Source organism: Colius striatus, chromosome 10 (assembly GCF_028858725.1).
Source record: "Colius striatus isolate bColStr4 chromosome 10, bColStr4.1.hap1, whole genome shotgun sequence".
Lineage (NCBI taxonomy): Eukaryota > Metazoa > Chordata > Aves > Coliiformes > Coliidae > Colius > Colius striatus.
The window spans coordinates 6,040,285-6,100,421 of NC_084768.1; the positions used below are offsets into that span (position 1 = coordinate 6,040,285).

At 42.6% G+C, this 60,137-nt stretch overlaps 1 protein-coding gene across 5 annotated transcripts; it reads left to right on the top strand.

Annotated features, from left to right (window-relative positions):
• Positions 1–3,030: 3,030 nt before the first annotated feature.
• Positions 3,031–56,911, top strand: LRRC8D (leucine rich repeat containing 8 VRAC subunit D). 5 transcript variants are annotated; one of them, XM_062003402.1, is made up of 3 exons: positions 3,031–3,287; positions 14,501–14,640; positions 51,738–56,911. In XM_062003402.1, the coding sequence occupies exon 3, from the start codon at positions 51,740–51,742 to the stop codon at positions 54,308–54,310; it is 2,571 nt and encodes an 856-aa protein (XP_061859386.1). In that variant the 5' UTR covers positions 3,031–3,287; positions 14,501–14,640; positions 51,738–51,739; the 3' UTR covers positions 54,311–56,911. The 5 variants fall into 5 exon arrangements, with proteins under 5 accessions (XP_061859386.1, XP_061859387.1, XP_061859389.1 ...); XM_062003403.1 differs by lacking the exon at positions 3,031–3,287 and adding an exon at positions 3,297–4,179; XM_062003405.1 differs by lacking the exons at positions 3,031–3,287; positions 14,501–14,640 and adding an exon at positions 3,297–4,179.
• The last annotated feature ends 3,226 nt before the right edge of the window (positions 56,912–60,137 follow it).

The following is a 60,137-nucleotide window of genomic DNA, read 5'->3' on the forward strand; positions in this document are numbered from 1 at the left end:
GCAGGTCTCTGCCATCATCCTCTGACCTCAGGACAATGAGCCAGTTGCCAATACATCTCCTAATGTTGCCTGGAAAGTCAGCCTCACCACAGTGGCAGGAAGGCATGGGATGCAGGGGTGGCGCTAAGGGCTAGGTGGGTGGCAAGTGGCATATTGGGGCTGATAGTGTGACTGCATGTCCTCCTCCTGGCCACCAGTCCTGGATGAGCACCATGGGCTGAACTGCATTTCAGCATTTAGAAACCCTTTTTCTTAGCAATGAGTGGCCAGTATCCAAGTGAAGTGACTCATATGTGTCGTCCTCCTTATTTAAGTTGGAGTCTTCCCCTTCAAGCTTTGCCTATTCCTTGAAGCCAAACTGCTGTGTTGCTGGGGAAGGGAAAGACGGTTCTCTGCCTGTGTCTCTCTTCTATGTTGCCATCTGCATTCCTTCCCAAGTAACTACCTCATCTACCTCTTAATATTATCCATCTTAAATATGCTTGGGAGAAAAATTTGTCAGCCTGGATTTTCCTCACTGTTTTCCAGCTTGGTGTTTTGGCACCATCTCTTCCTTATGTTCACGTTCTGCTGGTGTCCCTTCTGCACCTGGCTCCCTTGGACTGCACTTGGACACCTACTGGACAATGTCAAGCAGGCATATCTGAGATGCACAGGATGCTCATTTCAGTGAAAGAACTGCAAAGCATCTCAGAACAAATTGTTAGCTTTTCAATGGGGCCAAAACCACAACTCTATCAGAGGACCGATGCTTTCTAGAAGTTTTTAATGATATGAGAGTGGAGATAATGCAAAGGTGGAAACACCTGACATCTTGTGTGGGGAATTTAAGCTAATGCAGTTGTAAAAACAAACTGAATACATTTTAGCCCGTGAGGCATGTGGCTGCATTGTTACTGTTTGTTAATGTAATCACTAATTCAGTCCTCTGAGCCAGACTGAAATGAAAATATTCGTTTATTTTAATTGTAAAGGACCAATGTCAAAACTATGCAGGTGGAAAGAAGCCATTTTCCCTCCACCGTCTGTCTTTCTGGCTTCTCTTTGATCACATGGAGTGAATTGGAGCTGGCTGACCCTGTAAGACTGCAGTAGGATAACAGAATGGCTGGGATGTGTATTTGTCTCCAACAGGGCGCTCTCAGGTTTTTAACTTCCCTCTCTCTCTTCTATCCCACCTCAGCGTGTCCCAGGCAGCCAGAGCCAGAAACGGCAACTTGGAGAGAGCTGCCCAAAAGCACTGAGACTTGGGAAGACCAAACCTGAGACAGTGGGAAAGATCTCTGCTAGAGCAGCTCAAAAGACAAAACTTTAAAGTTTTAAATTAGTAAAGAAAACCTGAGTTACCTTTAAATACATATCACAAGGGGGAAAACCCCCAACCAAGCACCCCAGCATATGTTCTGTAGGAGGTGACGCTTTCACGCTTGTGTTTGTCCCGTCAGAAAGGGACTCTAATTGGACTTGGATCTACACAGTTCCAGGTGTCTTCTGCTTCAGGTCACCAGAGCTATTTGTTTGTTTTGCTGGTGTGCCTCATATCTTGGCAAGGTGTCTCGATTACCAAGTGAATGTGGATTCAGCTAGCTCCAACCAGCTCTGGCATTTGAAAAAATCCTTTTTCTTCCGCTTGAATTTCTCTGCCAGCTGCCTGCAAGTCAGGATTTCCCAGCCAGCAGCTCTTGTTATTATCTGTTTTCACTTGCCTTGATGTTTACCATATTGGACTGCTTTTATCTCTATTAACCCTACATCAGTGTGAGGTCCCAGTATTACACACCCTTTTGTGGCCTGGGCACTAGGTGAGAGCAATAATAAATAAATAGACAGTTCCCTTTATTGAGAAAACAGTGGGGTCTAAAATGCCACCCAAAAATAACACAAGTGTTGATGATCTCAGGGAAGTGAATAACTAAAAGGCCAAATGAAGGTATTAAAAATCAAAGCTTAAAATAATTGACAGCTCATAAGACTAAAGCTGAACTCTGTCTGCTAAAATTCTCCACCAGATGAAAACTCTGCTATGAAAATAGTTCTGAACAGCTGAGAGCAGGACAAGCTGGCCTGATTTTCTCTGGTCTCAGAAGCTGAATCGCTCCTAAGAAGTGCTTTCATTTCCAACCTTAGATACATCTTACAGTCATTTAGACAAGAAGGTCTGATTTTAAATGCATCTAAAAACATAAAGGGGGGATTCTCAGTCTTTAAAGGGCCATAAAGTTATTCTGAACAAGCACCTAAGAGTCATCTCGTCCAGTTCTCCGAAATCATGAAGCAAAATCTGGAAGTTGAGCCAGTATTTCTTTTCAAAAGTGACACGTGAAATCGGGTTCTAGTTAAAAACCCCTCACAGGTCAGGTCACTGTCAGGTCCGTGTTCAACAAAGGCTTCAGGATACTGCTGCCCTTTCCGTTCAAGGAGGAAAACTAGTTTCTACTGGATTTCGGGGTGAGTGTCATGTTCAGCTCAGCTCCTTCCTCAGCGGTCTGTGCTCAGTCTCTGGAGTTGCAGTGAACGGATCGCTCCTTGTGCTTCGGGTTGCTGTTGCCCCGCACCAAGCGGGGCACCAAGCGGGAGCTGCCTTCGACTTCCCGGTTCCCTCAACGGCTCAAGGCAGATGCAAGAAAACGAACCTCCCCCCCGCATAATATTTTAATAATTAAAACGCACATTTTGACCATGTCGCTGTTTTATTTACCTCACGCACTACGTTGCATTTACCTGCCCCATGAAAACAACGCACAGGCTTTGCTACCAGACGTTTCGCGTTCATTGCTGCGGCTCACAGGGGTGCCCTGGGGCAGCAGGGTACGCTGCGCCCAGCCCGTGCCCTCCGCGCCCGCTACTCCGCGCAGCGCGGCTCGGCTCCGCACGGCCCGGACTCGCCGCCCCGCGCCGCTGCTCCCGGGCACCTGAGCGCGGCGGCTGCGCGGGGGGCGGGCGGGGCCGGCCCTCACATGCGCGGCGCGCCGGGAGCCATTGGCTGGCGCCGGGCCGCGGGCGGTGCTCTGGGGCCGGCTCTCTCCCACCCCGCCGCCGGCAGCCGGTGCCGTCCGTGCGCCGAGCCATGCGGGTGCGCGCTGCCTGCGGAGAGCGCGCTGTAGGGCGCTGTTAGGAGCCGAGCCCGCCCGGCCCGGCCTCCCTCCGCCCCGCCCGCCGCCGCCCGCATGGCAGCGCCGCGGGACTGACCGCCACGGAGAAGGTCCGCGTCCCTGCGGCACGCACGACCCGGCCCGGCCCGGGCGGGCGGCTCTCGGGGTCCCGCAGCTCGCGGGGCCGGCTGTGAGGTGAGGCGAGCGTGGGGCCGGTGGGAGGCGGTCTGGCAGGTAGCCGAGGGGTCGCGTGGGAGGGGGCGGCAGCGGCACCCCCGCCTCTCCCGCCCCGCACCCCGTCGCGCTTGCCTCTTTTTTTATTCCCCCTCTTTTTGTCCCCCCTGCCTTGGAAGCAGCTGGGGTTCGTTTGCCAGTGCTGCCGCTCCCGGTGTGCCTCGGGGGCTCCTCGAGCGCTTGGCACAGCGGCTGGCGGAACCCCGAGTTGCGGCCGCGACTCGCCGCGGCTTTCGCCCGGGGGTGCGCATCCACGCAGGACGCGTGTGCGGGGGCCGAGCGGCGCTCCGTGCGCGGTCGCGCCGGGCGGCGGCGGTAGCGGGGCCGGCTGCGGGCTGGGTGTACGGCGTGCTGCTGCGAACCGCGGCTGGAAAAAGCGAGGCTGCTGGTGGGAGAGCCGTGTGGGGACCGGCAGCCCTGTTGTCTTTTCTACGGGTTCAGCTGCTGTTGGCGTTGCATCACACGCAGAATAAACGGACCTAAACCAGTCAATAAAACGCATCTTCAGGACATAAACGGCCCCGGTCAGAGAATCATCGGTGTTTCCTCGAGGAACGTCTTCTCCCTTTTCCCAGCTCCCCAGTACGTGGCAAAACCGACTCCTGCTCCTTGAAAATCCCTGAGCCTGTCAGAACAGCTGCTCTGTCTTGCAACCTCCATTTCCCCCCGTCCCCGTTACAAGTGCAGCCACGCTGTTAAACACGGATTCGGGCACAGAAGGCTTGTGACTTGCTCAGCCTCCTTGAGGGATGCCGGTCTGCGATCAGTGGGGAATGCTGGCTGTACATGTACAGCATGCCGGCAGCCCGTGGCAGTTTCCCCTCTGGATGCTCTGTGTTGTAGGAGCTATGAGGTAGGTTACTCAGACTTGAAAATGGAGGACAGTAGTGGTAACCAGCCTGTTGTTTGGTGGAATAAGTCTCAGCAGTACTTCCTGTAATGGTGGTGCTGAAAGTGATGTTTTTACTTGGGTTGGTTGCTTGTGCAGAGAGCGAAACATCTTCCCTAGCTTTGGGGTACCTGCTGCTGGGAAGCATTGTCAGGTACAGTTTGGGTTGCTTTTATTTTTTAAATAGCAGAGAGAAGTATTATTTATTTTTTTCAGCAAGATGTCTGTAAGCTGTTACAGGAGAGGTTCCTCTGTTCTGCCCTTAAGACTGAACGTAGGAAATGGTTATGCCCCCATGTTTGTGAGAGAGGGCTTTAGGATGTGAGAAATTTGCAGGAACAGCACTGAGATTTTGATCCCATGGCTCTGCGCTATCAAAAGAGCACTCTCATCGCAGATGGGATAACTAAGTCCCTTTTCTCTCGTGTCTTTTTGTCCCCTCTTTTTTTATTCTGTCCCCTCTTCCTGGTGGCAGAGGAAACCCTTGTTTTTGAGACTTAGGACAAGGATTGGTAGTATAGAAGGTTAGTGTTATTTGCTCTTGATTGCCATCTTAAATTAATTCACCAAGCCTTGCTCGGAGGCCAGGATCCTATTCATTCTTTGTGATTTACACATCCCCTATAAACCTTTTATTGTTAGTTGAAACTGATTTATGAGGTCCTGATCTGGGAATATGCTACTGTGGCTATATTTTTTGTGCCTACACCATTTTCTCCTATGTTTCTGAGCAAGCCTTGCCTTTGTAGTAAACTCACTTTGTGCTTGCCTCTATCTTGACTCCTCTGAAAAGCACTCGTCTGTTATGTGCTATTTTCTTGCTCATAATAAGGAATATTTAAGTGTTTGTTGTTTGTGGTCCAGATCCAAAGTTTACAAAAGCTAGAAAAGGTAATGTGGGGAAGGGAGCAGTGTTAAGCAGTAGTTGGTTTTGTAAGATCCAAGTATGCATGATAATCTGTAATCTGTACCAATCCCGACATCCATGGAGGGACAGTAATCTGTCCAACATGTTCAGACCTGGAGGAGGAATTCTAAAGTTGTAGCACAGGCAACAGAGAAAGTCTGTGTGCTGCCATCATGGGAAGGTAATTATTAATAGGAACAAACCTGTGTGCTAACAGTGCAAAGATAGTGAAAGTGCTTAGTTGCTTGCTATGGAGAGATTAACTATTGTATGTAGCACTAACACATAGCTGCACATATGAAATATAGTTCTCATATTCCAGCTCTTTCTTAGCCCTGTGTTCCTTTTGCCTCACATAGCCTCTTTCTCTTTTGCATCAGTAGGTAGGTGGTAGTATGGAGATGTCACGACTGTACATCCTGTGTGTGGACAGCTCTTTTGACTGCGTGCCCAGAGAGTGTGTGTGGGGGGGAACCTCTAATGCTGTTAGTGGTATGCTTGCAGTAGGTCCTGCCAGGGACAAGAGGATGAGAAAATAAAGGCTAGTGGAGAAAACAGCACGTACATCCTTGTGATCAAAAGGCTCGCAACCACGTGTGTTGTGGCTTGGTGCAGTTTTGTAACAAGTGACTATACTGAAATTTCCTGCCTTGACCTTAGTTCTTTTACTTTCTCCAGATCTTCATGTTCCTTCTGTGTATTGAGGTTGTGTTAAAAATCTGTTGAAGCCAGTGGGAGTAAGTGAATTTTGAATCAGGTCCCATAAGACTGGCTGAGTTTTCCCCTGTGTGTTCTCTGATGGCTCCTTGCTGCTGTGTCAGTTCATCCTTTTGCTGCTCACCGGTTGGTTGGCTTGGGATGTCTTGCAGGCAGGGTGCTGACTCAGCACTTCAACCCAGTGTCTTCCTTTACTTTCTTCTGCACCTCTAAGAGCTAGAGGGGGGTTCTGATACAGGTACATGGACATGTGATCGCTGAGGATGAATTAGTGTTCCGAGGCTTAAAGCATTTAACCAGTGTGGGGTTGGCAATGTCTGTTTTACTGAGAATTAGCTTGGGTCACAAATGGTAGAACCCAGGAAACTAAGTTAGTTTCTCAACTAGATGCAAACAAAAGGGTGTTCCACAATTAGTGTTTGACCAAATTATGAACTATGAAAGTTTTACATTTCCTTTAAAGAAAACAATCTGTATCTTGTAATTCACAAAATTGCTGTAGAGTCTGAAATATTAATAAAACTTAATTAGCATTTGTTGTATTCAGATATTACTCTATAAAGTGGAAAGATCAAAATGTGTTTCAGTTTCTGCTCTTTCAATTTCTTGCTAGAGTTGAAATGAGTCTGTATCGTTCTCCTTTTATTCCTTTATTTCTGTTTCATTTATTCATTTGTCTCTTGGCAGTGGGAAGATTTTATCCTAGGGGAAAAAAAAACCCCAAACTGATCTTTTAAGGAAAAGACGGTAATTCTCTCCAGAAACCTTATGCTCAGATAAAGACTTGTTTGTGCTTTTGCATAACTGACATTTTAAGCATTTTTTTAATAACGAGCAGTGAAAAGTCTGTGGACCTCACCATGCAAAGACTTGTGCACATGACTGATTTTCCACACATGCATAGTCTCATGAGTACGCACACATGCGTAAGGCGCTCTGGGGTCACTGTAAAGGTGCTTGATCTTGAAAGTGTTTATTCCTGGCTGTGATGTTGAGGTGCTGTGGGCCTATGCTCGTAAATATTTGTCCAACGAGGGCTGGAATTCGGAGAAGGATGCTTTTGAAATACAATTTTCTAGCAGCCACCAGAGTTATATTGGTAGAAGCAACTGTAGTTAGTGTTTCAAAGCTATTCTGTACCTCTTCCCTTGAGAACAATTTGAGCTATATAGATATATTTTTTTTTTTTCCAAAGTTTGACAAAGTTAAGGATGGGCTTGACTCAAGATCTTTCGGTCTCAGCAAATTGAGGGAAATTTTCTTTTAGCCATTCAATAAAGAATAGGTGCAGATTGCTTGCCAAACAATTTTACCCCTCAGAGATTCCAAACAAACTGCAGAAAGAACAAAGCCAGTATTTCTAGTGTTTAACTTCTAGAGAACCATCTTGAGTTTTGGCGTGATGAAAAGGAAAATGCGTCACAAGTCAAGTTGTCACTTTGTAATACCATCAGTAGTACTCATTTCCACGTCATTAATTTTAACTGACACTGCTTCAGTCTTTCTCTCACTACAAATTTCTTTAATTAAAAAGAATTGAAGCTCTTTTTACTTATATTCTCTTCAGCTGTTTGCTTCCAGTCTTGCTGAGAACAGGTTCCTGTCCTCCTTCAGGAAATGGGTAGGAAGAGACTCTCAAAGACCTTCGTGTAGTGGTTGCCAGAGAGTTCAGGGAGATATCCTTGAAAGGAAGCTTGTTTTCTTGGATTCAAGCCAGAAAAATGCCACTTTTGCCCAACACTTGGAGGCAAGCAGTAGTATGGGAAGAGAGTATGGCTGCACCAAGGACCTGGTTGTTGGCACTGTTTTAAAATGAATATCTTCCTTTTTCTTCTTCCTCCTTTTCAAGTATAAATCAGGATATGAAAACATGTTCATGTAGTCTCAAAACTGTTGCTACCTATAGTTTTCCTTCTTTCCACTTGAGCTCCTTCCTCAGAAGCAATTTGTTCTGAGACTGAAGTAGTGTGCAATTCAAGACTGCAGAAACAATCATGGTGTAAAATACAGTCACTCTTTGGGAAGGAGGAAAGTGATTTGTTGCTCAGACTTTTTTTCTTTACAGAGACCCTTTTCTTGCTGAAGGTAACTCTGATGAAGAAGCAGAAAAAATATAACCAGGCTGAAAGCAGGTTATATGGCAGCTAGCAGCAGATAAGGATAGCAATCAGCTTTATTCACCATGGCTCTGCATTTTGTGTTGTGTGATCAATAGGGAAAAAGAAGTGGTCTGGTTCTGTGACCCGACTTATTCCTCGTTAGTGTAAAAAGCCTTTTTTGTTACAAGTGAGGCATCTCAGGTATTCTGTCTTATGAATATATTCTTTGAAGACCAGGAAAACACAATGGAAGACTCCTCAGACCCAAGGGGTGGGCATAACAGACAACTAATGTTGCTACCTTTTCCTAGCAAATATCTCTTCAAACTGTTTGCTGTGCATTTAAATTTGAAAAAATTGCACAATTCCCAATCTGGTGTCTCTATTTACTTGCTCAGGACTTTTCTGTCTGAGTCATGTCTGCTGATGATTTCCCCAGTATGTCAAGACCATGGTTGACGCCATCTAAATACACAAGTCTATGTCTGGTTTAGATATCTGTGACACTCACATGGAACCCATAAATATGATGAGACTTACAGCAAACAATGTCCTGGAGACACTGCTGGAAACCAATGATGCATCTGGATGGATCCCTTCACTGGATTCATTATGTAAAGATAGACACAGAAGGGGAAAAAAACACAAAGGCTCTTTATAGCCCTTGCAATGAAGCAGTGAGGCAGGCTTCTACTTGCCCCCATGCAACATAATGGCTACAAAGCCACAGACAAGATGCAGGGTTTGATTTTATTTTTGCCCTTGGACTTCATTCTTTACAAGTCAGCAATGAGATAAGTTTCTCTAGAAAGATGTTCCTGATTGCCCTTGGGTTCTACTGAAGCCAGGACTGACACACCTCTAGTGTTTTCAAGTCTGGCCAATGCCACAGATACCAACATGCCCACTAAGTGCAGCATTGTGTTTTTGGGTGGACCTTGTTTGAAGCACTTCCTTCTTGCTGCAGTGATTTTCCAACTTGGGATTATAGCTCTAAGGAGAAAAAAATGCATAGGGATGTGCATTTGAATGTGACCTCTGAATATGTGTCCTTAGCCATTGTGTAAGTCCTTAATTTACACAATTTCAGCTGGTACGAGAACTTGGATAAAGAACAGCTATGCCTAGAATAGCCTTAGTGCAGGCTTGCTGAAGCTGTGTGTGCTAGAGATGAAGGTAGTTCTATCGTCTGGAAGTACATTAAGATCAAAAGAAAAGTTGGTAACCCCAGGGAGATATTTCTTATACCTTGATATGTCCACATACAAATTTGATTTTATGATATTTTGTCAACAAAAAGTATGGTTGGTTGTCTCAAATACACCGATTAAAAAGACAAGATTGTATAACACTGATTTACTAACAATTGGAAATAACCTTTCAGTTCAAAGGCTTCTTCTGTCAATATGAATATTTTATACAGTGGTATTATGTAATAGACATTTTGTCACCTTTGCAGTCCTGCACAGGGCAACACAGTGTTAAGCTGATGTCATTTGGATTGTTGAGTATACGTTTGTCCACTAAACCAATGCAAATGTCAGGGAATGATTTTCTTAAAGGGCCGTCTTGCATATTTGAACATAGTACTTTGTGTACAGGTAATCGAAAGGGAGACTGGGAATTATTTTGTTCTGACAGTTTTGCATTAAAGCTTGAAGTGTGAAAGATAATGCACTAACTTGCTTTGTTTGTTTTTAAGCACCACTATGGTTACAAACCCTTTCCACGTGCTTTAGCAATTGCCTTCATCAAAGATGCACAGAGGAACCATTCTTCACACTTAAACTGGTGTTTAAAAATACAGAGTAGTCTGCGTACAGGGTTCCTCTCAATGGCTGCCATCCAGAAACTTTCATGTACTTGCCTTTCTGTCTCATTAAATTAAGAAATAAAGCCTAAACTACCTAGCTTCAAAGAGGAACTGACAAAAGGGAAATGAAACTTTTAATGCACTGGAGTTGTTTTTCTTTAAAGTAACGATTGCTGTTTTATAACTCATACTAAATTTCTTCACTGTTTTACCCCTTGTCACTGTCAGCAAACAGAAAGGGAAGACTGGCTTCATAGTTTTGCTCCTTTACTTATATCTGTGACAACGAATCTGTGGACTCTAGAAACCAGGAAGTGGAGGAATGCCAATACACACTGAAGTTGTCAGTTTGATCAGTGCTAGTGCCTCAATGGAAAGTGTCTACGAGGAGGATAGTGGGAGAAGAGTGGTTCTTGGAAAAGAGAGTGCATTGAGAGTGATACAAAATCGTACTACTAGTAAATCAGGACAAAGAAACATGCAGTAGTTTGGAGAACACTATTTCCAGTGGTTAAAATTTGTGGTTATGCTTTGTTTATTTTTAATCTGTTTTAATTTGTAATTTGATTTAGGATGTACCTGGACTGAAAGCTGAATTTAAGAATGCCCTTATTACCATCAATCTAACCAAAACAGATTTTTCAGGAAAACTACTGGGGCCAGAGTTACAGGAGAACAAAAATAGTAAAGTATGTACTAAAGCCAGAAAATAAAAACATGAGACATGCAGAAATACAAAAGAAAATAGTAGCAGTCTGTCAAAGGAAAGGAGATTACAGCATTGTTGAGGTGTGAGTAAATAGGAAAGAAAATCTTAAAACATGGACATAAACTTGCTGTAATGAGTACCTTGTAGTGCCTATAAACTTACAGGCTGAGTTGGTACCAGCCTGGTTCTGAATGAATGGTTTTGCACCTGCCTAACTAGTGTGGTAAACTCCTGGCGTGTCACTGTGTGCAGGGGCCCGGAGCAGCCTGCTCACAGCCGGTACGCAGCTGGTCAGTGCATCAAGCGTGGTGCTCCTCCTCTGCTCCTCACCCATGGAGGCAGGATGGCAGCCCTCAGTCCTCTCACCACTGCTGATTTCTGTTGCCTCATCCATGTTAAAGCTTCTTTGGTGTCTGATTATTTATCTGCTTGCTGTGTGTGCTTGTAAGATCCTAGATCTGCCTTGCTATCTGTCAGAATGTGATACCAGAGCTGCCAGTGGCAGCCTCCCATCTGTTGCCTGTGGACCAAACAGTGTGTTACCTATAATGTGGGGAAATTTTGCCTGCTCATCCAGCAAAACTTGATTTGTTAATCTCTTGGTTATATTCCTGCCTTCTGTGACAGAAGAGAGAAAGCAGGGAGAAGTCTGCAGACAGCCTCTGGCTCATAGAGAGCAGAGGAGGAGGTGGCCACCAAGAGAAGGAAGGAAAGAATTACAGGGAGCTCCCAAAATAAAGCGTGTATTGGGTGGCATGTGAAAAGCTGCAGCAAGGCCCTAGTGTGGACAATGAACTCTACAGGGAGCAGCAGTGGGGTTCTGTAGGCTCCCATGGAGAAGGAGCAATGCCTAAGGTGCTTTCAACAGGGAGTGTTGGTTTCAAGACCAGCTGGAGCAAATTTGAGCTCACAGTACTGTTGAAAAGGGCAAGTCCTGCCTTCATGGCACCCCCCTCTGCCTTGGTTAGGCAGGACACTTTTGCCTGGCACATGCCAGGGGAGAGGATGGGAGTGTGTCCATGGGCAACCGCTCTCTTAAGCAGCAGAGTGGCAACAAATCAGCTTAAGCTAATTGTGAAACCTCTCAGAGAGCAACAAAATCTGGTTTCTGGTATTTATCTGGTTAGGTTACATGCTGCTTTTGTCAATACTTCTTCAGTAGGTTTCTGTGCTAGTTTGGGTTTTTTCTCCACTCTTGATGGCATGACATTTTTCCTGTGTGGTGGTTTGTTGTTTTTCTTATGCAGCAAGTTTTTATTATGCAAGGGAGGAAGATGCCATTTTAACCCAAGTGATTGTCAACTGTCTGCTGTTGGCTGGGTACTTGGAGATACATATAGAACTGGGAATTATTCAGTTGGGCTGTAATTAAACCTTGAATGGCTGGAACTGCTTCACTTTGTTAACTGAGGCTTTTTTTTTTTTCCCTTGAAATCTCCTCTTCTTCCCTAAAATACTGTGATTTCACTCCTTTATGGAATGATCTCTCCCCCCCCCCCCCCCGCTCTTATTAATGAGTGTTTCCCTGTTAAATGCAACTCCTGTTAAGTGCAACAGAAATAATATTTTCTGCAGTGGAAAAGATATTTGATCAAGAGACTGTACAAATGAAGGTAGCCACATGTAGAGTACAGTACACAGGACTTGTACACATTTGGAGGTTGCACATGTTATACCTGAAGTGCCAAGTGGTGTGATTCAGATAAAGTTGGCCCTGGTCAGTGCCAGCACCCTGGTGTAAATGGGATAAGTCTTTCCCTGTGCTGGATGAGCCTGAAAGAAAATAAGGATTAAAGAGAACGAGTGCCAGAGGGGACTAGGTTATAAGAGAAATGGTACATGTTCTCCTTATTTAATTTTCATACCCACTGTCCCACATACTGACTCTATAACAGTGGGTGTGTGTTCTTGTATCAGAGCAGATGTTTCTGTAAGATGTTGCTTTGTTTTAATAAATTGAGGTGTCACTTCAAAAATGGGAGAGGGAGCTAAGAGAAGAAGCATAAAGAGAGAATTCTTCAAACAGGATTTGGAACAAAATCCAAGAGATTTTCTGTAGCAAGAACTGCAGGGAAGATTCCTTCACTAGTCTTGACTCTGCCCAAGCATTTACTTATGCTCTGATATGATGTAGATGACAATTTCTGCTGTAGTATCTTTTGTGAAAAACAAAACCAACCCAAAATCAAAATCTTAGGAGGATGTGTTTTCTTTTATTTCCCTCCACCTCTGCTCTAGGTATATTCCAACTGGTATGCTCATTCTGCCCTGGGAAGGAGAGGGTGGTGACAGGGATTCAGGTTCTGATGGAGCTCTCATTGACAAGCTATCCTGTTCTTCCATGCCTTTCCGAGTGTGGTGGTGCTGTGTAGTCTCTCCTGACACCTTTCCTTAAAGGCTCATGGATTTTCAAAAAAATGCATCCCTCCTGCTTTGGAAGTGGGAACTGCCTTTGCCATCTTTTCAAAAACTTGCTTTTTGGGTGGGTGCCAAGGAGGGGTTAGAGGGCATGGCAAGCCCTACTTAGGCCTTGCTTATATGGGTCTCTGACCTTGTGAGAAAGGGTTATGGAAACAGTCAAGGTAAATGACCCTGTGGCTATGAGAATGTTTTCTGTCAGAGCTCAAGTACAATCCAAAGGTCTACTCTGAAATTTGCTTGCAATAGACCTTGGTAAAGTATCTGGTCAGAGGTTTGGGGTTTCTTTTGCCTGTGTATTTAAACAACAGTCTCTGAGTGAGAGCTCTGCTTCCGGTGCTCTATGCTGCAAAAAGGAACTTGGTTCTCCTGAGACCACTTGACCACCCTGACCCCTTTGAAGGGGAAAAACAAAGCCCATATAATTTCTGTACATCTTTAAGATGCATATTTTACTTGTGTATTTGACAGTGTCTTCCCCATCTCCTTATCTTCGGTCTCTACTGCAAAGAAGAAACCTGGAACAGCAGGTTCCTGCTAACCTTTTAAATGCTCTCAGTGAAAAGCACGACACAAGGCTTGTTCCTGTGGGCCTCTGAGTGCCAGTGGGCACCAACCCTGCAAAGGCCTCAGAAAATACATTAAGAAGGAAGTGTGTGTGGAGGGGTGGTTGGTTTGTGGCTTTTTTTTTTTCCTGTGGTGGTTTGGAAGCAGCTCAGGTGGGTGAGTGCAGCATGCAACAGTCAGCAGTGCCAAGAAGGGCTTGGGCATGCGACAGCTCTGTTCAGGGTGCAGCTAGGGCAGGAGATGCAGTGATGGCTAGCCTGATGCAGACAGTTGTGCCCGTTGCTAGGGCACTCATTCTGCTCACGAGGCAGCATCAGTCATCTGCAGCTTTCTCGGTGTTTGTTGATTGGAGGCAATTACTGTAAAATACTTGATTTATAACGAGGCATACTTAATAAGCAGCAAACGAAAATAAATACTTATGAATTACCTGCTGGAGGCTGGCTGTTCATTTTGCTGAGTTGTTCCTTTCCACTTGCAATCTCTGCTCTGCCCTGGAGCCTCTGAGTCACTGGAGGTGAAGGCAGCATGCTGGAGTCTTGGCTTTTGGAAATATTGTGCAAGAGGAGGGGGGAGAATCCTCTTTCTTCTCCATTTTGTTTGTCCTGGGGATAGATGTGTTTTCCAGAGTGTTTTCAGGCAATGCATTGACTCAAGGTGGTCTACTTGCGTGACATACTGCTGTGCATGTAGTATGTGTAGGCAGCAGTGCAAGTGTGATCAAAGCGGTTGTATGGCCTGGGAAGGGATGGTGTAGAAATAACAATGCTCTTGGTTAATTCTGGATGAGCCAGTAGGTTTAAGAAAACATATGGAAAAAGGCAAATTGCTAGTTTGCAGGGTCTCCACTCTTTAAGAACAGGACAATTCATGTAGAGTGTTTCTCAAATTGTTAAAATAAGGATATGCTCAGCCTTTCCCAGAGAGCAGGTGTTGCTGGCAAAAGCATGACTAATGTTCTGCTTCTGTGGCCCAGAGTGGTGTTTCTCTGACATCCTGCTACCGTCACCACTTTATTCAGACACTTTGATTCACAGCAGTTTGTTTTTATACAGGAAGAGTCTGTGGTGCTTGTCAAAATGAGAAAGTGACTGTCAGCGCCTGGTTTGGTATTCCCATCACCGGAGCCTCCTGGAGCCAGTGCTCAGCCCAGCTGAAGCCGGAGGAAGGAGGAGGAGAAGCACAGCCTGATCAGGTACTGAGCCAGGAATGGGAAAAGTTCTCTGAGGCTGAGTGGAGGTTACAAGAGTTCTGTTCCTTAAAAAGTCTTGCTAACGTGTGGTATGATGTGATACGGTGGCCCAGTAACAAAAACCACTTCATGTGTGGGTCTGGCATGGGTGAATGTCATATGCTTGAGTTCTGTAACAAATCCAACAAACAAATGAAACTTTCCAGTTTCTGGGGTATTTCTGCAGTACATCCCAATATGTGTTTGCCAATACCTGTATCCAGGCTCTATGTGAGTTGGAAAGAATAGACTAGGAATACTCTTTAACAAATGTGTGGACATGGAAAAGCAATTTGATGTTTTGAGGAAAGAGTTTTTCCTCAGCTTTATTCTTCGTCCTAATAGGAAGATATAAGTGCCAGCTTTCGAGGAGCACAATGTTCTGCAACAACGATAGAGCACAGAAACATAGCAGACCGAGTTTTAACATAAAACCAACTGTCAGCTTGCTAGCTGTGTTTTTGTTTGCTGAGATTCCTGTAACGATTCCTGGAAACAGGTATTCTTGCATTCCTATCTTTCAAATTGTCATACTTAAGAAGACCTTAGTTAGGTTCATCTTGTATGAAAGATAATCAGAGAAGCTCAAGGGTTTAGTTTATTGTTTGTTTTCCTGTATAACTGTACTTTTATGTGGAACTTCTGCTCCAAGGACTGTGTTCTGAAAAGACTTTGCATATCTTTTTGCACCTTTGGAGATTCTTTAAGGACTTCTACTTAGGTGTGCAGGTACAATGCTTGGTATGGCAGTGGCCTGCAATTCACTTCTATAGGGACACATTCTTTGAAGAGAGGCACAGTGTTTTTCAGCTTGAGTGATGCTTTCTCTCTAGAAATACCAGCATCTGTCCCTGAGATTGTGTGAATTTTAGTCACATTTGGATGCTTTGATGTGGTTTTTCTTTAACATTTATTGACCCAGGTGGAAACAGTGAGGATTTGTTTAGATGATTTGTTAAAAGAATTATTCCTAATGTTCTAGGGGTATTTTCCATCTCTGATTGTATCTTTGCTCGTGTGGTTAAAAAAGAGAAGTCCTTTTCAAGCATGCATTGGGAATCCTTCACTTTTTTTTTTATCTTGAGAAATAAGAATCAGCATTTATGTGGTTCAACAACCAACTTCCTGCTTCCCAAAGGAAGAGATAGCGTCTCATTCCCCTGCAAGCATCCCTTCTGTGAAGAGTCTTTGTAGGCAAGTTAGGGAAGCCGGCAGCTACTGATAAAATAGCTGCATAGCAGGATGAAGAGGGATTATTGAAGCATTACTAGGAAATTCATGGCTCTGTGCAAGACCTTACGTACTCCATAGACAACCTGACCTAAATTCTGCAGCCAGGCTTTAGTGGTTTCTGTATTGATGTGATGTGGCAGACTGGATAATGTGCAGCAAATCTGGGTTTAAAAAAAGGGAGGGTGGGGGCAGGATGGGAGAGAGAAAATATTTATATTTGAGTGGAAACACAGACAGGGCAGTCTTTACAACTGTACTGAATCTATCCTAAACTCTTCTGTTATTTTCTAACCCCCACTTTTCTTAATATTGAGTCAGGATGAGTCAGCATTATAAGGATGCTCATTAGGATGGAGAAATACATGGATGGTTTTACTCGTAAGAGACTTTTACAGATGGTTTGGAGTTGAGATGGGTTTTAGCAAAGATATGGTGATATGTATCTTATCAGCAGTGAAACAGTTAACCCAACTGACACTTAGTCATCTCTTGGTGTCTAATAGGATTAGTATCTACTTGATATAAGCCAAATGGCTTGCATTTATGTTTTCAGGAAGTCTGTTTCTCAAGGTTATAGACTGCAGACAAAACATGAAACAAGAAAACAAAATGCCACTTTTATCAAAGTGAAGTTGGTCAGTCTGACCTGTGTGCAGAATTTTACTGCTGTTACTTGTAGTAGGATTGTGACTTTGCAGTTTAGTTTCTGCTGGCACAAGCCCGGTGTGATGGCAGTTGCTGCTTCCTCCCTTTTGCTGTAGTCGTAAGCCAGACTGATGCAATGCTCTCCTTTGCCTTCACCCCTCCTGTGTGCATGCTTTGTGTCTCACCACTTCCTCCTGAGGTGCCCCTATGGCTAGGAGAGGAATTTAGTGCTGCTGAAACCAGGTCCTATGAAAGGAACAGTTTTGTATCCACTAAAAGGACTTCTAAAGTAAGGTTTTTGCTGGCATACTTGGGGAAGCAAGAAAAAAAAATCTTGGCTGATAGAGCTGAATTGGCAAAAAGTTAGTGTGGCTAGGGGCTTTCCTGTGCAACTGTTCTGGTCTGGTTACTGTGATAGAATGTGTGTGTGTGTGTATATATATATAGAGAGAGAGCATATTTGTATTTGGAAACCTCTTTCGTGGGAGCATAAACTTAAAGCTCTTTTGATTTTTTTTGTAGAGGAATTTCTGCAGCTGCAGAATCCTGAAGCACCAGGGGAAATAGTGATATCTTCAAACATAGCTGGTTTATTTTAGATCACGTTTCACTGACGTGCTTTTGATTTGTTTTAAGAACAGCTTGTCTGTATGAGCTACTTGTTTACTATATGCACACAATAATGCCGACTGTCTTCTGGAAGTAGGAATGAAAGGACTCAAGAAAGGGTGGTTTTGCCCGATTATTCTCTTTCATTTCTTGTGTCTTACTGGCATTTACTGACATTTTGGCATGTAGCTCCTCTGTGTGTTGTAAGAACACTGTTTGTAGGCAAATCTGATGGATTTACTTGCTGTCGACTCACTCCATGAATTAATGACAGAAATGTATTGGTACCAAACTTAATGTTATGAGGTAACCTGACAACTTGCTCTGGTCTATTCACTGAGTGAATTCCAGCTGTATCTTGTGCTGATGGTCCTTTGTATTTCATATGTTTGAGCTGTGTAATCTCGTGGCAGAGGCAAAGATTGGGAGTAGCTCACTTATAGAAATGAGTTTTTGGCAGCAGATAGCAAAGGGCAGACAAAAGATGGATGTCCTGAAGAGCTGTGTGTTTGGAAGCCTCTAGGGGAGGGTGTGCTGGTTCCAGGTGCATTGCAAATGGCAGACTTTCCTGGCTGTTCACTTGCAGATCCACTTCTAACTTAATGCTCAGGGATGCTCCTGCTGTGTTGTAAGGCTGCCTGCAGGTCTCAAAGTGAGGGATATCGAGGTTCTACCAGCTGCAGCTGGCATGGTATTGGGAGCGAGGGCTGCGGGAGGAGGGCAGGGCCAGTCTCAGCTGGTTCCAGCCAGCTTCTGGCCAACACAGAGCCCTGCTATGTGCTGAGGAGAGCCTGAGGGCAGCGACCTCACTGCCTCCCTGCCAGGTACAGCGAGGGGATGGGAAATCGTTTCACCCCGTGTGTGTGCTTCTCAATACCAGAAACAGTAATTAGAAGTTTATTAATTGACAAATAAATTTCCCAAACTCGTAAACTATTTGTTGCTTGCAACAATGTTGTTATTGCCAAGCCTGTCTCTGCAGCGGGAGGTTTTTTCCTCAGGTGTAGATAGAGATGTCATTTTTACTACATCTTGGCGATGAAACTGACGCTGTTCCACTGTTACAGTTTTCATGTCACTTTCTCTTTTCTTGTCCTCTCAGCAGAATTTTCAGTGTTAACATTAGATGCAGAAACTGGAAAACAGCCCTACTGCAGTGTCTTTTCCACTGGTTTTGCTCCCAGATTTCTTTGCCTGGGAGGCAGACTTGTCCATTGCTGATAGCAAAAGCTGGTCCCCACAGCCACACATCTGTGAGCTGAGCTCACGTCCTCCTGAAGCCTGAACTCAGCCTGGCTGCTGAGTGGTGCTGACTGAACAAGGATGAGGAAGGAGATGTTTGTCAGCAAACCTGATAGAGCAGAGAAAAATCTGAGAAGGGTCAAAAAGCAGCAGTGCTCCCTTTAAACCTTCAGCAGAGTCACATTGTGTTGCATGTTTTCATGTGTATAGACCTGTGTCCTACTGGATATGTATCAAATTGAGTAGATTGCAGTAATCTCAGCTATGTGTTTTGACACAGGATGGTATTGTTTTGCAATATTTACCTGCTCTTAGTTCTTGACTGGAGTCTTAGGAGGTGCGTTTTGGATAGATGGGGAGAGATTTTTAACACGTGGTCGCTCCCTCAAGCTTTGTCCATTGTCTTTGTCTTCAGTGGATGATGCTTTCTTGATTAAGGGAGCACGATCATAGTGTGCTTGTTCTCCTAATTAGAGGCTGTGAACACTGGAGCACCAAATCTGCATAGTGAGGTTCAGCATCAAAAGGTAAGGTATAAGCTATGCTCATCATTGTCTGGACCCGACTTAGTTTCATAGGGAGGCGAAACGCTTCTAACAGTTGAGCAACTACAGAAGGTATTGGGCTGGGATGGGGAAAAGTTGGCCTTTCCAAGATCTCGTTTTCCTTTTGTGAATAGGCCTAACATGTTGCCTAGTAATTTGAACCTCTTGATGGTGAAAAGGACATATCATAAGAAGTTGGTGATATTGTTGCCTAATGTCTGAGACAGTAGAAATGAGGAGAGAGAGATATTTGCAAGGGAAAAAAAATGAACAAACAGTTCTTCATTCCCCAATTATTTTAGGGCTGGTGTGGTTTAGCTGTGATATTGTATTATTCTGTCCACAGCTTTTTATGGGCCTCTTTTAGGAAAAAAACAAAACAAAAAAAACTAGAGAAATGCATTATCTATTTCAAATGCCAGAGTTTGCTTGCAATTATATTCCACTGCCTCTGGTGATCGGATGTATAAAATCCTACCCTCTGTTGCTAAGCAATAAACTCTCAAACTTTCCACTTATCTGCCTTTGCGTTCCATGAAGTAGCTCTTGCTCAGTATATTATTGAAAGCTGTGGAAAAGTTTTCTGTGTATAATTAGAATTGATTTGATCAATAAGGCATCAGTGTTTTTCCCATTCCCTTAACTCTGGTGTTCTGCAGGAGCTGAGCATTTTTCTGCTCATAAACTGAACCTGCTACCTTTGGAAGTAAAATGCTTTTCCAGACAGACTGCAAAACAATTTTTATGGGTAGTTCAAGTGACTTTGTAAGGAACGTAATGATTTTTAGCTCTAGTGATGTTTGAAATGTTAGGAGGGGGAAAAAAAGCCATGAAAAGAACTTCTGTCAAAAAAAGAAAACCCCAGACAGGCTCCTCCCCTGCTGCCAGGTGGTGTTTTGAAGTCCTGTTGTAGTTAAGGAGAACACTGGTCAGGTTTTTTTTCTTCCTATCTTTTCTATAGAAGAAGCATGGTGGTTTGAGGCTTCAGAGGGAAAGTTCAACCACCACCACGGCAAACAACAATTAACCCTTGTTGCTTTCACCAGAGCTACAGGTTGGGGTCCAGCTGTAGTTTGCAGCTGGATCTGGCAGTTTTTGGCAGGTCATGCTCAGTGGTGACTTGATGCCTCCCGTTACACTGGCCTGCAATGTTGGTAGTGCTGCTGCAGGTTGGGTGCAGCAGACATTCCTGTGGTGTGAGTGAGATATGGGGAGGGCTGTGGAAATAGATATGTTGCATGGGATTTTCTTTAGGTGTTAGAAGAAATGGGTTGTGATAGAGCTAAACATTCCCAGATCAAGTTAAGCACCTTTGGGTTGATGAGTAATGTCTGTTTTTCCCCAAGTCTGTGTGTTCCTTGCTCCTTGGGCAGCAGCTGATCAGTGGTAACTTGCAGTCAATATCTCCAGCAATGCCAGTATTTCCTTTTCAGATGAGGAAATGAGATGGGGAGCTGCAAGGAAGATCTGAAGGATGTGGATGAGTGTTTGGGAAGGCAGAGGTGGGTGGTAGTGGAGCAGGGAGGTATTGGAAGGGACAGCAAGGTGGAATAAAAAGGGTGGGTAATGCTATGGGAATGTATTAGTCCATTCCTCCTCTGGATTGTGCTGTCCTGGTATGTGTATTTAGATTGAGACAGGGATAAACAATTGTCAGCTTGGTAAAATGATCAGGTTGCCAAGAACTCCATTATCTTGTTAAACATCATTTCAAATTTATGGCATATTTGTCCATCTTTAATGCAGCTAATTTAAGATATGCAAATATGCATTTTAGCACTCTGTAGTTTCTCTCCCTACAGCTCATGTAAATTTTCTTTGTTTGTTTTGGTTTTACACCCCTGCTCTGTCTCATAGAGTTCAATCTAAAGGCAACAACTGAGAAACACTTTTTTTTCCCCCCACTAAAAGTGTATGGCTAGATGATAACAGATAGGACAACAAAAAAAAATGAGGTCTCATCCATAAACATTCACCAAAGCTTTATTTACTTATTTCAACAGCTGCTTCTGTCTTAGCTGGAGTTATGGCAACCTAAAAAGCCCAAAATATACTTTGCTTTGGCATTTAGTTGTGTCCTTATACGTAATATCCTAATGAGGAGTAGAATTACTTCTGTTTCCCTTTTACGTTGGATAGTGCTTATACATCCTTGGTAGAACTTGAGTGGGATTTTTTTGCAGTGTCATTGAGTTTCTTTTGCTTGTGGGGATTGCTCATATATCTGTGTTACTGGGAAGGCAAACACTTAAAATAGAACGATATGATGAGGCAAGGGCTGTCAAGTATTATGCATATATTCTGTGCTTTGCGTGCTGAGGCCCTGACCTACTTGAGGCCTCTAGGTATTTCTGCAATATAAGTGTGTTTAGCAATGATAAACTGCAGTATCTGGCCGTGGGATTCAGTGTGCAAGAGCAACACCTGAAAAAAAAACAGCCTTTAATCCATTTCCTGAAATGAGCCAGTTTCAAGGTTTCTGTTCTTTTGGAAAAGAGATTTGACAGTATGCTTCCATTCAGTTTATGCTGGCATGATATTAAGTAGCCAGCACCTTGTTTTAATACTTGTCAGCAAAGTAATATTGATTTATTTGACCTATTCTTTTGCCTGCATGTGTGCTGCAGTAGTTCTTTGAGAATAGGTATGTTGTTTGCTGGTTTGTTTTATCAGAAATAGTCAATATACCAGGAATAGCCAGCCTCAGTCACCAATGACATTGAAAATTATGAAAAAGAACAGAAGGCCCTAGATAGTCCCTAAACAGCAACAAAATGAGCTATAATGTGGTCAAGGAGAGAGCTGCTCGCAGCCCAGGGACACTTGCTAAGGAGCAGATGGGTTATGAAAACCTGACAGCTGTCTTTGATTTTTGAATGCAGTACAGATGTAGTTGTGTTCTCCAAATAAATACTCAGAGTAACCACATTACTTGCTGTTCCTTATAATGTGAAATGGCCGTTTCATGGCTTGTCACAAAAGACCTTGGAGCTTATTCTTGGCTTTCTGATAGCCTGGTCACAGATGATGGAACTAGGCAGGCTAAAGGGTCATGGCATTTTAGCAAGATTCTCTTAAAAATAACTTGGTGACCTTTCAGAGTTGGAGGTATCCCCAAGATAAGCTGTTTCAGACTGATCTGAGGCCAGGGATGAGCGTTTCTTATTTAATGCACTAAACATGGAGATGTGTAGGGTTCAATGGCTGCATGGATCAGCACTGGTTGAAAATGTTTTCTGAGGTTTGAATGGGTTTAACAGTGTTACTGGTGTTTCTTGACACCTTTTTTTTGGAATATCATTACCATATTAAAATCATTTTTAGAGGATGGACTTGTTTTCATTCTGTGCAACCAGAGGGCACGTAAGGAATGTGCATCTTGTTTTCAGAGCAGTCATAGACGTCTTCAGGAGCTGACTCACCTCTGTTTTGTAAGCAGGGTTTGCCTTCCTTTCATGCGGCTCTGCTTTTTTCTGTTCCCAAGTCCATGGTACTTTACATCTTCAGTGTGCTGGTGTGAGCTTGCCTCCTACAGTAGCATCTTATCCCCTTGTGCATGGTGTGCACTTGGCCTGATTTGGTACTAACAAACATAATTTTTTTGTTTTCTTTCTTTCTATTTGGGTCTTCATCAAATTACAGTCACAAAGGCACTTTCCCTGCAGCTACCTTGATTGTTAATAAACGGTAATTAATCATTGTGGGAGGTATTGTATTTAGTCTGTTACGCTGTCTCACTTGTATGGGCTTGTTTTCAGTTTTTCCTACAGAATATTTGAGGCTTCCCTGGGTTTTAGATGGGGATGCCATAGAAGGGTGAGACTGGGGAAAATGGGTCACTGTAAAGAATCAGAGGGAAGGCCATGGCTCTGAACAACTTGGGCGTTCAAGCTGCAATTTCAGGTATGTAGCACACCTTGAATTATGACACTGGATTCTACTTTCCAAGTCAAACTTACTCTTACACCTTAGTAACACTTTATTCATGGCAGGTGAGGTATTTTCCTGTGATTGATAGTAACTTTTCATTACTTCCTTGGATCAATTAATTTGTTTGAGGTTTTTGTTGTTTTTTTTTACTGGCAGCATGGGATGAGGTAAGATGCCAGAAATCTTAAGTGCTATCGTCACTCTTTTAACTAAAAGCTTTTCTGGTACTGTGTACCAGTATGTAAGTCAGACTCTTCCAAGAGGTCTGCTAGCTGGTTTGTTTCTTTTTAATAGCTAGGTTAAAGTTGGAAAATCTGATTGTTTTAACTGATGTTTTTGAAAAACTTTGTGTAGCTGGAAAACTGACAAAGTCATGTGAATTTCATGTCATTTCTACGTGATTAAAATCAAGGGCAGCAGCCTGGGCTGCTGCTAGAAGTATTCCTAGGAAGGCCATACAGAGAGAGACTAGGGGAGAGAGAACCCAGCAGAGACTGATATTTTCTGTTCTTCCTATTCCACTGTAGTTCTGAGGGTGCACATAGTGAAGAAGAAAAAATGGAAGCCTTTCTCATGGAAAACGGGTGGAGTGGTATCACCTTTCCTTATAGTAGCCAGGAGGCTGTGGAGAGGGGAGGAACAATAGGAAGCTTTTTTTTCTCCCTGGGTGGAGTTTCACATTTGACACTGATAAGTGGGAGCCTGATTCCAAGGCATCCAAGGCATCAAGCTGGTAGAAAGACAGCACCTTCCCTGGGAGCTGCTGGACTTCAGTCTGGGTTGGGTGTTCCTGCAGGAAACTCCACCCTCTTGTTCTATCTCTGTCTGGTACGTTTTCTAAGCCTTGACGTTGTCCTCTTGTTACTGCTGGCAAAAAGTTGCATGTGTGGGAGATATGCAAATGTGTTGTGATGTTCTGGTATAATTTTAGCGCAGGAAAAGAGCAAGCTCTGTACATAGGTATCATCAACTGAGCTCCAGTCTTGCAGCTTAGTTTATTTAATAGAGCTGTTAACTCTGAAGAGAGATTTACATGGATGTGGGGTATGGGATCTCAATTTTCTAGGCTTAAAAAGCAGCTCCTATCAAGCCATGCTTCCATAAAACTAAATTCCTTTTACAGGCAGTAGGAACTGTCAGTATGAGTGTAAAAGAATGGGATCATTTAATGGCACAACTATTGAGGATTTCAGATGATGTGAATTCCCTCGTTGCATGCAGTGCATACTGTCCCTGGAAGAGCACTGACTCTGCTAGTAATAACTGAGGTGGACTTGTATTTTCTCTTGTTTCTCTCAGTGTAAAAACTCTAAATGCTATTTTGCCTCGTGTTGGTGAGGTTGTTTTTATGATTTTCTTTCCAGGTGCAATGAGAACATCTTTTTTTGGGAGAAAGGAGTGAACTTAGAAAAATACTTTTCATATGCAGGGTTAAGTATTGTACTCATGAGGGTCAGGTTCCAGTGGAATTGCAGTCTTCTCATAACAATTTAGACTTTGATAAGAAAGTGGATGAGTCATTGCAGGGATTTGATGGCTGAAAAGATTGATTAATAATTAATTTTTAAGAAAGCAGCCCTTTCCTCTGTGTCCTAGCTTTCAACCATTCAAAAGATCATCAGATTCCCACATGTTCAGCATTTGAGTACTATGAGCATGTTTGTTTTGATGTCTTTCCCTGAACTGCAAATGTTGTTTTTTCTTTGCTTTTACTTACTATTTATGGAGATGGAAATGTCAAATTTGGTTTGAGTCTTTAGGTGAGGTTACAGCACTTTGTAAGAGCCAAATGTTCCCATTATTTTGGTGTGTTAGGATTAATTTCTACTTGCTTCATAACCATTTTGAGTTGCACTGATAAACTAAGTACTTCATGCATAAAGGTATTCCAGATTTTTGGTGTTTGTATGCCCTTGCATACAGCTTCACTTGGTTTTCCTCAATAGACATTTGTCAGTCAAGGCCTTGAATTTCTACAGGTTTGTGTTTGGATGTCTGACAGCAAACCCTGGGCTTTTGCTTTTATGCTGGGATAGCTGTAGAAGTGGAGAATGCTGCAGACTGCAGCATGACCCTGGAGGGATGACTCAAAACCAGCCCTTTGAATTCAGTTAAATTAGCATAAATAATCTCTATTTGAGGAGTTTAAGTGCAGTAGGTCAAAGACAGAGGATCAGTCTAAACCAGTTCATGAAAGGCATGGAAGCCTCAGCAAGCTTTTGAAATCCTTGAAGGTGTAAATTGATACCCTCCGAGTGCTCCTGTCTGAGGCAGACTTTTGATACACAGTAGGTCCTGAGTGTTTGATTCTAGAAGATGAAATAAACTGGGTTTTCTCTTTTCTTAGTTAAAACCATGCTATGTGCAGTCCTGGGCAATTTTGGTATTGAATCTTGAACGTTTAGTGCATGGTGAGCATGCAACAAGGCATTGGTTTGACAGTGTACAAAAAGTGACTCTCCAACTTTTATTTGTAAGTGTGAAAGGTGAGTGAAAATATGTAATAATTTTAACTTGAACTGTTGATATAATTCGTAAAATAAACCTGAAATGCTGCTTCATGTTTTCAGTTCAGTGTTCCTCTTGAGTCATTATAGCTGAGCCATAATTCAGGATTTAGTCTTCTGATCAGACTTCTCTAAAAAGGAGATGGCTGTCAGGTATTTGGCACTGAGATGTAGCTACAGCCTTCTGGTGCTGGTGTTTGTGACATTGTGTTGTGTCAGATAATGTAGGGTGCAGCAGCTGAACCTTGTCCTTTTCAAGGCCCAAGTCTGTGAAGAGTTGTCTGACTTTTCCAGCTTGCAGATAGCAATACATTTTGGCCTGCTTTAACCTTGAACTTTAATCTGCCTTAGTCAGAAGTTAAGATTTAGTTGCACTGCTGTATAAATTCTGTATGGCATCTATTATGTGGTGCAGTTACCGTGAGCAGGGTTTTTAGAGGGGAGAAAGGGTATGTAGGTCTGCTTTGCAAGGATAGCGTTGGAGTTAGATTCCAGTTAGTTGTGTAAAAAGTGATTGTTTGGCCTTTGTAATAAAACAACTGTTTGTCTTGGCACGAAATATGGAAGGAGAAGGCTTTTTTTCTTTTATTTGTGCTAACAGGATTGGAAATGGGAAATGTGAGGATGATGAAATTTCAGCTGCAGGCAAGGATATGCAATTTTTTTGGTAAAACTAGATCTTGAATGCTTATTTTACTTTGGTAAGACCTCATTGGGTAAATGCCACGTGCAAGATTGAGTGAGCAAGTATGCTGAGTTGTAGAGCAAAGAGGGCAAAAAGGCAGTTTGTTCTTGAGGGAGGTGCTGGGAAGAAGTGGATGATTTCATGGCTTCAAGTAGATAAAACTTGTTTGGTGGTAGTATGGGCAGTGGAATTTGACAAGAAGTGGGAGGGGAGAAGGATGTGTGTGACTAGGGAGTGCATCATGGAAGGAAGATGCAGGGTCTGGAATTTGTAGTCTGACATTTTTGAATGTGTAAAGTAAGCCAAAGGAAGCTAGTGGGTGTTAGGACATGACTGATTTGCTCCTGTTTGTAGAGGAGGTGTAGACAGAGGGACAGCAAGAAATCGCTGGACTCTGTTTTAACCTAAGGGGCAAAATATTATGCAGAAGGAATTGGTCAGAAGGAAATGCCCCAAGGCACTGTGGTCTGCTCTAGGCCATGGTGTTTGAGCCTGGCAGCACAGCTGCATTCAGTTCACAACTTCAGCACTGCTTCAGTCTGGATTCCTGCCCTTGGAAACCTCCTCACGCAGAGTTGGGCCCTAAAAAGAAGCTGTTTCAGTGACATTTGCTTTTCCTGTGGGATCACTACAGAACCACTGGACGGATGAGATAGGGGTCAGAGATGACCTGTGTTTCCTCCAGACCTTAGTTTTTCCCTACTCCCAGGCTTGTCTGTGGAGAGAGGTTTGTGGGTTGAGCAATGGTGCTGTAAGGGGAATGTGTGGCAGAGCGTGTGGATCTGGCTGTTGAAACTTGCCTCAAGGAGCAGGGCTCATCAGGGCAGCTTGCCTGGTGTGCTTGGTCCAGAGCCTGTAAAGCAACAGTTAACATACACAAAATATGTGGCTGGGCAATGCTCTGTTTAAACTTTGGTAACTTTTGTAACAATGTGTTTTTTGCTAATTACTTCACCACTGAATAGGTGAGAAGTGAAACTGGAGTGGGGGGTTTTTTGTTTTGTTTTTTTGTTGTTTTGAGTTGAGGGTTTTGTTGTGTTGTTTTGGGGTTTTTTAGCTCAACTGGAAACAGTCCCTATGGGTTTTCAGGCTTGGCCACAAGAATACTACTTGTCATGTGGTGTCACATCAACTGAGAAAACCTCAGCTAGTAAGCCTGCTTGGATTTTCTGACACTTGCCTCTCTCCTAATCTTGTCATAATTCTTCCATCACTCAGATTGACTTCTTGGGGGTGTTTGGGTTTTGGGAGGTAACAAAGCCTGTGAAAAAAGACTGTCTGTCTGTGAGAAATAATACTCTGTAATATTATTTCAGCTTTTCTAATAGGATTTTTTTTTTACATGTACACTTGCATTAATAGCTTCTAGTTAATAAATACGGTGCCCTGTGAAAATAATAGGTTGTTAGGATTGGAGGAATTCTTATGGTGCCCTGAGTGCTGCAGCTTTCACAAGCTAGCCATGCCTTTGCTTCTGTGCACAGTGGAGTTGTTTACATGTTAGGAATATGCTAGAGGCAAGGAGAAAGGAACAGCTTTAGTGTGATGCAGCTTAGATGCTCTGTAGGGGAGGCCTCAGAGTTGTTCATAACAGGATGAAATGTTGATCAGTGATTCAGGAAGAATAAAAGTTACTGTTTACGAGAAAATGGAAGGATAGTGTATGACATGCTTCCCAAACACCTTAAAGCCATCTATTTTTTTTTTTATCCTGTCTAGGAAAATGTCTGCCTTCTGTGGTTGAACCCTGTAGGCTATCAGTGGTGCTTATTAGAGGCACCTGTCCAGGCCACTCCTGTTTGGCTCCAGCTGCTTCTCTGGGCTGCTTTTAGTAAGGGAACAAGTAAGATGCCAGCTTCCTTCAGCTCTTCCATGAAAAGCTTCATGTTCATGTTGTTGAGGGTGCTGCTGGAACATTGAGGATGCTATTAAATTTGTTATAAAGGCAGATCTGGGGATTTACTGGCTCTGTAGAGTAAGAAAACAGTTTACTCTGACATCAAACATGAGAAAATGGCTTCTCCCTTATTGTGAGATATAAAAGCTGGAAGGAGAGGACAAAGACAGAGGAAACAGCTAGAGGGGACTGGAGAAGAAAACAGCTGAGAGCCTCCTCCTCTCCCTCCAGAGCTATTTTTTGTCAGTGACAGAGAACTGTGGGATGAGCAAAGCTGATCTGTATCTGCAGCAGGCCGTGGCTCTGATCTGAAAATACATCCCCAGGAAAAAAACAAGAGCCTAGCTGTGGGGGAGGGAGCATCCGAAGTCAAGGCACCTCTCAGCTGGATCCGAACCTGCAATTCCTATTCCAGGCTGCTTTGTGTTGTGTTCAGGTGATGCTTGAAATCCTACAAGGGACTGTCATGTTTTGTGTTAGATTGTGCCTAGTGTGTCAACTGTACAGAGAGAGGCAGGCTGGGGTTTGGGAAAGAGCAGGTGGGGGATGCAGCTTTCAGAGAAGGAGCAGTGACTGGTAGGGATGGAACAGGAGTCTTGGTAAATTGTCGGAATAAGAGACTTTTCAAACTAAGGCTAGGTGGCTTTTGGATATGCTTCTCTAAAACAAACCTGGCAAATACACAGTCATTAACTTATTTACCAGAATTCAAGCTTTTCTGATTGTGTGGGTTTTTTACATTCTTCTTAGAATGGTTTGGTGTTGAACCAGCATCCTGATGTGTTGTGTTTATCTGGGCCTGTCTCCTGAGGGAGTTTTGGACAGTTACTCCTTAGTAAATCCTGTGTGTGGTTCTGGAGTTAAGGGTTTGCTTTGACATGCCTTTGAGAAATTATTCAAGTCAGCTGAAGGTGTGAATTTAAAGTGAATTGCTTCAACTGCCCTACATCTGAGGCAGAATAATTGAGAGTCACTCTGATTCTGGAAAACTGTTGGAAGAGGCTCTTAAGCAGTTTAGTCAATCAACTTTTTTATTTATATTGTTCTTATTTTGTAAGGAGTAATCCAAAGTGCCTTATGCAGGCAAAGCTTCAAAGTGGATTATGTTATATAGTAAGGCTGCTCTTAAGGATTTGAGAGGATTTATAGAATCATGGAATCGTTTAGGTTGGAAAAGACCTTTAAGATTGTGTCTAACTGTTAACCCAACACTGCTGCTTCCACCACTAAACGATGTGTCTCGGTGCCACATCTACACGTCTTTTGAGTACCTCCTGGGATGATGATGATTCAACCACTTCCCAGGGCAGCCCATTCCAATGCTTCACAACCCTTTTGGTGAAGAAATTTTTCATAATATCCAGTCTAGATCTCCCTTGGCAGAACTTAAAGCCATTTTCTCTTGTCCTATCACTTGTTACTGGGGAGAAAAGACTGATTCCCTGCCTCGCTACAACCTGCTTTCAGGAGCCTTCTTTTCTCCAGATTAAAAACTCCATTCCCTCAGCTGCTTCTCTTAAGACCCTTCAACAGCTTTGTTGCCTTTTGGACACACTTCAGCACCTTGATGTTACTCTGGTAGTGAGGGGCCCAGTATGGAAAAAGATGTATTACTAGTCAGGAATAGCACTTGTATTTTAAATACAAGAAAGAACTCTTTCATTGTGAGGGAGCCCTGGCACAGGCTGCCCAGAGGAATTGTGGAGACTCCTTCCTTGGCGAACTTCAAGACCCACCTGGACGTGTTCCTATATGTCCTGATCTAGGTGAACCTGCTTCTGCAGGGGGGTTGGACTGGGTGATCTCTAAAGGTCCCTTCCAACCCCTACCATTCTGTGATTCTATGAAAGTCGCCGTACTTCCATCCAACTTAGATATTCAAGCAACTCCTTCAGACTCTGCTTACCTTAAGCAGAAATTATAAGAGGAATGTGAACTGTCTGTAGTATTTGCAAAAGACCTTTGAAACACTCTTAAAGCATCTTAAAGCTATAATTATCTGTGTAGTGACTGAGAGTTTCAGTAGAAGCTTCCAGTTCACCTATTTAATCTTCTGTGGTGAACAGAATGCACTTCTTAGGTGAGTAAAGCTGCTACTTTCATGTGAGATTTTCTAAGCTTATGGGGAGGAAGATGAAGGAGGGAAGTTGGAAGAGTATAAGCTTCACTAGCAAATTTTGGACTTCCAGACCAAACTGAGATTCTTACTATCCCATACAAAGCTTTCCTAGATATATGTATGGAGAGAACTTTGGCAAAATCCATATAGTAGAATGTTTTAGTATCTGAGATTTTTGGCAACCTGCATAGTCACGTTTACCTTAAGCCTGAGAGAAGAGGACAGAGGAAACTGGCAAAAGGGAGTGTATGCTTCAGACTGAACTGGCTGCAGACTGTTGGTTTTGAATATTTGCTGCCTAATTTAGGGGAAAATTGTTGCAGAAAGTATGGGTAGGGCTCTCCATTTTGCTTTTCAATGTACTACTGCAGTCTTTTTTCTCCTCCTTTGTTTTCCTTCCTATTTTGCTGTTTTAATAATAAGAAGAATGATTGAACCTCCTGTATGTATTTTTTCTTAGTCATTTTTGACTGTGCAAAATAAGTTGCAGTGGCTGATGTACAGCAAGAACCTGGGTTATTTTCTTTTGGGCTACTGAATTTAGACTCTGGCTAAACATCATAAGGAATTTCTACTAAGTAAATACATTCATGCAAGTATATGCCATGTATGACTCCTGATTATCTGGAGAAGTCCGTTGTGTATGTTGAACTGCCAAATTACATCTGTAGGCTTCTACCACCACATTTCTATGATACTTTAGCAGATCACTGTGTATGGATAGTAGCATTTATGTAAATAAAGTTGTGAAACTGAAAGGTTCTGAATGTTTTTCCTCTATTGTGGCAATTACAAAAGCAAATGTTGTGGGTTTCTTGCTGAATAGTTTGGTTTTTTTGCTGGGAAAGACTTGGTCTTAGATGCTAAGGACTGAATCAGTACTGAAGCTTAGTCAACTGCATGTGCAAATTAAGGTAGAGCATAGATGCTTCCACTTTGGGCAGATAAGGAATGTGGTAGTGTGCTTCACATTACCTTTATTTTCTGCTGAGACTACTGAGGAGCACTGCAATTTCTGTAATAGTGCCACATGGGGATGGGACTGAGGTTTCTTCCTTTTGCCTGAGCAGCACACAACTGATGGTATGCAGAAGCTGTTAGCCTGCTTGAGGATCAGACTGTTAGGGTGGAGCCAGAATGTGTGTGTTTGTCTAGTCTGGACTCACCAAGTTGATGACTTGGTAAGTGCCTTAACTTTACAGTCAAGGAACAGGAGAAATTAATATAGATTTTTTTTTTTAGTGCTTTTTGGAGATATCCAAAATGGTTAACCAGCAAACATGCAGGTTAGTTTCCCTCTATGCACTCTGTTCTGTTGCTTCCAAGTTACTGAACATCCTGTTGGCATCATGGGAAAAAATGTTCAGTGCCTTTGAAATTCAGCCCCTTGCAGGTCAGCTCTTGTTTCTGCTACTCAGGTGAGAGAGCTACTGTGGACTTTGGTATCACACAACTGGAAGTTGCTGGTTGCCACGGGACCACTGAGTGTGACGCTGTTACATACAGGATGGGCAAACATAGCTGCCTCAAAGAAATTATACTTAATGGCTCAAAAGACTATTTTTGTCATCACAGAGAACTTGATGTTGTTGTAGGAAGAAAAATGTGAATGGAAAGCAGAGAACTCTATTAAGAAGAAACTAAATAGCCTAAAAGCTGAAATTCTGGATCTAAAGGCTGAAATTTCAAAGCAAAGTATAGGAGTTAAGGCGACAATGGATGCGTGAGAATTAGTGCACATTAGGAGTTAATTAAATCTGCATATTTTCTAGAGCTTAACTATGTTAGGAAACAAATAATTCCAGTTACTGGATGAAGATAAAGTAGCTCATGGAAGAAAAGTAGAAGTATTTGTTATTATGTTCTGTATTTGGGAAAGTGGAAAATGTGATGCCATGAATGCCATTCCAAGAGAGAACTAAATGCATCTTAATGAATAAAGATAAGCTTTACTTGAGAAGGAGGCCTGCATGGGATGTAGTAAAGCTGTGTCTTCAAAAGGCGTGTGATGCAGGGACAGGGAGAGACAGTTCCCTACTACTCCCCAGCTCCTTCTGAGTGCTAACTATCGTTTCTAGTCTTGGCAACAACAGAGGTAGTCAGTTAGGACTTTGACTTACCCCTTTGAGACTCCTGTCTTGACATGTGTTATTGCAAAATAAATGAATGAAGAACTGACTAACTGATGTTTAAAAGTTAGTCACTGGAGGTGAATCATTATCAAACAGGAATGCTTCAAGAAATCTGTTTTAAGGATTGATGTGAGGCCAGATTCCATTGAACCTTTTCAAGTACCTGGGGACAGGGACAGGATCTGTATTGATACAATTGGTGTCTGTATCTAGGCAGTGTGGTAAGCAAGGGAAAGGCAGTTTGTAGAGGGTAATCTGAGTATCCTGATGAGCTGTATCAATGAAAAGTGTGTTTTAAGGTAGTCTGATGTAAGATCATGGGGCCTACAGGTGTTGTACCTTGATGTAGGGACAGAATAGGAGCATGAGGAGAATGCTTGGAAGTACATTGAATAAACAACTGGACATGACTGCCCTACTACAGGGTAGCAAAGATGTGTTAAGAGAGGCAATGGACAAAAGAACATGAATTCTATGTGATTCTGGGGTCGTGAGGAGCCTTTTGAAAATGGGAGTGAGTTCAGAAAAGAGAGGAGATCTTTGAAGGCTGTGTGATGTTCAGCTGAAAAGCTCTGTTGCTGGTTTTGTTGTTTCTTGATAGATAAATGGGGTGACTTGGTAATTTGTGAGAACCATCTTATGAGGGAGAGCGTGCTGGAGGCTAAAAAGCAACCAGAGACAGGTGACACAGGAGGGATGGCTGGGAGCTGAAACCTGGCAGTTGGAAATAAGACATGCGTTTGTAACGGTGAGAAAGTCTGAGTGCTGGAACAAATAAATAACAAAGGGAAGTGATGGATTTCCCCCAAAATGTTCCCAAGGCTGAATGCTTTTCTGGACATGTTACATTAGGCAAACAAAGGTTGGCTTACAGTTGCACATAGTCCTCTGGGCTAAGTACAAGAATAATTTAGTGGTCGGTGGTGTCCCTCTGGCTTCAGTAATTTTGTGCAAATTTACAAAACAAAGTGTTCCTAATATGCTGTATAATTGAGCACCAGCTGGTGCCTCTCACAGAAAGTGTGTATAGTGTATGTATCTCTGTATGTACCTACATGAGACATAGGTGTGGATGGTGTCTCTTGGCCTGAGATACATAGATCTTCTGTTGCATATTTTGAGAGCAGTAAGTGGTTACCAAGGGTTTCCTAACTATGTATGTGGTTCCTCCTGGACTCAAACTGGGAAATGTGAGTGCTTCCATTCTGCTTGTGCGTGGAAGCTTGTTTGTAGTGCTGTGTGAACTCTGTTCTCCTCTCTCTGGAACTCATCTTACTGGCATGTAACCAGTTTTGGAGTCTTGGTGCTGCACTTCCCTTGCGAACTAGTAGCTCAGAGCTTTCTGTTCCTCCTCTTGAAGGTGCATCTGAAGAAGTGAGAAGGAGAAGTAGAATGGAATGGATTAAGTGCAGTGGGAGGCTCACAAACAATGAGTTCATAAGCAACATTAGAGAGGTTTTTTTTAGTGTGTGTATGTTGGTTTTCTTTTCCTTTTTGTAGTGGACAGCTAACCTCTGGAACTCACTGCTGCATGATACCATTATGGGTAAGAATTAATATGAAGGATTAGGCACCTCAATGATACCTAATTTCACATAAATCTATAAAACCTCATTCTAGGGTTTCAGACATTTTTGTAACAATGAGGACAGATTATTCTATACTTGTTTACTAGGAAACTTCTTTTGCTGTAACATCTGTTTCTAGCTACTTTGAACAACAGGAACTGGTGATTCAGAGGTGTGTTTCTAAATTTAATATGAGAAGGAACGTAGTGCTGGCTGAAGGAACACAGAGTGTGTATGAAAGAGAGGTTGTGATAGAGGAAGAACGTACTCTCCCTACTAAAATGCTTCTGATGGCAGGGTGTACATGCTGATCTACAGACAGAAAATGTGTAGGTCTGAGTAACAAACTGGTTTTGAGCATTCAGCTTTTCAGTGATCATATTTGTATGGTGTCCACTGATTTAAGATATACAATTATCAATTACTATTGATCTGCAGAGAAAATACACCATCTTTATTAGAGGGTGTTGTCCTCAGAAGTGGAGAGAGGAATGGAAGGGAGCAAGGAGATTCAAGATGTGGAAGGAAGAAGGCATAGCTGTGTTTTTCGTTAAGCAAGTCTCTGATTTTCTTTATTAACTACTTCCTGACACTTGTTCTGGAGTAAGTCTTCTCTCTACTCATAAATTAAGAGTTGCAAATGTGTCAATCCCCATTACTTTTTTTTCCTCCCAAGGTTATGTGTAGGCACACCCACAACTTTGTGTGTGACAATTGTCTGGTAGATGCTAGTGGACAGAAATTGTTGACAGGGAGGCATAATGACTGTGAGGGTTGCTTCACTGGTGCTTCTCTTTTGTGGTCTTCAAGCACTGGGAGTAGCTGCTTGGCCTTGTTGGCAGTGCCTACCTCAGTATATTCCTGAGATGTCACCTGAAGAGCAGAGAGTTCTTCTGTGTTTGTCACTGTGTCCACACAGAAATACACGTATGTGCTCAATGAAAACCAGTCAGCTGTTAGATGTGTATTGTGACCCACAGCTTTGCACCATTCAACTGTTTTGGTGGAAAGGATTCTTCAGAATTGCTAAGAAGGAGGGAAGTCTTAAAACAAGAACATCAGAAAAATGATAATGCAGTAACAGTTTTAAAACTTGAGCAAATGAAAAAGATCAGGTATTTTAGCATCTGTGTCCTTGTAGGTGAGAATGGACCACAAATGGCCCAACCACAAAATAATCCAGGATGGGATCAGTGAGTGGTTTTCCTCTTGAAGCTGTGTGCAAGGATAAAAGTAACAGCTTAGTCCTATGTCCCAGGGCTGCCTGTCTAGCTTATAGTATAGCACTACTCTGGCAAAGTGTCAAGTAAGGGTATGAGACTTTTGGATAGAGGAAAATGCAGTATCAAAATCATAGATTTATGAATTAGCTCTTAAGAACTGCATCAAGAAGCACGCTTGATAAGTGTGGCATTTTGTGCCTCTTGTAAGAAGGCCACGTTTCCCTGCATGCTGTCATTCCAACACAAGTTCTTTGTTGCAGAAAAAGCAAAATATTTTGGAATGCTGAGTCTGAAACACAGATGATATACTGTTGCAAAAGACTCCCATGGGATTTTTTTATGAGATGGGTTTTATTTGTCAAATGAGTTTTCAGTAGTTCTTCGGTAACATGCTATTGTATTGCTTGCGTGATGTTGTTCAGTATCACTGGCCTGATTTGGACTGTGATGACTGAATAAATTTCATCATTTGCTAGCAGTGAAAAGATGGCTTGATCTGGAAGACATATTTGTGTGTGTATGCATTTTGTAATGTAATTGTAAATCAAATTAAAGATGTTCACTTAATGCCAAATGTGAGCTGTACTCCTAGTTCTTGTCTGCTCACAGGACTTCCAAGAGTCAGAGGATCATAGAGGAAACTGAAGCTCCTTTTGTACTTTGGGCAGGGGGGAAGGGAGTAATGAAGTAAGTTATGTTGTCTCAAGGGATCTTGAAAATGGAGACTTAGATGGCCTTTGGACTTCTAACAAGGGATATGCTACTGGAACTTTGGTTTTATGCATTAGAGGAAAGAAAACACTGGAAAATCCTTGGCTTTCATCTCTAGAGAAATAACTGCAGTTTACTGCTATGTTCTGGACATACTGTTTTTTGGCATGGTTGTGATAATTTATACTTTTATATCCTGTGGTTTTTCAGTGACTTTAATTACTAAGAAGAAATGATTTGTCCCATGGTGGTTGGTGAGATGATTTTACATCTGGCAGCAGGTCCTTGTCTAGGAATTAGAGGATCAGACCTGTAGTCTGTTGTGGCTTTGACAGTGACAGCTGCATGAGGAGGACTGGAGAAGACTATAGTAGCTGGCTGTGGTGACGTAACTTGGTTAATTGTGCCTTGCTGGCCTTTGCTTTGGACTGTAGAGGTGTTAGATCTGATTAAAAAGCTTAAATGCAAGTTAACCTGGGGAAACTTTGAATATTTCAGATTAATCTGCTTATACTTTTGCACATTTGTAATAAACTTTCATTTTTGAGTCTTACAGAGAGGGGGTAGAAGGATTTTTATTTGCATTTGTTCAAATTGCAGCTGTTCACAAACAGCGACTCAGCAGCAAGAAAACATTTTATGTAACTGGATAATTTCAAGTATACTATCATCACACCTTTCTTCTGTCAAGGCAGTAAAGATTCCCTAACAAATGAGTCACAATAGCATTATTGCTCTTATTTATACAACTTGATCTTGTTGTCTAAGCCTGTTGACCTTTACCTCTATGGAGTGTTTTTTGTGGGAGTTTTTGTTTTTGTTGTAAAGCCACTTCACGATTGCTCATTTTGTTTGTTTCTTGTATGTATACAGCCAGTTATATCTTCTGTCTTTAGGAATGGAAGTAAAGCTTTATTACAACGCATTTCTCTTAATTTGACAAAAGCAAGTATGAGTGAATATGGCCAACTTCACAAATAAGTCTATGTAGAGCACCAAGAAGTGTTGTCTGTAGATGAACTATGTGGAAACCTCAGGTACACTCGCAGAGGGAGAGTTGCAGTAACTGGGGAGGAACAGGTTTGTTTGTGAATTGCATGGAAATAGCAAAATCTACTGCTAACTTTTAACAAAGATATCATTGAAGGATATACCAGTTTTCAGAAGAGGCTCAATTATGAAGGACTAATTTCAACACACTGCTAATATGTGCAAATTTTTTAGGATGTCTTTATTTTGTGACTTTTCTTGTGGTCAGTGTCACTACTTTAAAAGGATATTTATTCTAGCCCATGGTATTAGACAAGGAAGAACCTTCAGCTGATCAAGCTCGAAACTTTGCCTTCCTCAAACAGCCTGCTGTGTTATACAGTATGAAATCTGATGCAACTCAAGTGAATTTTTGGTCTGTAACCTTTTTTGAGACAGGATTACACAATGCATAATGCAGTAAGGCTTTGATAGAGAGTAGGAAATTTAACCTTTTATGCAGTGTAAATATCAAGTTCAAACAGGATCTAGCTCTTTGTCCACAAATCACTTTTGTTTGTGTGTTTGACCATGAAGGAACTCTGACCAGGACCCAGGAGCTAAGCACCACACAAGGAACGTAGAGCGTACAATGCAAGTATTGTGAAAGGTGGTGGTATCTGATGCATGGCATGATGAGACAGAGAGGATGCTCCTAATGATTCAGGGGCAGGATTGCCATAATGGTCATCTAAAGAATGTTTTAACCCAACAGTAGCTGGGCAACTCATAACAGAGCAAGCAGCATAATGAGGAAAAGGCTGCAACTTTCTATCAAGCCTAAAGAAAGGATATCTGTCTGCCAGCCAGCTGTTGTACTGGCCCTTCCCTTTCTTGTTTTCTGTCCCAAAATAAGAGCCATCTTGTGCAGGCTTACTTGTGGTGAGCAAGGATCCAACTTTGATATTTCTGTGGAGGCCTTGTGATTCAGGGCTGCTTTAGTGTGAACGTGGATGTGACTGTGTCCATGTGCAAAAACTTACAGCCTACAGCAGTAGCACGTCACCTGCCGCCTTACAGTCACCGTTTCAGGTCTGTCCTGCGAGGTCAATTGGTTCTGTGGGTGAATGTTCCAAGCTTTGTGATGGGAGTAGAGAATAGTCTTTCACTTTGTCTTCCTGGGAAGTTTGGGAAACTGAAACCAGTGAAGGCTTAAAGGAAGTTTAATCCAAAGTTTCTTCATGGCTTTATGCCTTAAGAGAAAGGGAGTTTTATTTTTAGCCTTTGAGGAACTCGAAACAGAGATTGGAGTGGCTGTTTAGTTTAGAAGGGAACAAAAACTATCACAGAGTTCTGGACCTTGATAACATTTTTCTTACTTAAAAAAGAAAAGTACTTGAGGGATAATTTGTCAGGCAAAGTTTTTGGTCAAGGACAAGCTGTTATAAAACTTCCTAATAAATTAAATGGATGGCTCTGTTCATGTTTTGTTCCGGCCATGACAAATCCTAAACTCTTAACTGATGGCTTATGGCAATGTAGTCATATGTATGTTACTGCTGTACACCCACATGCATGGGCAGTAGTCCAAATGTGCAGATGAGATAACAGAGACATGTAAATAAAGCGGTTGGTTAGTTGTCCTTATGTTCTTGAGTTGATCCTTGTTAAAATAGTGCCAGTCAAACTTGTGAGTAGATGAAGTGTATGGAAGATGATTCGTGTTCAGCTGTGACACCATACAGGTCACTGTGTGGGCAGTTTGTGGCCATCTTGTGTTTTTGTTTTGTGTTGAGTCAACAATTTGAAATGCAAACCAAGAGCTCAAGTCATCCCCCTGGATAGTTGCAGGTTGCCTCCAGGCTACCCTGTTCCAAGAGAGAGGTGTTTGCAGCCCCGCAAGGCTGTGCTGCCTGATTGCTCAGCAGGGTGAGGAGATGTCTGCATACCTGTGGGAGAGGAACACTGTACTATCTACCACCACCACTGGAACTGGTGTTTTCTGGAACTGTTAGAAGGTAAAAGCATTTGCTCTGTTGTTCCTGCTTCATGGATGTGAGGAGGTGATGCCCTGTGACGCTAGAAATACTGCTGGAAATTGTTCCCAACAACAATAGGACAAGTCCTGAATCTCCACCTTGTTCTGTACAGGGCAGCAAGGGAGTGCTGAATCACACCTCTTTCTGACAGCCTTGCGTTGTGCTTCATGGAAAGCACAATGAGAGTTAGGATTCTGAAATCAGTGGTGATGTACTTGCACAAGTTTAGACTTTGTTTCCTCTCTTTATTTGAAACGTTGATGGAAGGTCTAGAAGATAGTTTAGAAACAGACTCTTCTTCTCCCAGGTCAGTATGATGGCAGTGTTGCCTTGCTGGTGACCCATGCTTGCACAGAAGCTCCTGGGGCCCTGACAGGGGCTTACTAGAGGTTGTGAAAATTACGTCATTTGGCTGTGTAATGAAACTATAGTAACAAGGAAACGTAACTTTTATTTTTCTCCAGTTAGAGAGCAACTCTCCTTTTATTTCTGAGGCAGCTGGGGAGCAGCAGTTGTCCTGCTTTAAGTGGTGAGTAACTTGCCAAAACAAGTTCACATGGTGAATACCTGGGGTAAGGGGAAGCTGCCTGCAGAAAAATAAGAGCAGCTTCCAGGCCATTTTCACCATTTGATCATCCAAGCAGATAGGATTTTAGCTGAAGAAGTCAGACAGACAATGACGTGGTAAATGGCTGCTCATCTGTGAAGGTGGCTGCCAAAAAGGTTATTGTGACTGTATGGGGAAGGCTGTAGTGATCATAGCAAGGTATTAAGTGCTGGAGTAGGAGTTGCATCTGTCTGTAGATGTGACTGAATAAATTGTCTCTTTTCTATATTTTTATGTTGTTTATTTGAGTTGAAATGAAGGATGTACTCAGAAAGCTTCATTGTCTGTTTTACTGGAAAGGTACGTTTCAAGAGCTGTTATGTCTAGTGCCTTATTTTTGAGATAGCATCATCCTCAAACCAGTGGGAAGGAGTATGGCTAAGGAACACTGTAACTGTAAACTGCTTTATCTGGACATAAGGTTAAGCCTTTTCAAAGACATCAGGGCATTACAATGTGAAGTTTGATTATACTTTTAATCATGCTGCTGTCCCACTTTTTCTGTCTCTTTCTGGAAGCCTGCTTTGAATTTTACAGCCACAAACATGCTTGTCATTGCCTAACAAATAATCACTTTTAGCTTGTAAGCCTTCAGGGGCAAGGGTTGTCTGCCCACTCTCTGCTGGAGAGCCCTCAGTGCAGAGGTTACAATTCCAGCTGGAGCATTTGGGTCACATTGTAATATAAACTTAGCAATAGTAAATATTTAAATGGGAGGCTGTATGGATCTGGTGTTGCTTGCTGCCATTCACCAGCACCAAAGCTGAGCATTACTGAACCTTTTTGCAGAGCTGGAAACTTGCATGTTAGAGCAGGAATGCTGCAGTCTCAGGGAAGACAGCAAGTCTTTTGGAACATTCTTTCTGTTCTTAAAACATTTTGAATGGAATTTTGAGAAAACAAAGCATAAAAAAGGAAGAGGTGATCTGAACTCATCAGCAAAATTTCAGAACAACAGCTTCCAAACTATGTGGTGTAGCTTAATTCCTTTTTATGCTCAAGTACTGAGATTGAAGTACACACCCTGAACCAAACAATTATGGGACTAGATGGACTAAGTAAATAGCTTACCTCTTACAGAATATAGCTTAAGTTTAGAAGAGGAAAAAGAAATACAGTAAGTTTAAATCCCTTTGAGGATAAATGCTTCAGCTGCAGGCATTTTTCCTGGCTTGAATCTACTGAAGGTTCAACTTTTGGAAGCTTGGCAGGAATGTGATGACATTAATAAGTCATCCTTCATCTGTTGATCAGTTCTATGTGAGAAGCCATCATTGTTACCCATCTGGCAGGACCTGAAGATCTCTCTGCTTGGTAAAGAGCAGGTAGGGTTTGGAGCAGGTTATCTGTGGTGTCTACCCAGGGTGGGGGGAGACAAGATAATGAGAGGGTTTTTAGAGGCTGCTTAGCAGTTATCTGGAGTAGTTTCTTTAAGTGGCTTTACAGCTAGTTCTTGACTTGAGTGAGGAAGTCTCCCTGGGGAGAAAAGAATCTGCATGATATTTGAGTAGCAACCTCATTTGATTATTGTCCCATAAAGAACTGAAGAGACAGTATTTGAAAACTGAGGGTGCAGCCTATTTATTGAGCTGTAAACTTGAGTGGGATGGGGTTTTTTTCAATCAAAGCAGGCTTAAGTTGGCACAGTGGGTAAAAGTAAAGGTGTGCTTTTTCATGTCCTGATTCTCAGCTGCACTTGATGCACCATTCTACTGTCCCTGCTATGGAAAAGACCTTGGCAGAATTAGAGGAACTCTGATGTGCAAGTTAGGAGGCTGGTGTTTACATGTAGCTTTTTGTGTTGCTGTGTGCTTTTAGTAGGATTTTGTGTGTGTGTATGTGTATTTTTTTTGTGTGACCTTTCCAGATCACTTTTAGCTAATGAATGTAAGGGAATTGTCACTGCAGGTACTTGAAAATACAGCAACTCATGTGTGTGCAAATCTTATATATGAAACTTCTGTTTAATGTGTAACCCAGTGAGAGTCACTGTGTTTGCTGTTCTGTCTGAAGAGATGAACCATCTCAGGTAGGGAACAATGGAGCCTGTTCTTTAGTTAAGGGAACTTTTTGTTTGCCATTGGCTATAGATCTCCATGAGGATGCTTTAAATGTTCCAGTGCAAAGTTGCTGGCATGTCCATCAGAAATAAAAAGGAGGAAAGTATTAATTAAATATTAAATAACTTCAGTTACACAGTAAACCTGCTTCCATTCTTATGGGAATACAGTTTAAAACTTAAGCCTAGACTTAAGTAGCATGAGTTAAGGTGGAGAGGTCATTTTGTCCTTAAGAGTGGCTATTGAAACCTACAGCAATGTGAATTTCAGCAATGCTTTTTTGTTCTGTGGTAGGCACTCCTTCCTATTCTTTAGGTATGTTTAGGGTGTGTAGTTAAAGGTACTAATATATCCTGTAATAAGATTTATATCTTTACATTCTGTGGCTTAAAATCACCAAACTAGCAGCTCTATGCCAAGCGCAATTCCTTACTGCTTTTGAAGTTGCCCCAGTTCCAAGTGAATCCAGAACAAGGTGAGACAGAGGCTGGCAGCATGTGTGGCTGTGTATCAGAAAGCAGGGTTTTCCAGAGGAATTGTGTGAGTTGCTGAGTGCTGTCTCTACCTGAGATCAAGCTGTTTCCTATAACAGACTTTGTAGCCGTGTGGATGTATTTCTGTAAAAGCAAATTTAAATAACCTCTTGGGTCATTTTTAAGTGTTCTATGTATCAGATTTCTGAACTAAAAAGGAAATACAATTTTGGTGTGGGTTTTTTTCCTTTTACTCTGACAATCCTGTTAATTACTACTTCAAAAAATTGGATCTCTGGGATTATTTTTAGGAGTACAAAGCAGTCTCCAGGGTCTACAGATGTGCTTTTATTTTGGTGCAGCTTGATAAATTCCTGGAGTACTCTGGTGAGTAGAAGTGACAGATGTCTGATAGCAGTTGTGAAAACACCGTGGAAACATCAGTGACTAAAAGATAGGGGAACTGCAGTTTTTGAAATGGCAAAGGGATTAAATGTTTAATGCTTGAGCCCAAACAGCTCTTAAGGGTTTATTGGATGATGTAACTTTTAATTGCATTGTTTGACCATGTCAGCACAGGTTAAATGAACTGCAGTAACTTTCATTTGTGTCTGTACTTGAGTAAAAGTGCTTATTGTTAAACTGGGGGTCTTGCACACACAAGTTATGCTGTCTTTTCAAGATTACTGGTTTGGGTGTGTGTTAGGAATTCCGTGAAATGAGATGCAAAGTGTCTGCTCACTGCTCTTGCTCTAGTCTGGCTAGGTGAAAAAGAAAATGCTGTTGGAAAGCTGATCTCTCAGCCTTAGTGTTGCTACCTCTGTCACTGGTGATGGGATGCCTCAGATAAAAGAAGGATGAGTCTGTAACAGTGACTGTAACAGCCACATAGGGTTTGAAGTGCATGTGCCGGGCTGTACTTGAGGCATGTTCTTTGCCTTCATCTGCAAGGTCCTTGTTATTGAGATGTAGCATTTCTCTTCAGGTAGCTCTGTGCATGATGTGTATTTTTTCCTGGGGGGACTTGCCTGTCACAAATGCCTGTGCATTCACGGGTTGTTACAGGTGGGAAATGCCTGAGTTGGCTGTTTACCCCTGCTGGGGTCTAGCTTTCTTAGTCATCTCTCTTGGTTTCTTGCATGTTGCCTTGCTAGGTGGTTTGTTTTGTAACTGTAAAATCACGTGTGGTTAACTGACTTGAACTGTAACACAGTTACAATACTGAGCTCTTCATCAGCTACAGAGACCCATGCAGAGAGGTGCTCAAAGACCACTGTCCTCTCCACTCTTGTTTCTTTCTCCCATCTCTTCTGTCACACTGTTCATGGTCTCTGATGCTACTAACCTGCACTCAGTGAGGACTGAACAGTGTTGCTGAACATACAGCTTAGGACCTCTCTGAGCTTTTCAAGGTCAAAAACTGACAAGTCCTATTCTGAAATTGCCTGCAGTGTGCTCTGAAGCCTGGGAATAAATGTGAAGAAAAACTGAAGCTTGTGCTTTTGGTCAAAGCAGCCCCCTCATAAGAGCATGGCTCAGGAGTACTGTAGGCGAAGTGGGAACTTGCTCATTTTCTGTACTCTGAACAGAGAACACACACGTGGCAAATGCAGAGTTAATAGTGTTAATAATCTTCGAGTGCTTTGGTGAGCTAGTCAAAAGTACAACATTGGGCTCCTGTTTTGAAAGTAATCCTTAAACAGACCTTTCTGGTCATTTACAGCAAGGCAAGAATGAGGTATGATTCAAGAGTTTATTGTTGGGGTAATTATGGCTGCTAATACTGCTTTTTAAATATCACATTGATTACAAAACCATCTGTGTAGGAGTAGTGTATAGCACTAGACCTACAAAGAGCTGGTAAACAGGGAAGGTTCAGTGTAAACACTTAAATAGCAGGATCCAAAAGTAGGTTAAAGTGTTATACAACCTGAAAAAGCCCAGCTTTGAAGGGCAGAGTTTCCAGTTTTGGAAAATGAAAAGAATTATTTTATTGATTTCATTTTTGTAAATGGGTACTGTTTTGACACTGATCATGTAAAGCAAGAATCTTATTCTTGTCTCCAGCTTACTGAAGCCTGATATTTCTGTATGCAGCCTGAAAGAAATTAGGTTTTGATAATTTTTCATTTCTCAAATTACTGTCAGGTTAGTGTTGTTTGTAAAGATGGGGAATTTTAGAGTCTGTCAGAGATTATAGTTTCCCTTTAGGGAAACTCCAAAATTAGAGCTTTGCAGTTTGGGTAATGGGGAAACTGGGGAGATAGGTTAGTTGTGGAAGGATTTGTTTGTGTGGCTTCTTTTTGTTTCTCAAATAATGGGTGTATGAGTGGTGCTAATTAATCCTGATCATGTAAATATGTTATTAAAAAATGCCATCGTGTTTTTTTCATATAAAATATATAATCTCATGTAATGAGATTTTGTTTTCATTTCAAGCTATTGTGGCACTCTTGTTTCTTACTTGGAAAGTTTTGCTACATAGGAAATCTTTCCATTTTGTGTTTGTTGCTTTCTCTTTTTTCAGTTATCATTCATTACACCCATAGAGCATCTTGTGGTACACCATCTATAAGATACTATCAGGGTGGCATGCAAATAATTTTAAGAAGGTCAAATCATACAGATAAATACAACATCCCTTAGAAGCTTGCTTAGCCTGGAATATCAAATGGAATCATAGAATGGTAGGATTGGAAGGGACCTTTAGAGATCATCTATTCCAACCCCCCTGCAGAAGCAGGGTCACCTAGATCAGGTCACACAGAACACATCCAGGTGGGTCTTGAGGACTTCCAAGGAAGGAGACTCCACAACCCTTCTGGGCAGCCTGTGCCAGGGCTCCCTCACCTCACACTGAAAGAGTTTTTTCTTATGTTTAAGTGGAACTTCTTATGTTCCAACTTCATCCCATCACCCCTTGTCCTGTTGCTAGCTACAATAGAAAAAAAGGGATGTCCCAACCTCCTGACACCCACCCTTTAGGTATTTGTAAATGTTAATAAGATCTCCCCTCAATCTCCTCTTTTCTAGACTAAACAGCCCCAGTTCCCACAGCCTTTCCTCCTATGAAAGATGCTCCAGTCCCCTGATCATCTTGGTATATAGGCCAAACAAATAAGAACTTGCTTAGTCAAGAGGATAGACAAGCAAAAGTAAACCAACTCAGATCTTGCAGAGTGATCTAAAACTGGTAGATTTGGTGGCTGTCAAGTGTTTATGGAACAAATAGTGAGTGGGAATTCTTGCTATTCTAACTCCGTGGGGAAAAAAGAAATCTTTGTGCATGCAGGTTCCTATGTTCAGTCTGTTTCTGACCTTCTGAGACAAAGCCACCAATCAGAAAGTATCTGATATTGTACAATGTCCTGTAGTCCTTGTGTTCTGGTGTTACTGTTCTGCAATACCTTCTGGTGTTGAAGTATCAAAACATTTCACATAGTACAGAAACACTATAAAAATACCTGTTTAAAAATACCTATGTTATATTTTATTGTAAGATGTTTCCTAGGCTTTTTGGGCACTCAAGGTGCAGATCCATGCTTAGCTGAATTTTGGAGTTTGATTTGAGGATGCTTGAGAAGAGAAGCTATAGTCAAAGTTGTGCTAAAAACTGGTTTTGTCATTTGAGTCAGGTCAGAGTGCAGCACAATCATCCCCCGTGGACTAGAGCAGCAGAGTTAACTCTTTTTTTCAAATGGGTTGCTGCTTCTCTACAACTGTCCAGAGGCAGTGCCTCAGCCAACATACTAGGAGCTGCAAAGTGGCCTAGGAATAGCTGTAATGTACCCAGATACAATAGCAGGGACAATTTCCCTCTATTAGTAGCTCCCAAAGCCTACCGATGTTTGGGTTAAACCTCCTTCAGTTCGTTTTAAACTTCTCTTGATTTCAGAAACTGAATAACCAGTGCAGGTGATGAATGTGTCTATGCTCAGGATGTTCATTCATAGGCTCTTTCTGAATATCTTTATGCATTATTTTACAAGGGCTCTGGGACTCCTTACATTTGGTTCTGTGGGCAAGGGAAAAAAACTGAAGAAGATGGTGCCATCTTTTTGATCTTTGTGAATTGTCTGTGGAACAATTGGTATTTGCAGTGTCCTGGCCAAGAGGAATCTCATCATCCATTCTTATCACATTAAGATCTAATTGCCTGCCTTAATGTAGGATACTGCAGAAGCAGAAAAACAAAGGAAGTAGAAATGGCTGGTGGAAAGATAGAGTAAAATATACAGCAGAAATACATTTAAACTTACGGTCACTTGATCAAAAGCAAGCCAGCAAAGCCTTTTAGTTATGGGAAACCTTTCCTTCTCACTAATTTCCTGTGGGAAGGGAGAAAACAATTTTGTTCATGGTTGCACTTTTTCTTTTCAAGTAGGAATGTGAGGGGGTTTTTTTAGGAAATTGTTGACCAGTTGTGGTGACAAGGCTAATTCAAGAATCTTTTTGTTTCCTGAAACAAAGCAGGCTTGTTCAGTCTTGGGAACCTGGAAGTAAAATGAGAGGTCCATGTGCTACAATTCTGGTTTTATTTGTTTATTCTAACTTTCCATTTGCTTTAAATATGCTTTTAAGAGAGGAGAGACAGTGAATTACCAGGGCAGACAGATGAAGTTTTTATCAGTAAGTACAGGAAGAAGTAGGATGTAAATAAACATTAGTGACATACCAATCTGCTGCTTCCTTTTCCTTTAACTTCTGTAATTTAAGCTAGAACAGTTTCTTAGGAAACAACCCCAATATGTCCACTTTTTATTTCAGCATTTATAGTCTGAAATCTCTCAGAAAAAAATCAGAGTTCATCACGTTCTGAGCTCTTTCTGCTGTACTCTTTCTTTAAGACTAATGAAAGGATTGTAATTGGGTAACAAGTATGACTTATGAGTCAGTTGTTATCCTTGCTGATTTAACCTGGGCCTATAACCGAAAACAATTGTGTTGTCATTGTCAATTTCTTTCTTTTTATATTCTGTTTTCACTGCAACTTCTATAACTGCAAAATAAACAAAATGGTTTTAGTTCTGAGCTGCTTATCACATTAGCAATGAAAAGGGAGGTAGCATACATTGCTTTCAGAACTTTAAGTTTTTCCACCTAAAAATCTTAGAAGGTGGCAAGAAACAGTTGTGCTTAGAACAATTGCATTTGTTTAGGTTAAAGTTTGGGATTCTTCTTTCCCAGGAGAGACAATGCACCCAGTAGGTAGCTGGAGGTAGGGGATGGAGCTGGGGGGGGGGGGGGGGGGGGTACCATTATCCTAAAGCACTGTCTGAGTTACAGTACTGGAGACAAAGGGTTTGGGAGGAAAAAGGAAAATTGAAGGTCTTCCTGATTTTGTGTAGCTGTGCAATCCTAAAGACAGGCTTGCAATGGGCTTGAATGAAAATCCACGCTTATTAAAACTAAAGGAAAATGTGCAGTTTTAAAAAGGAGCCTTTGTCCTGAATTTCCACATTTGGAATTATTTCTCTTCAAGAACCACAGTTTTGGGTCTAGATCTCGGTGTGTCAAAACTCCATTTTCTGCTGAGCCTCGGGATCTATTCAGTGCTTTGTGAGCCCTGAAAAGGGCTGAAAGAAACATATGTTCTCACCAGGAGAAATGGTGAGAATGTTTTGCTTTTTATCTGCATAATACTTCATTCTTCAGTTTGAGCTACCTGCTTAGAGACTTATTTTTTTGGATTGGGGTTGTAAATGGAGTATGCATTGGTCTTGTGAGAAGGTCACCTATGGCAGGGAGTTGCAGGCTTTGCCTGCCACAGACTGACATTTATGTCTCTTTTTCTTCTTTCTTTTTTCCTTTTTGTGGTTTTTCTTTTTATTTTTCTTCATTGGTCATCATTACTCTGCCCTGGTGAGGCCTCATCTGGAGTTCTGTGTCCAGTTCTGGGCTCCTCAGCTCAAGAGGGATAGAGAACTTCTGGAGAGAGTCCAGCACAGGGCCACCAAGATGATCAGGGGACTGAAGCATCTTTCATACCAGGAAAGGCTGCGGGAACTGGGGCTGTTTAGTCTGGAGAAGAGGAGACTGAGGGGGGATCTTATTAATATTTACAAATATCTAAATGGTGGGTGTCAGGAGGTTGGGACATCCCTTTTTTCAATGGTATCTAGCAACAGGACAAGAGATAATGGGATGAAGCTGGAACAGAAAAAGTTCCACTTAAACGTAAGAAAAAACTATTTCAGTGTGAGGTGAGGGAGCCCTGGCACAGGCTGCCCAGGGAGGGTCTGGAGTTTCCTTCCTTGGAGGTCTTCAAGACCTGCCTGGGCACGTTCCTATGCGACCTGATCTAGGTGAACCTGCTTCTGCAGGGGGTTTGGACTAGATGATCTCTAAAGGTCCCTTCCAACCCCACCATTCTATGATTGTATGATCACTGCAGCATATTGTGAAACTCCAACCCCAGTCTAGCATTTTTAAAAGGAGATGAAAATTAGAGATTAAAATTCTATCTACCCACTCCAAATATTCTGGACAGTATGCCTTAAATGTAGGTGTACAAACCTTTAAATAGTTTAAATATAACCATGGAATAATGAAAACCCCAAACTACTGTAGTACTATGGGCACCTGTTGTTCTAATAGTTTGATTTCTAAGCATCTGCAAAAATAAAAGTTAACTTTTACAGTTATTAGTTTTGCAAGATCAAACACCAATACGTGTAATGATGGACTTAGGAGAGAAAATATCAAACTTATTTGCAGCCTTTCAGTTTGAATGTCTTATGTGTGTGGTTGATTTGAAGCATTTAAATATTTTAGGCATGTGAGGACAGAAACCTTTTTCAGCTCCTGGAATTGATTTTTGCTAGGTAGAAAAAAGTCTGCCTCTTTTATGAGACAGTGTTAGACAGTAATGCCACAGAGGGTGTTTTATAACTGCTGGTCTCTGCCAAAACAGCAGCTCTTCTGTGAGTATCAGTAACTTGAAAGAAAAAACATGTTCAGAGCACTGAATGTGGTGATACTTGGTGTAAAGCTCCTGTTACACCACACTGCCTACAACCTCACAAAGAGGATTACACAGGCTCTGTTGTGTCTCCTAACCTTTTTTGAAATCACTTTGTGTGCAAGACAGAGGTCTGGTAAAGGTGGTTTTTAGCTTTAGCTTTTTCTATTGTTCTTTCTAAGTCTTTAGCTGGAACCACTTTGTGCTCTCTCCATTTCTTTTCCATTATTTCAGTTGCTTAGAGCAGCCAGGTCTGCAGCTCTTGGGTTTCGGTGCTTTATCCACTTGTTCTTTTGCCAGAAGTAAAAAAAAAAACAAACGAAACTCCTCACCTTCATTCTGTGAAAAGAAATGTGCAGGTGGTGCCCAAAACCACAATGAAGTAACTTCTCACGGAAGGAGCTATCACAAAGTTGAGGGAAAGGCTATCCCCAACGGAAGAGGCGGTAGCAGCTGCCCATGTTTGTTGGAGCAGTCATCTCAGTGCTCCTGCACAGGGCACAGCTCTGTGCTGCCAAGGGAAGCATGAGGGACTTGGACTTTTGCCTCTGTGCTCTCACTTGAACCACTGCAACCTGTAACCTGGTGGGCAAGAAGTTCTTGTGGCTACCAGGGTGGGCGAGACCACTGTGAAAACAGCTTGAAGAGCTGTGAGTGCATCCCTTGCAAACAGCTTCCAAAAAACCCCCAAAGTGCATGCAGGAAAAAATACCCCCCCACACCTCTGGTGCTGCTCTGTGGTTCTCCTGACCCCGGCATGTCGAGGTTGTGCCTTACTCCTAAGGAGGGTACAAATGTTAAATAACAACCTGTGCAAAAGAATAGAGTCAGTACAAAGGACAAATGCTTTTGCCCAGAGTTATTAGTTAAATGTCAAAGGTAATGATTTCTAGGGCAAGCAGCCGTGCTGTGACGCAGTCTGGGTAATCACCTCGAGACATTAAAGAAAATGGGAGTTTGTAGCTAACCTCAGGTAAAGCATTGTGAGGCTTTGATTGCTGTGGGGTGTGTTAACCCTGTGTCCTTCAGCACTTCCTGTAGCAACTACAGCCCTGGGAGAAGCGTGGGGAAAGGCTCAGGAACCATGCTGTAAGACTCTGACAGCTGTGTTAATGATGAGGGAGTATTTGACATTCATTTGCCCACTAGCAAATAAGGAGGAAGAGAGATAAAGGTTCCTTCTGCCCGTTCCCTGAGGAACTGAGCCTTGACTTTTACATTTGTCAACAGTGCACTGACAGAGCACTGACTCTGCCTGCTTTCACCTAACGCCAGACTGGGTATGCAAAACTGATAAAGGCTTCTAGGAGGAGAGCGTGGGGGGCCTGGGGTTGGATCCCTCTCTAGGGTGGAGGAGAAGTTTTCATCCTGAGCTCTGTAATGGTGACGGTTGGCCTTTCCTGCAGGCTGAAATGATGGGAGCTGCTTGTGCTGGTGCAGGGAAGCAGAGGCTAATGCATGCCTTTCACCATACAGACAGTAGCAGAGACTTGAGTTCCATGTAGAGAAGTGTCTGATATCTTTTTCAGAGAAATGCCAGCTAGAAATAATCATTATGTTGTCCTTTAGGGCATGTAAGGTGCAAGTCTGTGTGTATTGGTATGCTACAAGTTATATACAATAAACCTGATGGATCTTTATACTGCCTGCTTTGATTGCCTAGTGCTCTAAGCTGTTCTCCTAACCAAAGGAATACAGACTCTTGTGTACATTCTGTCTCTTTCCTCACTCCATACATGCCCACGAGCTGCATATTAGAACTGGCAAATTTGGATCACAAGTTCACCAGTTAAAATGATGATTTTACCACATCCTGCTTGCACAGGAAACTTACTTTTCAAAAAGCTGGTAAGTTGTGTCCTCTAGATTTTGCCAAGACAAAAAGCAAAGCAGGCTATTTAAAGCTGCAAAGAGGTCTGAATTCACACGCAATCGGTTTGCCACCAGTTTGTCTCACAGTTCATATGCTTGAAGTTAAAGCCTTGCAGCTTGTTCCTGTGCTACCTGGACTAACTAACTGCCTTCCTGTAATCACCAGGCTGTGATGATAACCTGACAAAAATATTTACCCCGTGCTGTTAAAGAGTTGGATTTTTTTTACCTTGGTTGACTGGGTTGGATTTTTCTAAGGAAGGACTATTTTTTTCATCAGTTGTGGGGAAAAAAAACTTACACAGTACCATTTGGTCCAATGAGTAGGTGATAACTGTTTCTCACTGTGAAACATCCAAACCTGTTTAATTGTGCCAAATACGGCTTTCACTTGTGCAGTGGTACTTAAGGGAAAGGAGCAAATCAATCTGGTGAGCAATGTGAATGCTCAGTAGCAAGGAGTGGGAGATATTGACCTTGTTGTCAATGAACAGATGAAAAGAAATGAGACACCTTGCTCGTAATGAGACCTAAAATGTGCAGCAGCACCAGTCATGAGCAAGGTACAAAGCATTAAGGAATGCTATTTTGTCTGGATGCAAGGTACTACAAAATGGTAGTGCTGTATTTCATGTATTCAGATTCAAGCAGTCATTTTTACAGAAGCAGATTTTGTGCAGTGTAATCAATTGTTGCTCTTCATGTTTTTTAACACATCAGCTCTGGCACTTTAGTTTTCAGGTATTTCAGTTGCACAGAACAGTCCTCGATGCTTGGACTGTAAAGTGGCAAAAATATGTGAATGTCATCCAGCCTGAAGTGGGAAGGCTTCTGTTTCAATGCTTGAGTAACACATCCTTTCATTACATATCCTTTGGGAAAGCAGTGTTGAGTGGAATGGTAAGACAGGCAGCAAAACATAATGAAAACTGGAACCTTCTGAGGATGTGTGTGTCACGGTATGATTGTTAGTAAGTCGTAACATAACCTGCTCACCAGTCAATGGTACTGATTCTGTCTTTGTTCTCTTGTAGGAATGTTTACCCTTGCAGAAGTTGCATCGCTCAATGACATCCAGCCAACTTACCGTATCTTGAAACCATGGTGGGATGTATTCATGGATTATCTAGCTGTTGTTATGTTAATGGTTGCCATTTTTGCTGGAACCATGCAGCTGACCAAAGACCAGGTGGTCTGCTTGCCTGTTTTGCAGTCTACTGTAAATTCAAAAGCACAGCCCAGCGTGTCAGGGAAGGCTGACTTTACCACTGTTGAGACAACCACTGGTCAAGGAGAAGACGCGTCAATGAGAACGGTTTCCTTTGAAAGTGCCCCTACTGTAACACCAGATGTACCTCTGAGCAGAGCTACCTCTTCTCAGTATCAACCCACTGAATCAGGCCAGGAGCTGAAGAAGGAGCAGAAAGATTCTTCAGGGCGTAAAACGAATTTGGATTTTCAGCAATATGTATTTATTAACCAGATGTGCTATCATTTGGCTCTTCCTTGGTATTCAAAGTATTTTCCTTATCTTGTTCTCATCCATACTATCATTTTAATAGTCAGTAGCAACTTCTGGTTCAAGTATCCCAAGACTTGCTCAAAAATTGAGCATTTTGTGTCTATATTAGGGAAGTGCTTTGAGTCCCCTTGGACTACAAAAGCGTTGTCTGAAACAGCATGCGAGGACTCTGAGGAGAACAAGCAGAGGTTAACTGGTGCCCAGTCCCTGCCCAAGTACGTTTCCACTAGCAGTGATGAAGGAAGCCCAAGTGCCAGCACTCCCATGATAACAAAGTCTGGCTTCAAATTTTCAGCTGACAAGCCGATGATCGAGGTTCCCAGCGTCACTATTTTAGACAAGAAAGACGGAGAACAAGCCAAAGCGCTGTTTGAGAAAGTCCGTAAGTTCCGGGCTCACGTGGAGGACAGCGATCTGATTTACAAGCTCTACGTTGGCCAGACCGTCATCAAGACCGTCAAGTTCATATTCATTCTCTGCTACACCGCAAACTTTGTCAACACCATTAGTTTTGAACACATCTGCAACCCGAAAGTGGAACACCTGATCGGCTACACACAGTTTGAATGTACGCACAACATGGCTTACATGCTGAAGAAGCTGCTGATCAGCTACATTTCCCTCATCTGTGTCTATGGTTTTATCTGCCTCTACACTCTTTTCTGGCTGTTCCGAATACCTTTAAAAGAATACTCCTTTGAGAAGGTCCGGGAAGAGAGTAGCTTCAGCGATATCCCCGACGTCAAAAACGACTTCGCGTTTCTCTTGCATATGGTGGATCAGTATGACCAGCTGTATTCCAAGCGCTTTGGTGTCTTTTTGTCGGAGGTAAGTGAGAACAAACTACGGGAAATCAGTTTAAACCACGAATGGACTTTTGAGAAGCTGCGGCAGCACGTTTCCCGCAACGCCCAGGACAAGCAAGAGCTGCACCTCGTCATGCTGTCGGGGGTGCCCGATGCCGTGTTCGATCTGACGGATCTGGATGTGTTGAAACTGGAGCTGATTGCTGAAGCGAAAATCCCAGCAAAAATTTCCCAGATGACAAATCTACAAGAGCTTCATCTGTGCCACTGCCCTGCAAAGGTCGAGCAGACTGCTTTCAGCTTCCTCCGGGACCACTTGAGATGCCTTCATGTGAAATTCACAGATGTTGCAGAGATTCCAGCGTGGGTGTATTTGCTCAAAAACCTCCGTGAATTGTACTTGATAGGCAATCTGAACTCCGAAAACAATAAAATGATAGGGCTTGAATCTCTCAGAGAGCTGAGACACCTTAAAATTCTCCACATGAAGAGCAATTTGACCAAAATTCCCCCCAATATCACAGATGTGGCACCACATCTGACGAAACTAGTCATTCATAATGACGGCACTAAGCTTGTGGTACTCAATAGCCTTAAGAAAATGACTAACGTTGCGGAGTTGGAACTGCAAAACTGTGAACTGGAGAGAATTCCCCACGCCATCTTCAGCCTCTCTAACTTGCAGGAACTGGATTTAAAGTCAAACAGCATACGCACAATTGAAGAAATCATCAGTTTCCAGCACTTAAAAAGATTGACTTGTTTAAAGCTGTGGCACAATAAAATAGTCAACATTCCTTCCTCCATTACCCACATAAAGAATTTGGAGTCTCTTTATCTCTCCAATAACAAACTCGAATCCTTACCAGCTGCAGTGTTCAGTTTACAGAAACTTAGGTGTTTAGATGTAAGCTACAACTCGATCTCATTGATTCCAGTGGAAATAGGTTTGCTTCAAAACCTGCAGCATTTTCACATCACGGGAAACAAAGTCGATGTTTTGCCAAAACAGTTGTTTAAGTGTGTTAAATTGAGGACTTTGAGCCTGGGACAAAACTGTATTACCTCAATCCCAGATAAAGTTAGTCAACTGTTGCAGCTGACTCATCTGGAACTGAAGGGAAACTGCTTGGACCGTCTGCCAGCCACGCTGGGACAGTGTCAGCTTCTCAGGAAAAGCGGCCTCGTGGTGGAAGATCACCTCTTTGACGCTTTGCCCTTGGAAGTTAAAGAGGTGTTGAACCAAGACACAAGCATTCCCTTTGCTAACGGGATTTAGGCTGAGGTGAAATGCTCCAGTAGCCGACTTCCAAACAGCAAATGCTAAAAAGTGTGGTGGCAGTTGCGAGACCGTGTGTTATAGAAAGCAGAACTCCTTGGAAGGCAGGACTACTAGCAGGATTAGAAGAGGTGTAACTGTGTGTTCAATGTTTGCAGTGTTTTAAAAGTCCATTTCCAAAATTTTTGAGAGGGTAAAGAACCTTAATAATCTCAATTCTTTCTTTTTTCCTTCAATTGTTTGTAACTTGGATGCTGCCGCTTTTGAATGTTTACAAATTCGCTTGCCTGCGTAAAGTAAATGATGAAATTGATGACCTTTTCTTACTATGCAAGTTATTCCTTAAGGTCTGGATTTACTTTAGTGCATTATGGGGGGACAAACAAGGGTAAATGTTGTGTACAATATGGTTCTAACGGCACTTGAAACACACGTTGATGGGTGTTGTTAGTGTTCAGCCATCCTCAGCAAATGAAACCAGTTTGGCTGTGCTTTGAATTGCAAGAACCACCATTTTCCTGCATTAAAGTATGTAGTTTGCATCAGGCAAAGTGCATTTCTCTCCATTCTTCATCCTCAAGGCCTCACGTTGTAGGGTGAGACTTCTTCTGTGGTCCAGAGTGCTACTCCTTCACACCTGCTAGTCACCTTCCCACAGCTGGTCTCCCCTTCAGCTTCCGTGCAGCTGTGGGTGGTAAAAGGGAGAATACTGCCACTCGGCTTTCAAGTTGGGCATAGTTTTGATGTTTGAACTGCTTTGCAAGGTGACTTCGAAAGCCATTAAACACCAAGTGACTTTACAGCTCACATTCTGCTCCTCTTCAGCTGGGAAACTCGAGGCGTTCTGTGAGTTTGTGATTGTTTTGTTTCACAGCCTTTGTTTAGGACCTGGGGTTCCTTTGCTCAGGAGCTCCATTTACTAGACTAACGACAGAGACCTAAGTTATCATTTACCCGAACTTGATTTAGCTTTATCACCTGTTGTGGTGTGTCTTCCACACCTGGACTTGAACCCCACGGGGCCCCAGCCCAAGGAATTTGATGTTTTTGAACACTTAAGCGATTAGAAAACTCTTAATTATGTGCCAGGTAAGTCATCAAATAAAGATAAAAGCAGACAGCGGTGAACATCGGGTTTGTTTTGGCTGGTTTTTTTGGTATTGCTTTTTTAACTGAGTTTGCATTGCCAGAACCATTAAAGAAATATAATCCATTAAATCTGCAAAATCATCAGTTGTAAGTCTTGGCCATTTACATTCCATGTGTGCAGAAAAGAAGTACTATGCTGGGAGATGATTATATGATTACTCATGGTTTAAACACAATTCCCTATTGTAGTGTGGTCAGGACTGAACTGGTCTGTAGTTCAAGGGACTGTTCTTCTCACACAGAAATCCTCATGCACAGCGATTTCTACTGTAACTTCACCAGAGCTGCCCTGACTTAGACCACTCTTGATGAGAGGATAGTTTAGACCTAGGGGCATTGAGCAGTCGAGAACATTTCAAATACTGCTCTTACGAATCTTGCACATCTTAGTGTTAATCATTTACTGTTAGTCATGCTGGGAGAACTGTTTTCAGCTGTAGGTAGCAGTCTCTGAATACATACCTGCACCATATGTTTATGTATATCAGAAGACCAGTTTATGAATCGTCGTTTCCCACTTCTTTTGGGGATGCACTCTGTTTTCCACTTGGCAGGAGGTAGTGAACTTGGGATGTTGACAGTTCAGTGACACTGAGTCACAGGTTTTGTCAGAGTGCTTGCAGTTACTGACCTGTCCTCCCCTGGGAAATGTAGTGCTAATCCTCAGAAGATCTTTTTCTAATTAAAAGTTGAGGCTGCAGTGGATTTTTTTTTTCCCAAGAAACTCTTTCACGTGTTTATTTTTTGCACATAGATCACTTTAAAGTTGCTGGACTATTGACTCTTTAGAAAAACTGTGGAATATACTATTGGTGTTTGCTTTGTATTTGCTGATGTGTCATTTCAGCTTCCAAGAAATTGCGTAGGGGGGGAGGAAGAGTTGGAGGATGACAAAGTAATTAAAATATTTAGAAAAGTAGTTCTATTTTTCATCTTTTTTTGTTCTTCTTTTACTGACAGAGTCGCACAGAGTGTGGCCATGGATTGGTCCAGCTTTTAAAAGCATTTTTTTTGGTGTTTCTGATTCTCCTGTTGTTCCTACTGACGTTCAAACAATAACCCCATGTCTGCTTCCTATGAGTATGATATACGTAACTTAGACCACTGTTTTGACTAGTTATTAACCAATTGTACTTCTTTAGACAACTTCCTCCAAAATAAGTGTATGTTAAAGTTAATTTCAGGCTTGTGATGCTTGCTCAGCATAGACTTCATTCTCGTTTTCAGGACAGCTTTGTCAGAGTGGGGAGAAACTGCCCCATCATCCCCATGTCGCCTTTCCCCAGTCCTTCCTCCTTGTGACTGTTTATAATGTTCCTATTTCCTGCGTGTCAACTGGCACAGTCTTGCTTTAAAGTCTTGGAAGTTCATCTCTTTTTCCATGTAAGGCATGTGAAATATATTTTGCATTTCTATTTGATTTAATAAATAAAATGTTTATATCTTCCTCTATTCTATTTTTCTTTAATGGGGGGAAAAGTGTTTGCACAGTAAATTCTGCAGTTTTCAGTCTCTTACATTGAACTTGTTCTGTGGTGCCTGTAATCTAAGAGGGAAGAGGTACGAGTTGCTGGTCCAAGTAAATCCTATAGATCTGGTTTCTAACTAGAATGCAGTACTTCAGGATAAGGTTTTTTTCCCCTTTTTTTTCATATACATAATCTAAATGACCTACCACAATGGCTTTGCAATCCTCAGCTGCCCTTGCTGGTAGCAAAGGGGGAAGCCCAGACATTCCCTAAGTCATGCCTGGTTATGGTGGATCCACTTTGTCAACTGCACTTTCAATAAAAACCTTGCAGAAAGAGCTGTTCTGTATACTGTGTTTCCATGGATGCACACAGAAATTGGCGGTGTAGGGCTATGTGAAGGCAAAGAGCTAGTCTGCAGTTCCTTAAGTTAAACAAATGAGGTGCTCCTGCAGCCATGCTGTTGACCAGCATGTTGATTTTGTGCAGTAGCAGACTTTGGCTTTCAGACTTCTTGGTTCTCAAGACAGGGAGCCATGCAGGAACCTGACAGTCCCAAGTGTCACTCTTCTGCAGCTTGTGAGTATGAAATATGAGGCTTCTGTCAAGTGGGATGTGAACCCATGAGGGTGCTAAAGAAGAGAACAAAAGCATCAGATTTGCTGAGACATCCCAGTGATGGCAGAGCCCCAAGGCACAGTGGCCTCAGAGTAGTTTATCTGGGCTGCCAATGCCCACTGTGATGTGATGATTGCCAGTGCAACAATGAAGGTAACACAGTGCTCTTCGGTCCAAAGCAAGGAGGGAGACTAAACCCATGAAGGCACAACCTTCTCACCAGGGAAAAAGTACATGAGAAATATTTAAATGCCCTGTCTATAAACTAGGGATGCTTTAGTGGAGGTAAGGTGCATGAATTGCCTGTGAAAAACACAAATGCTGCAGAAATCAAGTCACATAGAAGACCTGGCAAGAGGCATTGGCCGCCTCGCCATTAGCTGCATGGCACAGCCCTATCAACGTGTTTCTAATGTGTGAGCCTACAGCAGTTTGATTTAGACAGCAAACTGGCATAGCAGGACTAGAAGGTATCTCAAGATGTCTTTAAGCCTGCCACGCTGCCTCTTGCAGAAGTAAGATGCCCTAACTTATTCATGCCAGATGTTTAGCAAGATGTAGAGACGGATTGGACAGTGATGGAAATTTCAGCCTGCCTAGGCAAGCTGTTTCCTTAATCATCTTCCCTGTTGGAGACACACATCTAGACAGACAGCAGCTGCTGATGCTCCTTTTAGGCCAAACCAAATGATTAGAAAGGTATTTCTTGGAGAAGTATGGGCTGAGACAGACTTGTGAATGGACGTGTTGCGTCCCAAACAGCTTGGGAGGACTGAAGCTTGAGATTCCTTGGAGAAGAGCTCTGAGGGACAGCTAGCGTTTGTTTGGTTACAGGTACAGTGCACAGAGTGGTGTTCTCCAAGGAGGACAAGTGGATCCACAACCGTGCAATGCTTTTATGGCTGAGCTTCCTCATCTGAGGCTGGTGGTTGATATTCCTTGTCCTTGCAAGGCTTGGGAAGTCTGTTGAGAAAGACATTTTGTGAAGGCATGTAAATAAAAATGTTTCTTGAGCAAGTTTGCTGCAGGAACATGCAAGGAGATCCTTAATGTTACCAGAACTGAAAGAATTCAAATTCTGCAGCATTGTTAACCTTGGCATTAACCTCTTGCCCTCCCCCTGTGAGCTGATAAAATTGCTGCACAAGCTACTGATTAGCTTAAAGCGCTTCCCTGAATGATTGGCAATTTTATCACTACAGAAGCGTTCCCAGTTCAGGCTCTGCACTTGTGTGGGTACAGCATGTTCAGCTCTTAAATCGAAGGCATCAAACAGTGATGTTGCAAAACCCTGTGGGCTTGTGCTGTGACCACTTTCCCAGGACAGCAAATCATTCCCCATGCTGCTGAAGGGAGGAAAAGCTGTGTTCCCGAGTACAGTTCTTTCTCTAGCAAAGATGGGGCTTTAGAATTAAGCTCAGAAACAGATTTTCCAAGCTGATTACACACATACACCCATTCCACAATAAAAGTCACAAGCGATGTCAGTTCAGGCAAAGAGATGCTGAAAATTGTCCCTGTACCTCAGCTGGGCACAAGTGCAGAAGTGGCAGCTCTCTTAATGCTGCACACCAACACAATACAACTCAAGTGAGGATCTTTAAAACCACATGCACTGGAGTTTGGCCAGGCTTCCCTGAAGAGAACAGCCCCTAAGCCCTTTTGCAGTTACTACAGCCAGGACCTTTGTTCTGTCTTGCCTCCAACAGCACGTTGCCCCTTGATGCTGGAGGTAATGTAGGGTTATTGGTTTAATAATGACTGTTTGGGAAGAATGCCATCTTCTAAATTAACACCACACCAGAGTCTCTTGCAAGAAGTCTTCCAGCACAGGGCAGGTCTGTTCCCATAAAATGAGCATGTTCTGCCCGTTAACAAAATCCTGAGTTGGGACGGGGTTGTGTAGGCCTTTAGGAATAAATGCATGAACATGTTTCTGTTCTGCTGACCAGTCCTGGGTAGTTTCGCTTGCTTCAGGTGGTTTGTAAAAGTACATTTTAAGACCTCTGTAACACCATCTTGCAGCACGTCTAGAGCCAGTGTTCCTCGTCAGGGGCGGGCTGGCTTGCCCCAAAGGGTGTTGGTGGGGTGGGAGAAGACCTGGGGGCTGTGGCTGCTGCCAGCACCCCACAGAAGCTCCCGCTTCTCCTGAGGCAGCTTCTGTGGGAGATAACACATGAGATTGTGTCCTTAACCACACAGGAAAGGGAAGACTGTGGAATAAGACCTATTGCCAAGTGACTCGACTGAAAGATAGGGATCAGGATAAGAGGAGGAAATGCAGAATAAGGGGAGAGGGGGAAAAAATGGAATAAATAGTCCTGAGAGGAGATAGAACACCTACCCCCAAATTCAGAGCTTTTGGAAAGGCAGTCTAAAATCTGGAGTGCAAGCTGCAGCTGCTCCTGCAAAGCTCAAACCTTTGGGGCATTCTATGACTCTTGCTCTTTTTTTTTTCCCCCTTTACTTCTCTCTACCTTGTCTCAGACAGGGCTTTAGGGTGCCAGTGCAACTTGTGTGTTTTTCTTCCTCTTCTGCTCCCGTGCCAGGAGGGTAAGTATCACGATAAGCCCATCCCTGCGGGTTCGTTA

What these genes read in the sequence shown, in the direction of transcription:
- LRRC8D (XM_062003402.1), top strand. Translation starts at nt 51,740, where the DNA reads ATGTTTACCCTTGCAGAAGTTGCATCGCTCAATGACATCCAGCCAACT.